The sequence below is a fragment of the Xenopus laevis genome, chromosome 1S (assembly GCF_017654675.1).
Source record: "Xenopus laevis strain J_2021 chromosome 1S, Xenopus_laevis_v10.1, whole genome shotgun sequence".
NCBI lineage: Eukaryota > Metazoa > Chordata > Amphibia > Anura > Pipidae > Xenopus > Xenopus laevis.
This window is the reverse complement of record NC_054372.1, coordinates 156,455,791-156,527,879: the sequence shown is the minus strand read 5'-3', so window position 1 is coordinate 156,527,879 and position 72,089 is coordinate 156,455,791. Positions and strand designations below refer to the sequence as shown.

The 72,089-nt window shown below is 38.7% G+C and overlaps 1 protein-coding gene across 1 annotated transcript; it reads left to right on the top strand.

Moving 5' to 3' along the window:
• The first annotated feature begins 52,080 nt into the window (after positions 1–52,080).
• Positions 52,081–68,315, top strand: gramd2b.S (GRAM domain containing 2B S homeolog). Its single transcript, NM_001112829.1, is given in 14 exon segments — positions 52,081–52,210; positions 54,586–54,690; positions 54,984–55,065; positions 55,436–55,505; positions 56,113–56,216; positions 56,572–56,667; positions 56,750–56,821; positions 58,364–58,447; positions 59,041–59,152; positions 60,425–60,535; positions 60,617–60,695; positions 61,871–61,975; positions 63,338–63,428; positions 66,727–68,315. Coding segments are annotated over 12 exon segments (1,014 nt in total). The 5' UTR covers positions 52,081–52,210; positions 54,586–54,690; positions 54,984–55,017; the 3' UTR covers positions 66,769–68,315.
• Positions 68,316–72,089: the final 3,774 nt, after the last annotated feature.

Here is a 72,089-nt window from a genome sequence, read left to right as displayed (position 1 = left end):
CAAGGATCATCCTTTCCATGCAGTTTGTGGCATATATCCTCTATCATTCCATCCTTGTTTGTATTCCACAGATTCAGTGGATCAGCTGGAGATGAAAATGCACAGATGTAAGCAAAAAGCTGACGAACTTGACATGGCATTGAAAAAGATACTGCATCTTCTATAGTTTTCTGCCAAATTGTATCATCCAACAAATATCCTTTCTCTTTTGCTGCTTCCTGAAATGTCTTGGACACTTTGACAGCATTTCCAATATGCACAGTTCTAATGTCATTAAATGACCTAACTCCAGCTTCATGTTGAAGAAGTAATCTTAGGTAATACCTTTCCTGCTCTTTAATACTCACAGTATACATTCGGCCTATGACCTTATCACCACCGTGCTGCCTCTTTTTCCAGAAAGTACCATTGTCAACCCAGACGTAGTTTATTGGAATTTCCCAATACTTCCACTGCCGAGTATCTGGATCCTCTTGATTGAGCTTAAACCATGCTGTTAGTTTTGTGTCTCTTATACTTGCTCTCTCTGCTGCTTGAACTTCATTGCCAACTTGGAAGCAGACATGCTGTTCTTGTTCCAAATGAACTGGCAATCGATAAATTGTATGGCTCTGTTCATACATTGGAAAGCAAAATAATCTCCAGATGGCTTCGGGAGCACTGACATACCGTGAATCCACATACATTTGAGTTTCATCGTAATTGTTACTTTCGGACACTGAAACATTAGCACAATCGTGTCCCTTATAAACATATTTGAATAAATATTTTACGCTTTTTACTGTTGCACAGATTTCAACATTGATATGGCAGTTGTATCGTAAGCACAAATAAGGATTATATGGTACCACCCAGCTATTGTCAATAGGACGACCCGGTACAACTTCCAGTTCATTTGTCTGTCTTCTCATATACTTAGGATATCCATTCACGTTTCCAAGTGTAACGTCTTGGAACTGTTTAGGGAAGCCCTTTGAACATTTACCATTCAACATACATGGAGATTTTGGATTGACATTGCCACATGGTGTATGGATCATATTTTTGGTAACAATTTCAAAGAGACGTGGAGAAATATTATGGTCTGGTATTTTAGCTTTCACAATGTTATTGATGTCATCTTCAGTGCGAATTTTTGAATTATCATGTAGGATTAGTAAAATATGGGCGTGTGGCAAACCCCTCTTCTGAAATTCTATAACATGGACAATTGCTTTAACAGTCCCAAATATAGAGTTTTTGGTGATGTCTTCTAGCAAATTATTCAGTTTCATTCTAAAAACTCTTGCAACTAAATCAGGACGATGTTGCACTTTTTGCCACGGCATAAGATTATTTGTAATTTCTTTCCATTTTGGATTGCAAGTCATAGTGATAAATAGATCCGGTTTTCCAAACTTTCTAACAATAGCCATTGCATCTTGGTAATGCTGCTGCATATTACGTGGGCTACCTTGAAAGCTTGATGGTAAAATAACAGCTTTTCCTGCAGGTTGATCTACCACATCTGCATCACGATTTATGTACTCCATCAGTGACTTGTAGTTATCGGCTCTCAATGCAGATTGGTTGTTTTTAATCCATTGGAGATCATTTGATTCAGCACAAACATATACGTCAACTATGTACTGTTGAGTTAGTTTTCCAGCATTGAGTAATGGATTAAAGTCATCTCTTACAGAAAGTCTGTAGGAGAAATACTCTTTCATTGACACACGTGATCTTTTTTGTGCTTGGTTTTTTTTATATCTGGAAATCCCAGTACTCCATCCCTCCTGGCCAGTTGGAAACAGAATTGGGTATGTTAAGGTATCAAGTTTTGGAAAACAAATGTCTACACGTTGGAATTTAGGCTGGTTGGTTTCATCTGTCCGCAAATGCATGACAATATCGCGGTGAAATGGAGGCTCACCATCTTTACTTTGAAACACAATAGCTACTTCATTAATAGTGGGAACATTGTATCGTCTTTGATCCTGATCTTTATCTTTTATTAACACCAAGGCTATTTTAGTTGGTGCTACACCTTCTGCCTCTGCTTTCGCATTGGCTTCTTTTTCAACCTCATGTAGCATTTGTATTGATTTTGCTAATGGGTGATTGTTTATGACTTCAGCTACATTTCTCATTATCATCTCTGTGCATTGTTTGTTTTCAGGAAGGTTCATTCGTTGATAAACTGCGTCATCTGGATCTAACACGTAAATTTGAGCAAATTTACGGACGTAATTTTTTTCCGGGTGCAATGTTCCAATCCGATGTAATATTTGTCCACACACACGAAAGCAGTATGGGCCATTGCCCGGAGGTGGCTTGATATTTGCCCCAGTAGATGCAAAAGCAAAGGAACTATTGTATGATCTTATGCACTCCATAAAGCTTTTGCTTTCAGGTACCTCATTAGTCAAAAGCTTCCGTAAATATTGAGGATATTTGTCCAAAGGAGGGAGGTTTACTTGACCTTTTTGACAACAACGTGTAAACTCGTCTGCTGTTTTGCCCCTTTTTTCTTCCATGAAATTAAGTGAATGACAATGAGTGCAGATGACATTCATTAATCCCAAGAAATTTTCCTGAACAGTGGACTCATTATTGAATGCATTCTTAGCTAACTCACGGAATTGTTCTGCGACTGTCCGTTGTTTCTCTCTTTGTCTTTTTCTTATTTTGGATGGTGACTCTCTTGTAAACGTTCTTGTAACATTTCTGCTTTTTCCTCCAAATATCTTTGAGATGCACGATTGCGCAAGCCTTCCAAACGTTTTTCCCGGTTTTTGGTGGTCTCATTTGCACGTCTATCCATTTTTTTTTTCTTTTTGGAGGCGTGCCTCTTTTGCGTCTGGTGTTTCTGTAGCGCATTTTAGACGCCTTTGCACATTGTATTCATCATATTCTTGAACTCTTTTTCGTAGCCTTTCCTCTTTTGCTTCTGGTGTTTCAGTAGCGCGTCGTAGACGTTTTTGCGCATTGTTGTATTTATATTCTTGAGCTCTTCGTTTTAGGAGCCTTTCCTGTTTTGCTTTTGGTGTCTCTGTAATGCGTTGAATGCGCTTTTGTTTATGTTCTTTATCTCTCCGGGATCGTTTCAGTTCTTCTGTAGCTGTGTCATTTTTTTGACAAAGTTTTCTTGCAGGATACATAATTTAAGTTAATTGCAACATTGAGTAAAAATGCACACAGTGAGCTAGCGAAGTGTATTAGAGTGGTGACAGAGGCAGTGGAGTAGCTGCCGGCACTGGTGACAGAGGCAGTGGAGTAGCTGCCGGTACTGGTGACAGAGGCAGACAGTTTATTAACTGGTGTGACAGAGGCAGTGGAGTAGCTGCTGGCAGTGGTTGTGCTAGTTTAGTAGCTGTATCTCCAAATGGTGCCCCTGATGGCTTCAGCAGAGAGATGTAGTGAGGAACAACACATCGTATGAACAGTCTTGAGGAGATTTAACTGAGGAGAAAGGGCGCAATGGCACATACAGACGTTTAGTAGCTGTATCCCCAAATGGTGCCCCTGATGGCTTCAGTAGAGAGATGTAGTGAGGAACAACACACTGTATGAACAGTCTTGAGGAGATTTAACTGAGGAGAAAGGGCGCAATGGAATATACAGACGTTCAGTGGGCGGATTAGTTTGCTTTGACCCTTGTGACCTGAATGGTGCGTGTTGATTGGGCAGCGCGGTGCCACCCACGCAGGTACGCAACCGGTTCCCCTCCTAGAGTGACGCTAGCGCCGCCATTAGACAAACTTGCAAAGGAGTAGCAAGATGGCCGACGCTTATACAGACTTTAGTGGGCGGATGACAAACTCGCAGAGGAGTAGCAAGATGGCCGACGCTTATACAGACTTTAGTGGGCGGATTTGGCAGTGGGGCGGTCGCCGCCTGAGTGAGCAGGAAAGAAGAGGCGGCGGGAGGCAGAAGGAGACGGTGAGCGCATCTGCCTCCCTAGATCCTAACCTTCCAGCGCATCTGCCTCCCCGATCCTAACCTGTTCTGATCCTAACCTTCCAGCACATCTGCTAATCGAAGGCCGCATCTATGTCTTTCGGCTGAAGTTGCGCGCGCATCTCATAGATCCTAACCGAAGTTGCGTGCGCATCTGCCTCCCCGCCACTCGGGACATAGACAGGCCTTCGATTAGTATATAGGATAATACAGCATCCCTAGACTATAATACTATGTGAATTGTAGCAGAATCCATTACACTTCAACCCAAAGGCAGCTTTGGGCAGTTTGCCTGTCAAAAATGCTGCACCTCTTGTTATTTCATTTAATCCAGTCTAGTTTTCTCCAGCACTCATTAGTATAATCAAATATGGTGCTGCCCTAGGCATGGACCTTGAAAGCGCCCCACAGGACGTCAGATGATGTGACTTCATGGTACAATAACCATGCAGAGAAATATAAAAATTGCCAGCGCATGGTTTGCCTTTAAAAATAATTATCACAAAAATTGAGGTGTTAGTACCACACTTTGGCCAAAATATGTAAACTCACATGCCACATTAAGGCCTCTCATTGTACATGAGTCCTACTAACTGTGAGCATTCAAAGTATGTAGGGCATTTAAAATCAAGTCCCCAGCAACCAATGTGACTGAGTAGTAAGTGAGAAAGTAGGGAGAAAGCAGGGAGCTTTTAAGCCCCAGCCAACAAAAATACACTTGTGAATAATTACCTTCCTGCACTATCTATTTTTTTGTTATCGTTTATAGCAGCTGGTCAACTCCAGAATGTGGGTTAGACCGAGTGCTTGGCACAAAGGTGTTTATAGCAGCTGGTCAATGCCACAGGGTGAGCTAGACCGAGCGCTGATCATTTTTTTCCTGTGTTTTGTGTAAAATGCACATGCGCATGACGTCAATTCTGACACGCTCCGATTGCTGGACCCCCACCTCTGCTTCCGGAATTACTAGGAAACCATCAGGCAGCAGGTGAAATGTGTTTTTTCCCCCCACAAATTTTTTTTACCCTAGAGGTATCCAAAGGCCTCCCCCTTAAAGTTGCTGCCCTAGGCACATGCCCTTGAGCAACTATACGGCAAATATGCCCCTGCCCACACTCCAAAAACATACAGACAGGGTTATTGGCTCCTGATAATATTGGCCGTTGTAAGTGTGATAGGGACCTTCGATTGTAAGCTTCACTGGGGCGGAGGCTAATGCATATGATATATAATCTCTGGGGAATATGTCATATCAGCTCACCAGACAATGAGCCTGGAGTCCAGGGGCCTGAATTTGTAGGTTCTAATAAATGACAGAAGGGCTGCTGTGAGGTGCCTTAAATAGTTTAAACAGTTGCCAGTGGGGAGTTGGGCCACTGTGTACTTGAAATGCCAGAGCCTATATTGAATCTATATTGGGGCTACTTAAAGAACCATAGTGTCACTTACATGTGCCTAATTATAGTGACATATATAAAATAAAGGTTTTCCTAACACCAAGGTACAGTTATGCAATCACAAAACATCATATAAACATGGACCTTTGAAATCAGACTTATAATCTATCATGCTGAATTCACATGAATGGGCTGGAGTTCATATCATACGATCAGACTGTAAAAGTATTTAAGGAATGTGTGAAAATATTTCTGACAAAGAAAATAAATCAGTGTTAGACTAGGTTCAGATGAGTTTTGGTTCAGTTCAGTTTGTCTTCTTTTTATGAAAATGCTATTTAAGGATGAAGTCAGCAGAGTCTTCATAATGGGTCCAGTAAGGTGATTTGATTTTCAGTAGGATATTTATTGCATGTGCCCTGGGTTCCCTTGAAAGTTCTACCAGTTCTTGGTAGGTCATCTGCTCAATCATCATCACTCTTTTTGGTATCTCTGCAGCGGACCCTATTTTCCTACAGTACACAATGACTTCTATGACAATAGATTAATATACAATATAAGTACTTTGTATCTGCTAAATAATTCTGTAAGGTACAGTACATTGTTTACTTATGTTAAAATCAACAAGCCCATGTATGTTACTAGTTATACTATTCTTTTATTACTCTCTAGATATTGTTTGTCAGTCTCACTGTTAAAAATACTGCTTTGTCCCACTAATGATAGGCAGGATTAAGTCCACATGCAACCTAGAAGTAATGCTAAGGGTTTTCTGCAGAGATTAAAGCCAATAAATGTAGGTCAATTCTAGGTATTAATGGTGTTTTAGAGAAATGTATGTAATGTTTCTATTTAACCCAAAATACATCATTTACAATGTAAATTAAAAAAGGTCCAAAATGGATCAGCGCAGATCACACACTTCTATGGGATCTCGACTACTTTTACTTGGTGAAGTTTGCTATTCGAGTTTCTCATGGTTTTTACTTACTAAAATCTCGAATTTTTAGGGGGCTAATTATTTTTGCCCAATTATTTTAATAACACAAATTCGACCAAACTCCCATTCACAATCTGGTTTAATTTACTAACAATTTGGATCGAAAATTGTCCATGCGGGAAAAGTCTCAACAAAATTGTGCGACAATTAGAATTGCATGACTGTTTAGAATTGTTGCTCAAAAATTCTAACTTATCGGCCGAAAACCAGCGTCACACAGCCTGAAACTACCAAGAATCATGAAGGCAAAAAACACGTTTCAATTGTTAAAGGGATCATCTACCATTGACTTTTATATGACTTTAACAGGTGTCAGCTGGAGTATTTTCGGATTCTAATTTTTAGCAGCTTTGGAGTTAATAAATTCAAGGGGGTTTTATTTTCTAAAATTTAAAACTTGGCCAGAAAAATTCGAGGCTTAATTAGTAGGGATGGGTGAATTTTTTCGCCTTGTGTCACCGAAAAAATGACGCCCATAGACTTGTATGGCATTGTGCGTCAAAATAAAAAGACGCGCGTCCAAAAATGTTGCCATGCTACAAAATTTTTTTCACGCCCATAGACTTTAATGGGCGTCGTCGACGGCAAATTTTTGGCGAAACGAAACGGGTAAAATTCCCCATCACTATTAATTAGTAGGCCTCTTACAGTTTTCGAGAAATTTCAAGAAATCCGAATTTTAGTAAATCAGCCCCTGAATATCTATTTTTTTATAATGCACTTTCTTGAGCCAAGAGCCTTCTATAACCAGTCTAATAAGCTGTATTTATTATAACATTTTCCCAAAAATTTGCTTTGCAGGAAAAAAAAAAATTCCCAATTTTTTCTGATTATTCATCAGATTTTTCCAGCGAATAAGTTTGCGAAAAAATTGGATGCGCAACCATCGCACGTCAACACTAATTGGTCGCCCATTGACTTTAAAGCCGCCGTCAAAATTGAAGTGAGCGTCAAAATTGACATGGGCGTCAAAATTCGAGTTTCACAAATTTTTTGCCTTTTTTTGGCGAAGTGAAACAGGATAAATTCTCCCATCACTAGTTGTGAGACTTTAAGACCTAATTTGCTTATCTTGACTTGCTCACCAGTTACAAATGCTGATCATGTCAAAGAGACAGGTTTTTCAAAAAAAACTCTTCAAGATTTTATACAAAGAGCAGATAAAACAGGGAGATCCAGAGGGAATGTGGCAGATGAGGAAGAATCAGCAATAAAATATAGTCTTGCTGACATTCATGGCTGCTAAATGCTGCTAAATTAAGCTAGTTGTACATTTGTAAAGTCTTTAAAAGAGTTTCCATTAATTGTGCACACTGCGGGGGGGGGGAACTTTTGTATAGTAGATCTTTAATACGGTCTCATCTGTCTTCACCTTTTCATTTAGAGTAACCCTAGCCTGTTACCAGAAACTCGGTGTAAAGCATGGAGCTGTAGGTTCAGCTGGGCTTTACCCAATCTAGATGATCTCTGACTCCAAGCTAAAATCAAACAAGTGCTTATGGTCGTACCAAAGTAAGTGAATAAACAACACATACTAGAAAGATTTAGTCAAACCCTTTTCTGGTGCAAAAAAATGCAGAACAATACATGCAACCTGCATCGCTCATAGCTTTCACTTCCCCATATTTTTTACTGTTGTTTTGGCTCTAGTCTGTACTGTAAAATGTATTTACCCCACAAAATACACATTTTTTCCACAATCTTTAACAGAGTTCTGCTTTTTTTACATTAGAGATTTTGATTTCGTAAATTTATCTAGATTATAAATTCAATTCATCTGTTTACTTTGCCTCAGATAAGCCTCCTTATCTATTTTACTCTCACTTTTAATCAGTCATAGGCATCACATGTAGCAGTGTCATAGTCATACGGTAGTTTATGAGCCTTTTGGAAAAGGTCCTGAGGATTTATGTAGAGTCCCTGACACACACCTAAATCGGGGTTCTGTTATTTGAAAAAGACTGATTTACGTATGACGTATGTCGGCCCCCCAACACCCACCAACTCCCCATAAATACTCAAAACAATAGATTTGGGTGAAAGGGCGGCAGCTTATTTTATTCCATAACTTTATTCAAATTTATGTAAAGTATCCACCAAAACCAAACCATCATTCTTCTTATAACACATAAGTAACATTTCTGACATGTGTAAAAAACACAATAGCCGCTGAGGGCTGCATATACCAAAATAACATGTTGACATATGTAAAATACAAGCCACTGAAGGCTGCATATAACATTTAACAATAGTTTGCAATAACTTACAGTATTCCTTTTAACCAACGTTCTCCAGCCTAAAGCTAAGCCTCCATCACTTCTTTCCATGCCTGCTGTGCCTCCTTTCAGCTAAGCCTAGCCCCAGGCCAATCTCACCTTAGCCCTTTTGGCTACCCAGTAGGGCAGCCCCACTACGCCAAAGCTGCGACTTTCAACTAACCCTCCTATTTGGGAGGGCGGGAAACGCTGTTAACCATGTATTCCTCCAAGATCAGACTGAATTACCACCTCTCTCACCTATATTTATATCCTAAACCCATCCCCTTCAATCCTGCCGGACTTCTACTACAATCCCCATAATGCCATACTTGCACCCCCACCAAAACAGTCCTATTCGTCCCTCAGTCATGCCCCTGTCCATGTCACCTGTCCCAGGGTCGCTCTATGGGTTTCCATATAATAGAAATAGTAACATGATTAGTGATGGGCGAATAAATTTGGCAGGCGCGAATTCACTGCACATTCCCACATTTCGCCGCCAGCAAAGTGAAAATTTGCCGGGTTAGAAAATGTTTGGACGCGCGTCAGAAAAGTTGCTCACGTCAACATTATTCGGACGCCCATTGACTTTAACACCAGCTTAATAATCCGCTGCTTCGCGAATTTCATGGGAAATTCACACATTTTTTTGGTGAAACGAATCTGTACAAATTTGCCCGTCACTAATTACTAGGAAATGTATTTCTTCTTGCAAGCAGAAAAGTGTCAATATGTTTGTAAAGTAAATTTTATCCCCAGTTTCCCCCCCCCAAAATTACAATACTTTACATAATTATTTTCAGGCAAAAGCTAACGCTTGTTATTCTGATGACAGTATCCCTATAAGATGTTTTATCATCTTGACTGTGAAAAGGCACAGACTGCACAGGGCAGCATGGTGGGTCGTAAGTTTAATGCTAACAGGACACTATCTGTATCAGTTTATATACATGGGTCTAGACTTCTTTTTATAACTTGCCAGTAAGACAATAGTAATACTAGTGTATTCAGTAGTATCTACAAATTATATTATGGATGTTAATTTTAATTCAGTATGGGACATTCAGCCATAATGCTTGGAACCTTATCTGGGCGTGTAGTATATCATTTGTAGTATGTATCTGCCAAGAAACCCAGTAATTTCACAAGCAAAAAAATATATATATTGTATATAAATGTCATGGACTGCGATTGTATGGAAATTACCGGAAAGGTACAAAGTACTCTTTCCATGTGATATCCTGTTTGATTATGGAAAGGGCCATTAAGACAAGTGCAAAGTCTGTCATTCCTGTCAGCAGATGTTGTAGTTTCCCATTGACTCATGTGACTCACTCACCAAAATTACATCACACCTTTTAATATGAGAAAATTACATAATACTGTGTTTAAAGAGTTCAGAGGACTAATTATTATAGTTCCAATAATGCCTACTGTATTTAACAGGACTGTATTTTTTATAAATATATTTGCTGAAAGTTGTATGGGCTGTGCAAACCGTATAACCAGGGCCGCCATCAGGGGGGGGACAGGGGGGACCCGGGCCCGGGCATCAAGGGGGGCCTGGCAGTGCTGCAGTTTTGAAAGAGCCAGGCCCCTTTGCGAGCGTTGAAGCCTGCGGCCAGCCTGAACAGCTGAAAATGCGGAAGTGCTGAAAAGCCGAACAGCCGAACTCCCGAAGCGGTGAAAAGACCCGAAGCCACGAAAATAGCCGAAGCCGAAGTCCCGAAGCGGCGAAAATACCCGAAGTCACGAAAATAGCCGAAGTCTTGAAGCGGCGAAAAGACCCGAAGTCACGAAAACAGCCGAAATTTAAGTCCTCAAGCGGCGAAAGACCAAGAGTCACGAAAACAGCCGAAATTGAAGTCCTGAAGCGACAAAAAGACCCAAAGTCACAAAAGGAGGTCGGGGCCCAGGCATCAAGGGGGGCCTGGCAGTGCTGCAGTTTTGAAAGAGCCGGGCCCCTTTGCGAGCGTTGACCTGAACCTGAACAACCGAAAATGCGGAAGTGCTGAAAAGCCGAACAGCCAAACTCCCGAAGCAGCGAAAAGACCCGAAGCCACGAAAATAGCCGAAGCCGAAGTCCCGAAGTGGCGAAAAGACCCGAAGTCACGAAAATAGCCGAAGCCGAAGTCCCGAAGCGGCGAAAATACCTGAAGTCACGAAAATAGCCGAAGTCTTGAAGCGGCGAAAAGACCCGAAGTCACGAAAACAGCCAAAATTTAAGTCCCCAAGTGGCGAAAAGACCTAAAGTCACGAAAACAGCCGAAATTGAAGTCCTGAAGCGGCAAAAAGACCCAAAGTCACGAAAGGAGGCGAAGCTGAAGTCCTGAAGCCACGAGTTCAATTCTACTGAACACCAATTTGTGTGTTTTTTTTAATCCCCTGGCCACCAATGTATTATTTTAATATTCTATAGGCCCCTGTCACCAATGTTTTCTTAAAAAATATTTTTTGGGGCCCCAAATTTTTTAACTTGTAAGGGGGGCCCTGGTGCCAATGTTTTTTTGAAAAAAAATTTATTGGGGGCCCTGGCGCCAATGTTTTTTTTTTTTTTAAACTTATAAGAGGGCCCTGACCATCAATAGCTTTTTATAACTTGTGTGTGGGGGGGTGTTACTTTTTTAGCGCTGATGTCTGTGTGGTCTTTTAACTGTGGAGTGGGTGGGGTCTGGAGCGGGGCTCGGTCACCAGGGTGGGCCCTGCGTATAACTGCCAGTGCAGTAAACAGCAGTCAAATATGATGCAGTTTATCCAAAACAAAGGTTAAGCACATCTCCTTATTATGTTGAATACCAAATCATGAAGCAACATTTACTAATTTTTAGAGGAAAAGCAGTTGTGTTATAAGGAATACAATAATAGGAGATTTTCAGATAGAGAGATCTGGGCCTAGGGATCTACCAAGATATAAGTATTCGAGACTGTGAGGCGTAATTGAAAACAAGATGTGTATCACTGAAAATGCTTATTTTCCCTTAAAGGAACAGTAACACCAAAAACTGAAAGTGTTTTAAAGTAATGAAAATATCATGTATTGTTGCCCTGCACTGGTAAAACTGATGTGTTTGCTTCAGAAACACTAATACAGTTCATATAAACAAGCTGCTAAGTATCAATTGTGGAAATTGTAAAAAGGCTATATGGCACAGGTAAAATAATGGATAACAGATAACATTATGTTCTACAGAGCTTATCTGCTATCTGCTGTGTAACTTGAGCCTTTTCTCCTTTGAATAGCTGCCCCCATAGCTACACAGCCGCTTCTTTATAAAAACAATAGTAGTGTTTCTGAAGCCAACACAGCAGTGTTACTAGTGCATGGTGACACTGCATTATATTTTTATTACTTTAAAACAATTACATTTTTTGATGTTACTGGTCCTTTAAGGCTAGGGACAGGTGGAGCCAAAATCAGCCTGCTGAAATTCACAGGCCAATTTCAGCTCCGACCACTAAAAGAATCCTCTTCTGTGTTTGCGTCTGCAAGCCTTGTGCCTAGTGATGGGCGAATTTGTCCCGTTTCACCAAAAAATTCGCAAATTTCCCACAAAATTGGCAAAACTGTGAAGAATTCTCTAAACGCAAATCAACGCCGGCGACAATTCCGACGCCGATTTTGTCCAATTGCATTAAAGTTAATGGGCGTGCATTTAGTTGCCACAGGCATCGGAATTGTCGCCGGTGTCGGAATTGTCACTGGCCTGAAAATAAAAAAGTAACTTTGATGCCGGCGAATTTTCACTTCATGAATTTACGCGCCTGGTGAATATATTTGCATATCACTACTTGTGTCAACTCCGGCGCAAACACACGTGACAGATTTCATTGAATAAATGCAAGACTTTGCATGTAGAGACATAAATCCACTGAATGTGTTTACACCACAGCTGACAGAAGGCTTCCAGACATGTACACAGAAGAGGATACAGATAGCGGTCGAGGGCTGAAATCAACTTGCAGATTTCAGCAGGCTGATTTTGGCCCCATCTGGCCCTAGCCTAACAATGATACAATATAAGTGATGTTCTTCTGGTAAGAAACTAGAGCTTATCAGGATCCACTGATAACTTTTATCATACCGAGCTAAGCCGCTGTAGATTCTCTTCATAGGTGCCCTCAGGATTACACCTGATATTTTGCATATCCTTTGCTGGCCACCCTTGAGAATGACATATACCTACTGCTCAGTTAATGCAGTAAATTGCACTGTGAATAGGTTATTTAAAGGGCATGTAAAGTCTAAAATAGAATAAGGCTAGAAATGCTGTGTTTTGTATACTAAATATAAACATGAACTTACTGCACCACAAGCCTAATCAAACAAATAATTTATGCTTTCAAAATTGGCTACAGGGGGTCACCATCTTATAACTTTGTTAAACATCTTTGTAAGACTAAGACTAAGTGCACATGCTCAGTGTGGTCTGGGCTGCTTAGGGATTGTCATAAACAAAGCTGCTTGAGTTCTGCATGGCTGGTAAGTAAGGTGGGGGCTCCCCCTGCTGTTCATAAGTATGATTGTTTCCCTGCTCAGCAGTTAGGGACCGTCTGACAATTCCTATCCACAGCAGTAAATGAAGGCAGAATTTCACTGCATACAGTCAGGTTTCTTATAAAAACGGTACACATTTTTTAATTGAAGTATATTGGAGAAAGGTTTCTTTTTCATTGAAGAAAGTAAAAATTGGATTTTATTTTTTTGGCTTTACATGCCCTTTAATCCAGACAAAATGCAGTTGACGTTGAGGTTCTCTCACTTCCTACTAATGCATATGGACCTTTACTCCTGATCCAGTAAGCTGTTCAATAAACTGATTCATAAGATTGTGTGGAAAATAACTGATAGGATACAAACTAGTCTTTCCATGTGAAAGTGACTGATTGAAGTCTGAATACTGAAAACCTGGGAATCCTTTAGCACCCCCCTATTTAATGCTGCTTGATCCCACCCTGTGCCTGTCCTAGATTATGGTATAAAAATATTTCATACTTTTTTAATAACTGCTGGTGGTTGGTGGCATCTATACTCCAATTAAACCAATAAAGAGAAAGTAGTAACTCCACAGTATCTGTTTACTTTATTTGTCACAATTACTATGAAACAAGGATTAACAATTAAAGTGAAAACACGCATCGGCAAACCTCCGCTCTTTTGGTTTTAAAACTATTTCAAAAGCCTCCGGTTCTCTTGCGATAATTGATAGCAGCATTTGGGTTAATACGAAAAGCAGCACTTCTTTCCCTGAATCTCTTTTACTCTAACGTACTGGGGGTTTGCGGTTTTTTAGACAGCTTTTATAACAGATTAGTTAATAATCGAGACCGCAGTCCTCAGTGTCCTGCCTTTCTCCTCGTGTGGTGTCCCAGGGCCTAGAAAATACATAGGTAGCAGATTTTGGGACATCACACCTCTACTCTATTTTCATTTTCAATCTTTTATTTCATGAAATGCTAGCTATTTAATATTTGATCTTTTTAAGTAATAACACTTGATTTGTATTTAGCAATTTAATCAACTTATGGATGAATTTATATTCTAATTGATATTGTTGTAAGCACTGGCACTTTAATTAAAGAACTGATAATTTAGTAATTGGAATATAATCATTAAGTGATTTAAATGAATTCACAAATTAATGGAAACTACTATTGAAATATTAATTAAAATTGTGTTTTAGCAATTAATTAAGTATATATCTTTTGCACTTATATTAAGCACTAAACCCTTTACACCTTTTCACTTTAATTGTTAATCCTTGTTTCATAGTAATTGTGACAAATAAAGTAAACAGATAGTGTGGGGTTACTACTTTCTCTTTGTTGGTTTAATTGCGGATCGGTAATTACACCTCGCGCATCTGGTTTAATAATAGTGATAATCAGATAAATTACAAGAACAACTTCTGATTCTTCTGGCATCTATTCTCCATCATAGACATGATATACAGATAACAGGAGATCTTTTTTTCCATAAAATGGATCAATGCACCAGAGGTCACTTGTTTAGACAAGAGAAAAATATTTTATTCAAAGCAACGTAGATGGGCCTTGACAGTGAGGACAGTGAGGTTGTGAAATGCACTGCTGGATGATGGCTGATTCTGTTAATGCCTTTAAGAGTGGCTTGGATGATTTCTTGGAGAAACATAATATCCAAGGCTATTGTGATACTAAAATCTACAATTAGTATAAAGTAGATGTTGAAAACTGTTGGGAAGCCACACAAGCATGAAAAAAACTCCTTGGGGATGCCAACTAGGGGTTGTGATTGGTTAACCTGTAACTCCATGTGGACTGCTATGCTGCAGAAAGCTCTATTTGAAATACGTGTGTCTTTATGCCTCCAAAGCTTACATTCAAATCAAAAATGTAAAAACCAGAACCTGCTTTGGAGGCATTGTGTGGGGTGTTGCTTGTGACTGATTGGGGATCACTAATCTATAGAGAAAAGGACAAACACTGTTGTATGAATTTTAAACACTCCAAGCTCCAAAAATTTGAATTACAAGTATAGGATCTATTATCTGGAATGTTTTAGGATCTAGTATCTGGAATGCTTGGGACCTGGGGTTTCCTGATAACAGATATTTCTGTTATTTGGATCACTATAATTTAAGTCTGGGGTTGTGAAGAATTTATGGGGTATCAGGGCTCGGGCATCTGAATGGTCTCTGAAAATGATTAAGTGTGTGCTTCAGGCATCTGTATTTTTCTACATACATACGTTATAAAAAATGTATAAAATTACTCTGATAGATGGAAAATGGCTAGTAGTTTGACAATAAATCTGTTTATCACTTTAATGGCAAATCATTTAGTATCAGTAAAACTATACTTCATACAATGAGTTTTTTTGTGTGCTTTTTGTTCTTAAGGATGCATACTTCTTATATAAGATATCGATTTGCAATATCAATAATGTTGATGGCTGCAGCATGTGTAACCAAAGCAATCTTTGAGAGAGAAATTCTAACACATCTCTTAACCAATATTTGATTTTTAAGTAAAAATAGTTTCCTAGCCTACTCACTCTTTCTGTTATTCCATTTAAACATTTAAAACATCTCAAAATTCCATGTAGATGTCTGCCTAACAGATGATTTCAAAGATGAACCCTATATACTTCCTTTATTTAGAGACACGTGGGCCACTTCCTAGACTGACCAGTGGAATAGTTACAGCAATGAACTTCCATGATTCATTTTGAAATAATTACATTTACACAGAAATAGCTATCTCTTCTAGGAAAAAATAACAGCAGCCCAGCATTCTTCAGCATTGGTATTCTGGAAAACATTGTAGCAGGGCTCTCAGATAAATGTGATTTTCAGAGCAAAATCTTACACCCAATACCCCTACACAAAAGAGCCAAAGTGTAACCTGCCAAGTGTTTTGCCCAGAATGTGCCCTAGTGCTGTCTGGGATAACTCTTTTTACTTCCAGTATTGTGTTGTGCCTGACTGTCAAAAACCACAATGGTAAAGTTAACATGACATAGAAGGAGAGGTACGTGGGAGTCCCCTTAACTCTCCTTACCCAAGAGGCATTTTGAAAGAGAATCTAGAAACTTGCACCTAATGTCTGACATAAATAAGCATTAAGTACAGGGCACCTTAGTGTAGATAGCTATGCACCATGGCTTGGCTCTACCAAGGACACAACAGGCACAAGCTGCTTAGTGCAGGAGTTGTATAGCACACAACTGCAACATTCATGACCCCCTGATGAGTGCAAAAGCAGTAAATTAGCGCTGAAATTAAAAACATTCAATTTCAAAGTAAAATAATAATAATCATTGCTATACCCTGTAATAAAGATATGTTAAAAGGCAGTAAACAAACACAATTTATATATTGCTTTGCCTGTAAACCCACAATGCTCAAAACTGTCAGGTAGAGATATGCAAAATTCATAAACACTAGGTGGAAGTTTACTTTGCGATGAATATAAAATATATTGCAGGCACCGAATGAAACTGTCTTTTGAAAGCTGTTCCATTATCTTTATAAACACACTATGAGACATGCCTGCTGTGCTTTCTTATATTTCTGTGTCCCCAACTTTTTTTATACTTAAGGGCTAGTCCACACGAGGAGATTCGGGGAGATTTTGTTGCCTGGCGACTAATCGGCTCGTCTTTTGAGTGAGGCAACTTCGGACGACTATAGAAAACGCATCGCCGTGTGTGCATTAGCGCAGGTGACTTTGCATTGTAGCCTATGGGGGAAAACGCAGAGGCAGTTCGGGGAGATAGTCGCTCAAAAGATGAGGCGATTAGTCGCCAGGTGACAAAATCTCCCCGAATCTCCTCATGTGGCCTTACCCTAAAGGGATAAAATTATTTTTATATAGCACTCAAAACGCTTTTACAGGAAGCCATTATAGGCACACTAAGTAGCCAGGACAGGGTCACAAGGAGTTACAACAAGGAACCAAACCAGAGCATGAGGTCCCACAGCAAAGACTGAGCACTGAAAGGACAAAGAAAGTTAAACTAAAGAAGTAGGCTATAAATGTTGTACATTATTTTGGGCTTCAGTACCAGTCCAAGGCACCCACAGCCCTTTATCAGAGATGATATGTGCCTCCAAAGATGCCTCAGTAGCTCCCCATCTTCTTTTCTGCTGATTCACTGCACATGCTCTGTGCTAATGTCACTTACTGAGCTTAGGGACCCACTCACAATATACAGTACACATAGAATATAAATGTCCCAATATAAGGCTGATTAGTAATTAATACAGATAATTACTAAATGGCACAGAAACCAGTACTAGCATCAGAATTTAATAATCAGCCCTGTAGCATCAGCTTATATAACTGGCCAAACTCATTTTCTGCTGGATAATTTGCGACGACCCCTAAACTTAGCTTCTCAACAGCTGCTCAGAGCCCACTGATGGTGACCCCCTGTGACAAGTTTGAAGTCCTGGCTCGTTGCTGCTGTTGACAAGCTGACACTTTAGGCTGGTGCAATAAATTCAGTATATAAAACATTACAGTTTTAGCCATATTCATTTTTATGGTTTAGTTCTCCTTTAACCTCTAGGACAGCTCCTCCTCCCACCTACCACTGAACTACCACCATTAGTGATCAGTGAAATTGTTCCCCAAAGTTTTGCAGTGAAAATGACCCCCATAGACTGTAATGGATAAATCTGTTGCACAATTTGTCGCTCGTCAAAATAATTGTTGCCCAAAGACTTCAATGCATTTTTGCAAATTTTCCCAGTTTCACGTATTTTTAGCAAGGCCATCACTAACCACCATATTAAACAATGCAGTTTTAACATACCATGGGCTCTATTGAGCCCCTTTACTTTTAGAAGGCAAGATCTCCAAGACCTTCCACTGCCCTCCATTGCCAGCCAGTATCATTTTGGCATGCCACTTTTGGTATTTATTTACATAAGTCAGTTTTTGCTCTTTTAACCCCAAGCATTAGTGTAAACCAACACCTTTAATGAAAAAGTTAACACTGACTGGATTTAGACTTTAACCTAACTGAAGTTATATTTAGTAGAATTAAAAGTGGCCTGACTCAGCTAGGCTAATGCAGAGCTGCTGTACTGAAAGTGTAAAAGAAATACTTCACTGCAAATCAATATGAGTAGACACTGGATTGGTCTATCTGGTGACATTATTGAGGCAGCAGCAAACTCCAAGTTGTTTAAACATCAGAGTATGAGTTTGTGTTCTTATCAGATTAAAAAGCAAGCTGTGCTCTGGTAATCAACTTTCCATGCATGGCGGAATATCAGTTCAGTGAAATCTGTATAATTTCTAAATCTTACAGGTTACTTATTAACAAGTACAAAATTGGGGGGTTGTGGAAGCACTGGGCCCCTGTCTCATAAGCAATTCAGTATAAATGCAAGTGCATGTGTTTACAAAAACAGGGGTTTTTTAGTTACAAAGTTATGATCATAAAGTTGAAAAGCCACCATACCACGTCAAGGTAAACCCCATATGGCGGTCCCTAACTTGTTTATTCTCAGGTCATAATATAAAAAGACAATTCTCTGCATAATAGCATTACCTGTATTCAGTGTTTGTGGAACATTGGTTTCACTCTGGAGCCTAGATCCTCCCCCGCCAGTTAAGGCTTTTAAGAGAGAGAGATTGCCCAAACCAACGCCCATATTTAAAAGTATAGGACCACCATTAGTATATAGGGGTGGGTATGGGGTGCTATTAAAAACCACATGAAGCTAAGCCACAACTTCAGGCTAATACAATGTACAAAATTGTACAAAAAGTGGCCTGACTCAGCTAGGCTAATGCAGAGCTGCTGTACTGAAAGTGTAAAAGAAATACTTCACTGCAAATCAATATGAGTAGACACTGGATTGGTCTATCTGGTGACATTATTGAGGCAGCAGCAAACTCCAAGTTGTTTAAACATCAGAGTATGAGTTTGTGTTCTTATCAGATTACAAAGCAAGCTGTGCTCTGGTAATCAACTTTCCATGCATGGCGGAATATCAGTTCAGTGAAATCTGTATAATTTCTAAATCTTACAGGTTACTTATTAACAAGCACAGAGACCAGAGTGACATAACTAGTAGACAGCTGCATAGTTCCGGAGTCGTAAAAGCTACTGTTTCACGTTTATCTCCAGGCACGTTCGCTCTACCCTTGTTTGTCAACTTTTCCATTGTTGCACCTTCATAAAACACATTGACAATGAAGAAATCATTTTTGGATGATTCCGTTTTCGTGGAGGAAAGTGAATTGCTTTTCGAGTACCCGAGCGATCACTCTCCCCTCAGCCTCACGGAAAGTCTTGACTCAATGTTCCCAAGGTAAGTAATGATTAATTGTTTGCAGTGAGGTGTTAGCAGCTAAGGGCATATCACCACTGGGTCAGAAGCAAACACCTGTACAAGCTTTAATGTAGAGTAAATGCACCCACTTTCAGTATAAAACTTTTGCGCATACACATGTAAAATACAATACTGTACATTCCTATCGAGAATTTTCAGCGAATTGTAACAGGTCAGATTCGTCCATCACTACCCCTAAATAATACTAAGTTAATGCATCCGATGTGTTTCCAACCATTAATTATAGCTTTTAAGTAAAACTCTACTTTAGATCATTAAAAGATCAAGGTACCAATGCAGAATCCAACATGTCACCATTAGTTTTCAAATCTGAAAAACAATTTACAGTTCTTTGTGTTCTGCCTTTTATCAGTGATGTTTTCATGTATAGAACTCACCTGGGTATCAGATAAAAGGTACAAAACATTTGCTCCAGGTTAATAGCCCATAGTAACAATGAGATGCTTGCTTTCAGACAGCATACCATCAAAAAGTCATTTGTTGCTATGAGTTACTAAAACTGGGCCAATATTCGAAAAGAGGATCTGAACCCACGGGCAGCATAACAGAACATTCTCAGGGATACTATATACCCTGGCTATGGCCAAAGGACATTACTCTATTCTCATTCTCCTGGACTTTTCTTTGGCTTTTTGATACTGTTGATAATTTTGTTGTAATGCAAATTCTCCAATCAACTGGTATCCAGGATCGAGCTGCAACCTGGTTCTCTTCCTATCATTCAGACCGCTTCTTCTCTATTACTTTTGATAATAAATCCTCTCTTCCCATAAGTGTGAGGGGGCCTCAATCCTAAACTCCCAAATTCCTCGGAAAGGAGTGCTCTCTCAATCACTTCAAGAAAAAACTAAACATATACCTTTTGGAGCACTAGAAAATTATTCTAATCCTGCTACCTACTGGACAATGCTCACCTTGTGCACTGTTCCCCTCCAATTTGTTAGCCACTCACCCACTTAGACTGTAAGCTCTATGAGTCGGGGACCTCCTTCCCACTGTTTCTCTTACCACATAGCACTTAAGCTCTGTGTCCTTATATGAGCTTTGTGTAGTGTGTATATTTATTGTATTTATTGTGTACTTTTATTGTAATTTTATTTATATTGTGCTTTTATGCATTGTACAGCGCTGCGTCTCCTTAACGGTGGTTTACAAATAAAGTTATACATACATACATAGCTACTGAGGAAGGAGATTGTGAAGATAAGTAGATGAAGCTATTTCCTGACACTGCAGCACATTGGCACTGAGGAAACCTTCTCCTCAGTTGTATACAAAACATAGGGAATCTGCTTTCTGACTTTTCCTTTTTCATGGAAGTTCAAGGCTGAAGCCACAGGGATTAAAAGCACAGTTAGGGCCGCAGATGATCAGCAAAAAGAAATAATTATTTGCAGCAACAATATTTATTTCCATTAACAACTTTTCTTACATTCCCACTATGTCTTTGAACAATTCTTCAAAATGATTCACAGGTGCCCCCCATAGTTCAGAGTAAATGCAATGTTTTCAGCTAATACAACATACCCTTATCCCTGCAATACAAAGTGAAAGTAAAGACATTTGTAAATGGTTATCGTGCATGATAAAGGGGCATATTTGTAGAAGGAAAAACAAACAGAAATTTGTTTGTAACACCGTGTTGGTTAGTTTTACAATGTTTTTTTTTCTTTTCCCTTTGATCAGTATGCTTCAGTCTATGTATTATGTATTACTGACTCTTAAAAAGCAGAATGTATGTAATGAAGGAGAATGTGAAGATTTAATCCCTTGTGCTCTTCATATGATTGATTGGAAATAATTGCACAAGTATGCCTGCATGTGATTTCTTCCCAATCTAAGGCTGCTTTGTCAAAGTAAAGTAGGTCAGCAGTTGCATATGTGTCACCAAGGAAACTTTTAATGAACTTAATGAAATTCTTATGATAATCATTAACTTTGACATACAAAACCAAGACGTAATTTTATAACTATACCTACCTTTTTCCAAGTGGAAACAAAGTTGCTGCTTGAGTTACTGAATTACAATGTGTAAATTCTTTATTCTCATTATACATTCTCATTATATTTTTTATTCTCGTTATACAAGCAAGAGGTAAAGTAAAGGTGTTGTTCTGCCTGCAGCTATACCTGGAGCAACAACTTCTTCCAGCAAACTAAAAACCATGTAACATTAGGCCATATCTTGGATTGCTAGGCCACATGCAGCCAATGCTGGATTATTACATAACACATGGGGGCAAATTCACTAAGCGTCTGAAAATGCGCTAGCGACGGCTTTGTCGCAATACGCCACACTTCGCCAGGCGTAGTTTCGCCAGGGCATGCGCAAATTCACGAAGATCCAAAGTTGCGCACAGGTTACCGAATGCTTGCGAAGTTGCGCTTGCGATAATACAATAAGCAGTCTGAAGTTACGCTAATTAGCATATGGAGTGCAGTTAAAATACATGTATGCTGCAGCAACTACATTACACTACACAAGGCCAGGGAAACTTAATAAAATGTAACAGAGGTCTTATATTGCCCCACACATGTGCCCATTGTAAAGTTTAGGTGCCAAATGTAAGGGGGAAGGAGGGTACCCCAAAAAAATTTTTAGATCTTTTTCAGTCTATCACCCAGTAAAAAGTAAAAAACGCCAACTATTTTTGAAGAAACTCCTATCTACACTATTGCACTTCGACTGGTCTGAGCTGGCGAAGTCAAGTCTGGCGCAAGAGGTAAAGTTCAGTAAAATCCGCAAGTTAGTGAATTAGTGTAGTTACGTCCCTTCGCCAGAGCGCAACTTCGACTGGCGTTAAGGTGTGAAGTAGCGCTAGAGTATGTCTACTTAGCTAGCGAATTTACGCCAGCACCCGTTAGTAAATTGGTGAAGTGGCAAAATGACGTCACGCTGGCGAATTTTCACTAGCGTTAGCCACTTCGCCCTTTAGTAAATTTTCCCCATGGTGTATGGGTGGCCTAAATGGCAATCTGTGTATTCTTGCAAATGCTTTGAGATGCCATAGACATTCACTATTTATTGAGCCTGTGGGAGTTGTTTGCACCTCTTTGTAGTTAAAATGCCAGGGCTTATATTGAATACCAATTTGGCCTGCCAGACAATCAGAAAACAGAGGGATCTTAATCAACATTGATGCTGATATAGAAGCAAGGAAAAACAAAGCCCAAGTGTTGAGTTCTGGCATGTTTTTATAAACAAAATATGATAACCAAATCCAATTGCTTGGTATTATGTATTAATAACTGTTGCATTAGGTTTTGTCTTCTTAGATTTGGCTAAGGCTTTTGATACAGTGCCACATAAATTATTGCTTTCTAAATCAAGGACAGTTAGTCTTGGCAGGGTTCTTTGTACATAGATAGAGGATTGGCTGAACAATGTGTACAGAGTGTTGCTGTCAGTAATATAGTGTATAGAACAATGTGTACAGAGAGTTGCTGTCAGTAATACAGTGTATAGAAGTACACGAGTAAGGGGGAATATAATTGTAGGGATGTGTAGCATAGCCATCCCAAGAATTATTTAGCAGGCAGTTTCCCTAGTGTTATAGACACCTAACTGGGTCCTAGAATATAGTTAGGAGGGGTAACTGTTTCCTATTCCTGCTTTAAGCAATGCCCCTTGTTGTTTCTCACAGTGACCAGCAGATGGCACTGTGCTACAGTAGAAAAGTCTCTGAAGCCATGCTTTCAGTGTCCATCTTGTGCTGGCTCTAGCCTGAGCAGGCAGGCAGAGCTCGAGTGGAACCTAGACAGGTCAGGTCTAGTAAGAATAGGCTACTCAACTTTATAGGTCACTCTAGTAGTGACAGACAGTCAGATTATTTAGCTGAGCAGTTTGAGGCTCCTCCAAGGATTGTGAGTGGGATTAAGATCCTGGGTACTAATTGCCCAGAAGTAGGGACTAAGTTTACAGACCTAGGGTAGAGAGTTTTCCCCTCAGGTGTACCTCCTCAAAGCTGCATGTATTGTTCTTGTTCACGAGGAGAATCATATTGATCAAAAGGTGCTGTATTGCCTATCCAATGTTGATCCTGTATGTGCTGATTGTACAACCCACTGAGGATTGTATATTCTATCTAATAAATCTGTTCTATGGTTAAGTTATAAGAACCACTGGCGCCCAATTATTTGCACCCTGAATACAGTTGCACTAAACCCTGCTTCCACATCGCTGCAAAGTTTCACTCCCTAAGATTTTAAGGTCTCATCCGGAGCATACTGTATGTACTGGGAGTGGAGCTTATAGTAGAGTAAGGTGCACAATACTATAAAGTATATCTAGGGATTGGTCTAATGGCCCTTTTGGAGTCAAGGATTTCCTCTCTCTATAGCTATAGCTGGAGATGGCTTCAGATATGTCTTTTTTAATCTTATCTGCTATGTCACTATCTAGTAGGTGATGCAATTTTTTCAGGAGGTGACTATTTTTCTGTAAGGTATTGATATCCTGCATTCCTACCATAAGTGAACCTTTCTTATCTCTAGCATGCTGCTACCTTGTTTTGATAAGGTACCGACTTGTTATAATATTACAATATCTACAAAATGATTTGGACTTTGCCATCCTGAATGTGTACAAATATATATTTGGCACGTCTGTGTATAAATATTTCTGACCTATTGTTAGACAGGAAAGAATGAAAATCAGACTAAAAAAAAGTGGTCTATTATCTACTATCTAAAAAAAGTTATACAGCAATCTGCGAAATGTGCCCATCGGGGCTGATTTTTTTTATTATTTAACAACATGTGCAGTCAGTAATATACCTTCAGAATCATATTGACTCATATATATACTCATATATATATATATATATATATATATATATATATATATATATATAGACCAAAAATGACCAGCAACACCAGGATTTCAGTGAAAAAAATATATTCATATGTGCATATTCAGGCTGAATATGCACATATGAATATATTTTTTTCACTGAAATCCTGGTGTTGCTGGTCATTTTTTGGTCTACATAAAATCCCTTACCGGGCACCCAGGTATAGAATCAAGAAGCGGTGTGCCACCCTACCGACTATATATATATATATATATATATATATATATATATATATATATATATATACTCTATACTCAAATAGATATATACCTTCACGAAAATGAAAATTTAATATAAGCTTCAGCATATTTAAAGTGATACTGACACTACATTAAAAGTTTAAGTTGATCGTTTTTTGCTGATAGTTCTGCTAAGTAATTATTACTTGAAGTTCCTAAACCTGACTGTTTTGCCAACCTGACTGTCCCATCTCAGTCTGTCAGTTACAGTTTCTAATGCTAACGGACTACTGCTGCACAAATATGGCAGCCCCCTCATACAGGAACATGGGGGTAAGAAAGGTAATGTAAAAGCATCAGGCAAATACTTTTATGACAAAATTATAAATAGCATTCAAATATAATGTTATGATGGATTTATTATACTGGTGTTAGTATCTCTTTAAATAATAAACTTTGCAAATACAATCAATTAAATATTCTGTATCATTTCTGAAATAATCACGTTTATGTTCACTATCTCTCTCTCTCAGCATCTTTTTCTCTTTATTCTGTCTTCATGCAGTAGTTGGGTGTCAGATAGTCATTGACAGTTAGATCCAAAATATCTTATAGGGGGGCTTCCTTTCCTAACATATGTACTGTATTAGAGCTCATTCAACTAACTGATTCCAGTACAAACAAAATCTAACAAAATAACTGACTTTTGCACAAATCCTGCATGTAGAGAGACAGAATTTCTGGTGATTTTAATAGAGTGAGCTCTAATACATCTTCTAGGCAAAAGGAGCCCCCCTATAAGACATATTGGATCTAACTGTCAATGAATATCTGACACCCAACTCCTGAATGAAGACAGAATGAAGAGAAACAGATGCTGAGAGAGGAATAGTAAAGATGAACTTGATTATTTCAGAAACAGTACAGAATATTTAATTGATTGCATGTACAAAGTTTCTTATTTCAGTGTGCTGACGCTTATATTACATTTTCATTTTCGCGTTAGTTCCCCTTTAACCAACTGAAAATTTATATCATAATAAGTGATGTTTCACGTACTGCAAAATGTGTAGAGTCCATATAACTTGTTCCAGAAGAAAACCTGGGTTCACAATTATTGAAAAATAAAAAGTAGTTTGAACTAAGATATACTTTATTGTGCCGTTGTACATGACTTGTTTTGGGGGTTATCCCCTTTATCAAATATGAACCGGGTTAAGAAGTGTTCAGAATAAATAGCCATATGGCTGCACCTCCAAAGGTCTGAACAAAGAGCAACTCATGTCAAAACTCAGTTTCTCAGAATTATTTGCTATGTTGGGACTGGGTTACTCACAATTCTCAATCATACCACAGTGTTGTATGAGTGATTAAAATGAGTCCTTTTCATGTAGTACACTTTCATGTCCCGCCCTTTTTTTGTTAACATTTACACTAGTCCATTTCTACCATTTCTTCTAAAAATATCATTCAGGGTAATGGCCTATCCAGTGGCCCCAAATGCCAGTTTAAGCCTCTTATTAGGGAAGCCTTTTATAACTGAATTGCTTACGATGCAGATCATACTTGTTAAAGAATCTTACTGTACTGGCATGTAAATATTGCCCTTTTACATCTTTTACATTGAGCCACCATTTTGTGATGTTCTGCATGACACTCAATGATCACCTGACAGGAAATATTGCAGGTTCTTAATGAAACATGTGGGTGTAAAAGACACAGCTCTGTCCATTTATTGGCTTATGTAACCCAGCAGTGTCAGACTGGAGGGATCTGGCCCACTGAAGCTGCCTCATGAAGGGCTCATACACACCCCTGGGTCCCCCTCCCTCACCTCCAAGAACCACCCCAGCCGGAAGCCCCGTCCATCCACCACCCCTGCTTGCACGAACACGCGCCCACTCATACCATCGTAGCTCTTATTGCGGATGCGATCAGAGTGGTGAGAGGTCAGGGAGCAGCACACAGTTTGGGCAGCCGTGTGGAACTGAGCTGGTCTGGGCCAGATATTTCCCGGTGTCCCGCCGGCCCAGTCAGACTCGCCTTTGCGTTAACTTTTAGTATGATGTAGAGAGTAATATTCTGACACAATTTGCAATTGCTTTTCATTTTTTTTATTATTAAGGGATACTGTCATGGGAAAAAAACATTTTTTCAAAATGAATCAGTTAATAGTGCTGCTCCAGCAGTATTCTGCACTGAAATCCATTTCTCAAAAGAGCAAACAGATTTTTTTATATTCAGTTTTGAAATTTGACATGGGGCTAGACATATTGTCAATTTCCCAGCTGCCCCAAGTCATGTGACTTGTGCTCTGATAAACTTCAATCACTCTTTACTGCTGTACTGCAAGTTGGAGTGATATCACCCCCTCCCTTCCCCCCCCCAGCAGCCAAACAAAAGAACAATGGGAAGGTAACCAGATAACAGCTCCCTAACACAAGATAACAGCTGCCTGGTAGATCTAAGAACAGCACTTAATAGGAAAAACCCATGTCCCACTGAGACACATTCAGTTACATTGTGAAGGAAAAACAGCCGCCTGCCAGAAAGCATTTCTCTCCTAAAGTGCAGGCACAGTGTGTGTCTCAGTTGGACATGGGTTTTTACTATTGAGTGTTGTTCTTAGATCTACTAGACAGCTGTTATCTTGTGTTAGGGAGCTGTTATCTGGTTACCTTCCCATTGTTCTTTTGTTTGGCTGCTGGGGGGGAAAAGGAAGGGGGGTGATATCATTCTAACTTGCAGGAAAGAGTGATTGAAGTTTATCAGAGCACAAGTCACATGACATGGGGCAGCTGGGAAATTGACAAAATGTTTAGCCCCATGTCAGATTTCAAAATTGAATATAAATAAATCTGTTTGCTCTTTTGAGAAATGGATTTCAGTGCAGAATTCTGCTGGAGCAGCACTATTAACTGATTCATTTTGAAAAAAAAAAATTTTTCCCATGACAGTATCCCTTTAGTGGTTTCCAAGTTATTTATCTTTTTATGCTACCGCTCTCCAGTTGCAATTTTAGCAATCTGATTGCTTGGGTCCTAATTACCCTAGCAACCATGGAACCAAGAGACTAGAATATGAATAGGAGAGGCCTGAATAGAAAGACGAGTAATAAAAAGTAGCAATAACGATAAATGTATAGCCTTACAGAGCTTTATATCTTTACATCAACAACTGAACTGAACTCATTTTTTGAATGCAGCTAAAATATTGATTCCACAGAAGTGGAAACAGTCTGCAACCCCAAAATTACAAGATTGGTATTAAAAACTGGAAGAAATACTTAAATTCGAAGAACTTTCCCTCTTTCCACCAGAACATTATGATACTTACAGCACAAAGTGGTTTCCATGGCTTTCCTTCAAAGAGTCAGACTATTACAAACAAATGTTTCTGTTTACCCTCCTCCTTCCCTCCTTCTTCCCCTATATCCATGACATTGCATTTCTAATTGTAATCTATTTGTTTCCATTTTGTTCTCATTTTCAAATGGGTATTTACGTGGTTTTCGTTTCTGCTTATTTCCTACTTTTTTGTAAATCTTAAACTGAAATAAAAATTATATTACAAAAAAAAATAATGAAGGACACTTGAAAAGTTGCTTAGAATTGACCATTCTATAACATACTAAAAGTTAACTTAAAGATGAACCACCCCTTTAAAACGGGATTATCCAAGCATACAGAGGGATGGCAATGGTAGTGTCTGAAAATGAGATTGGCACATACTACTAGATATTGTTAATGAAAAGGCTTTATTTGTTTATACTATAGTTTTCCTTAAGTTTCCTTAAAAAAACATGAGCATGTCCACAGTCAGTCTATTTATTACTATGAACATTTATTTAAAATAAATTTTAAATATTTTCAAATCTGGCAGAATCTTATAAATGATATTTGCCATGCTGCATAAATCTATACTAGTGACAATTTCATCCTACTGGGTTTTTCAACATTGAAATACCGGTATATCCTTAAAGTATGGGATTTTACCTGTGTAATTTGGGGGGTTTAACATTTTTATTATACTACACTATTGCTCATGTTTCTATGTACATTTACATATAGAACCCTGACAGTGATTGTTCATATTATAATGTATTGTGTGTTATTGGCATGTGCTTTTATTTTTTGGGCTTCATGTATAATTAAGTCTGTTCACAGCTCTCTGTAGGGAAAACAGACTTTGCTCATTGTTAACAATGGATGCCTTTGTGGGCCATAGCGTTTCTCCATTGTATTGTTATAGGTTGGTATTTACTGAGTTACAATTTAGAATCATTGTCTCTTAATGACTTTTAGAATGGTGTTCGCCTCAATATGTAAAATAGGGAAAATGGAACTGAGTTTCCTTGGTTTTGCTAAACAGGAACAGTGTATTATGCTACAGCATTTATTGGATGAAGTAGCCTACCTAACAATTGAATAGAACTGGATCCGATAAATGCATTTGTGTGTTCATACAGATTTTTTTATTCCCAGGTACTGGCTCATTAAAATTGTGATGGTGATTTCTTTGTAGAATAAGTAATTTATATGGAAATATAATAATGAAAAGAAAAGTTGCAAAAATAAAAAAATTGCATTTTGTAAATTGTACATTGGCATTCAGTTCTCTTAACACTAATGGAAATGAGGAATCCGTTTTACAGTAATTGTGGTCTTTCTATAAAACCTTTCACCAATACTCAGGGGATGATTTAAATGTTATTTGGAATAGCTTTCTTGCCTCCCGCGAGCCATTATGCTCAACAGCTATTGTAAAGATGTATGTTTGTGCTTTTGTGCAAACTTTCTTGTTGCCAAGTATTATAAAGAGACAAACACACACCATGTCACATTTAAAAGCACATGATGACAAATGTTATTAATATGTACTGTAACTTGTCTGCAACTTGAGAACCTGTTCATGGGATATTTTGCTAACAAAAGCTCTTATTAGCGGCCGATGACAATAGCCTTATTTTTATAGGTGATATGTACAGAAAAAGGTTAAACAGATTATATATTGTGTCTTTCATTCCTATATACATTTGTTTGCACTTTGTACACTGTAATAGTGCTATACATCCGGTATATAGTACATAGCATTGTGAAGTGGATGCACTAATAACTTGTGCTGGGTGAATAAAGTCGTCAGACACAAATTCGCAACAAATTTCCGCATTTCGCCACCATCGAATAAATTAACGAAACTGCGTCAGAATAGTGGAGCACATAAAACTTGTCACGTGTCAAAATTATTTGGACGACCATTGACTTTAATGCATTTGGACAAAAGAGGCGTGCTATAAAAAATTTTGCGGCGTCAAAATGTTCTATTTTGACACCCATTAACTTCAGTGCGTTTCGCAAATTTTTCGGGACAAATTCGCCCATCACTACTAATAATGCCTGCCTTATGAATCCATATTAAACTGCATCCACTTGCAGTGGTGTAACTAGATGTTGCTGGGCCCCACAGCAAATTAATTTTAGGGCCCCCAACATATCCAGTGTTTGTCCTGTTTTACCAATATATGTTCAAATTGCTCATCAATGAGAGCCTCATGGGGCCCCCTGTACCTCCTGGGCCCCCCTGCAGCCGCAGGGTCTGCTTCCCCTGTTACGCCCCTGTCCACTTGTTTTAGCTCATGGCCCTGCTTCATGAACCTTTAACTATTAATATGACATATATTGTGTTTCATTGGCATGTGCTTTTATTCTTTGGGCTTCATATTTGATTTCTATTGTAGAAGGTAACAAATGTAAAAAGTGTGAAGGTTAGATTCGGTCAGAATAGTGTGTACGCATAAAGCAGGGAAAATTCCCCTCCAAGGAAAGTGCTGGATTCGAAAAATTGTAAATAACTAAATCAGATAAAAATGAAAAGGCAGCTTTACTCTTGAAACTGTCAGTATAGCCTCCAGGTAACTGTTGTACCATGGGCAACCCACTTGGTAAACCAATGAATAGCAAATATCATAATTGCAGGTTTGTAGAGTAAACCTGTATTGTGCTGGTCCATCACAGAGATATATTGCACAATGCAGAGCCTGTAAACATGGCAAGACTGAACATTTATGTTGGTTACATACACTTTCCATTGTGTTTCTAGGATACAATTCTGAATAAAACATTAACTGTAAATAGGGACCTTTTGTGAAAGCTTAGACAGATTATTTGACCAGGGTTTGTATCTTGCTCTCCTGCAGCAGTAAATGAACTTCTGCCACCAATCTTATTTATTTATAGAGCACGTTACAGGAACAGCATACAGTTCCTACCAATCTTTTATATGACTCAGCTGCCCCTGAACACATTGGGGGTTATTTTGTGCAGTTGTGATTGTGCAAAATGGGCACAGACAGGGTGCAGAAAAATGCAATTTATTGCTGCCACTTGCATGTAAATTAACTTGAATTTTCACATAGCTTTGCTAGAAACCCATTTGCTTGCTCCAAATATTGTGAGCAAATGTACTTATTCATGCATGGGAACGCTGGCCCTACCACCACTCTCAGGGATCCCACAGTATCCTGCATCAGTTACCACTGAGACCTTGCAGGTGCGGATGTCAGTTATGGGGGGAAAATACTCTACATTGTGGGGATAAAACATGGTGATTTTGCCTGAAATTGCATTTTGCACACTTCTCTATTATATCTCTATTTACTGTACACAAATATTTCAAAGGCCAAAATAATTTTGAGGGCATTATTAATTGTTTAAAATCGGTGAACCCTTCCAGTGTTTGAATACTGGGTATGGTTAACTCATCTGTCTATTCAGATATATATTATAGTCATTTTGGCACTAATGAATCCTATCACTGGCCAATTAAGGTGTGAGAGGGTGTAACAAAATTAAGTGCTACAAAGTCTGTGCCAAAATTCAGCAGTGTCAAAAAAGGAAAATCCTTCCTGATTTACTTCTGCCCCATCCTCTGAACACCTTGCTTAATTTATATTTAGAGATGCAAAGATTCCTAACATTATTCTAATGCATCTGTATAGATTACAATAAGCTTCCACATGACAACATCTAAATAAGTTAATGCTATTAGTCAAGAATCCAAATGTAAGCAGAGTATGCTCACAACTACACCAACTGAATGCAATGATTTCACCAGATAAAGTGCATTTCTATTTTGGCAAACGTATTAATATGCAATATAAAATATTTATGTAGCGCTATAGTAAATTGAGTGCACCTTACTCTACTATAAGCTCCACTCCCAATGTATGTGCTCCGGATGAGACCTTAAAATCTTAGGCAGTAAGCCCTCGCAGCAGTGTGGAGGCAGGGTGTAATGCAACTGTAACTGTATTCAGGGTGCAAATAATTGGGTGCCAGTGGTTCTTATAACTCAACCAACAGATTTATTGAACATCCTCAGTGGAGTGTACATAAAAGAGAATATGCAGGATCATACATCAACATTGGATAGGCAATACTCACAGCACCTTTGGTCAATATAAGTTCCCTCGTGAACGAGAACAATGTATGCAGCTTTGAGGAGGTACACCCAGCTTTCAGCCTTTTCCTTAAGTGGAACCTGAGGGGAAACTCTACCTTAGGTCTGTACACTTAGTCCCACTTCTGGCCAATTAGTACCCATGATCTTAATCCCACTCACAATCCTCGGAGGAGCGTCATGCTGCTCAGCTAAATATGCTGACTGTCTGTCACTCCTAGAGTGACCTAGGAAGGTGAGTAGCCTATCCTTACTAGACCTGACCTGTCTAGGTTCCACTCGAGCTCTGCCTGCCTGCTCAGGCTAGAGCCAGCACACTGTGTTATACTTTAACACAGTGCCATCTACTGGTCACTGTGGGAAACAAGGGGCTAAGCCTAAAGCAGGAATAGGAAACAGTTACCCCCTCCTAACTGTATTTTAGGACCCAGTTAGGTGTCTATAACTCTAGGGAAACTGCCTACTAAATAATACTGGGGATGGCTATTTTACACATCCCTACATTTATATGGGCTGATTATGACCTATAGTTATGTTGCATACAGATTGCTGTTGTCAGAGGGAATAACTAATGATCACTGCTTGCTTGATCATTTTTGATGTCTGCTTCTTACTGTTCCATGTATACATTAGCCAGGATGCTTTCCATTAATCAACCAGGGATGATTGGTAAACAGAGGCCCTTTGAAAACCCCTGACTGTGCCATTAGCCATAGAAATTTATGGGGGGGCATATTTACTATAGGGTAAAAGGAAATTTTGAGTATTCACCAATAATAAAGCATTTCCCATTCCCCCATCAGTTTACTAAAAAGAAACGGTACGAATGCATTTCAAATTGGTAAAAGTATTTTTTTCATTGGTGTCATTCACATTTTTTTTCCAGGTGAAATTTTTCAAGTGAAAATTTGGCAGTTTAGTAAAACCATGATAATGAAATTTCTCCAGGTTGAGGCCGGCAAACTGCCTTCATAAAAAAAGAGCAGACGCTTGCATAACACCTCCTCCATACTAATATCCAACATACAGTATGTCATTTATGGTTTTATGTGGAAAAAGCACATGATTCCATCGTATAATCCTGAAACCATTAGATGAAAACCTTCATTCATACATTTCCTATTATAACTGCTGCTGTAGCATGATAATATCAGTCTACTGATAATACTTGCCATTCAATCTAAAACTGAAAACTGCAATTTCATATACTGTAAGAGAAGGTTAGTTAATTCTGTGTTCCATTGATCAAGGCCAGCAAACATATTCTCAATGTCTAAAGCTGTAGGTGTTTTATCTGTTTATGGCATAATTTGAGTGTTTACACATGCTGATAGCTGTCACATGCCTTTCCTTATCTGCAATTATTGGCCTTTATAGCACCTTGCCTTTTGTGGGTAACTGTCCTTCCTTATTGCTTATATAAGGTTACCATTTTATCTAATATCCCAAATACATTTTTGGTACATACTTTAAAAAAGAACTGACAGCTCATAAAACCTTGTGTCAAAACAATTATTGGGAGATTGTTGGTTACATGCACTGATGTACCAGATAATGGATCATTCCATAATTTGGGTCTCCATATTTTAAGTCTACTAAAAAAGCATTTAAGCATTATTTACCAAGCTCGAGTGATTGGTTCGAATTGCAAAAAGTTCAAAGTAAATTTTTGGGTACTTCGACCATCGAATAGGCCATATTCGACCATTCGACTTCAATTAGAACGATTCGAAGTAAAAATCGCTCGACTATTCGATAATCTAAGTACTGTCTCTTTAAAAAAAACTTCGACTTCATACTTCGCCAAATTAAAGCTATCGAAGTGTAATGTTAGCCTATGGGGATCTTCCAGAGCACTTTACTAAGTTTTTTTTTGGTCGAATAAAAACCCTTCGATCGATCGCTAAAAAACGTTCGATTTGATCGATACGACCGATTTCTATTGGTTCAATCGTTCGAATACGGTAAAAATTGATATTCGATATTAGAAGTCGAGGGATTTCAATTCGAAGGTCGAATTTCGACGTTTTTTTTTAACTTCGAAACTCGACCCTTAGTAAATCTGCCCCTATATAAACCCAATAGGATTATTTTGCCTCTTATAAGGATTATTTCTTGGCAGGGATAAAGTACAATTTATTGATTTATTGATTTATTATACAGAGAAAATGGAAATCATTTCAAAAATGTGAATTATATGTGTAAGATTTATTACAGGTAGGGGATCTGTTATCTGGAAACCCGTTAGCCATCTCCCATAGACACGATTAAAATCAAATAATTCAGATTTTTAAAAATCATTTCCTTTTTCTCTGTAGTAATAAAACAGTACATTGTACTTGATCCAAACTAAGATACAATTAATCCTTATTGGAGGCAAAACCAGCCTATTGGGTTTAATTCATGTTTACATGATTTTTTAGTAGACATAGGGGAAGATTGAGCAGGGGTCGAATTGAAAATTCAAATTTTTAAATTCAAATTTCGAGTGTATTTTAGTGTAATTCGAATAGGGAATAGTCCAAATTCTATTTAAAAAAAAATACAAAATTTACTGTCGCTTTAAGAATTTGAATTAGACTATTCACTATCTAAAACCTGCCGTTTTAGCCTATGGGGGACCTCCTACAATCAATTTGGAGTCATTTGGTGGGCTTTTGAATTGATTTGAGTTTGAGGGTCGATCCTATTCACCCTAATTTAAAAAAAATGTTAAAATAAATTTCGATTGGTCTTTTTTTTCAAATTTCGAGTTTATGGGAGTTTTTATAAACTCTAAATACCAATTACAGAAAGATCCATTAACCCGGATAACCCCAGGTCCCGAGCATTCTGGATAACAGGTCCCATACCTGTATTATATTAAATATGTGTACAGACATTTATTCTTGGAACATGATTTTCTTTCTATATAAGCTATTTAAAAATCTTGGATTTCCAAGCTGGAACATGGTTTTTATTTTCAATCTCAGTGATACTTAAACTAATATATACAAGGCCAGTGTGAATGTGACAATAATTCAGTTGCAAGCATTAGTATTACAAGAAGGCTGAACATGAGTACACAGGGATGGGATTGTGCAATCTTACTCAAGCAATCATAGAGGAAACCTCTTGCAGTTTACTAATTGCATAGGGTTTCATGCCAAAAAAAAGCTTGCCCAAATAACATCAGCAGCTTTTAGGCGCACAAAAGCTTGGGCAATTGTAAATGTCACCCCTCGTGTGTGAGATTTTTTACTATGAGCTCTAATCTCACATTTTGATAAAACTGTACCATAGTAAGCCTGTATATTTTCATTTATATAATGGTTCATTTGTAATGTAAAAACATACCGTGGCCATATGCAGAAGTTGCAGGATTGGCCTTGAGTCCAAAAGTTTTGGGGCCACAGGCTTACTGTCTAGATGGTTGTGGAAATAGCAGGCACATTTGGGAGGCAAGTTCATGCAGTTAGTTACAAGGCTGGTTAATGTTAAACTGCATTTAGTAAGTTATAGCAGGCTTTTTATAGACCATCAGGGAACCTCCCTTTTATGACAGCTCAATTTGGTTTTTTTGCATCTCACAGCAAGATTTCTTTTTTTCCATCATGATTTTAAGAAAAGATAAATATTGAGATTATGGCACATATGAGCTTTTGCATTTGTTTTTTTTTCCCCTTCTGTATATATAAGGGGTCATTTACTGAAACTGGTTAGAAGTGCATGAGCTACAATTCTGCTGAATTTTGCAGATGACTAATGTTTCCCAAACGTGCCTACAGCAATTTCAACATTAGCACAATATTTGATAAAACTATAATAAGCATCAGACTGGGTGTCAACAGGGCAGCTTCCCCAGGGACCCCCCACACAGCCCAATGCCCCCCCCCCCACCCGCTAGCTCCCCCACCCATTTGCTCCTTCACCCAGCTCCTTATCTCTCGCTCCCCTCTGTTTGCACCTAGACTTCGTCAATATGGTGAGGGAAAGCAGTGGGGGAAGTGCCAGTATCTACAGGTAGGGATCAGGTCTGAGCCCACCAGATTTTTTTCCCAGTGCCCCACTGGCCCAGTCCAACCCTGTCTATAATATAGTGGATACACTGAAGCAGATGTTCAGGAATATACAGTATAATGTAAGTGTACACAGAGTAGTTAGATTGTCAGCAATAATGCAGTGCCCCACCCAGATGCAAATTACATGAACCCCAATAGCTTGGGTTCAGTTCAAGGAAGTCCGCAAAATAATGTGCAAAATTTATGGTCTTAGAAGTATATGGTTTTTAAGGAAACAAAGCATGAAAGAGAAAATAAGTGTCACACGCTTGATGTTTGCCAAGGTGGACCTAACAATACTAACAGCTTGTGTGTAATGGGAAAGTTAAACAGTCATTTCTTTGTATTTTATGTTGATACAGTATAGGAATCTTACTATAGCAACACTTGAACTTCACAAAACAGACATTAAACTAGTCTATATAAATACTGTATGTAGAGCATAAGGTATTCTTAGGCAGTTTTAGAGGAGGAAAAGAGAGGAGGCATATGATACAAACATTCAGAGCCATGACGTGCCTCAAGAAACTTCCAAAAGAAAAGGCGACATCAGAGTAAGAAATTGGATGGAAGAGAAGGCCCATTCTAAATGGTAACATGCTTATGGGAAGGATGTTGGATTTATTGCATAACCTCTAATGAATGAGAGTATATCATCAAGTAAAACACTGCTTTCCCGACTACAAGCTCAGCCTTTCCTTGCTATAGACGAGTGTTGAATACAGAAATTGAGATCAGTCTACACTGTACTATGGAGCTGTAACTTTAAGCTGGTTAAAGGCATGACATTTAATAAGAGCATGGCACACCATTTGGATATGGGAAGATGTATTTTTCATGTTTGTCTTGTTATAAATTAAGTCTTGTAAGATGACTTTCCTGGATGCTACATGATTATATGAATGATTGTCTTTTCAGAGAACCTAATTATTATATTAGGTTGTTAACACAGGCAAATATGAAAATATAAGATGCTTGACTACGTTGAAAATCATAAAGAATGAGCTTGTTCCAGCATGTTATTATGCATAATAGATCTTACCAGACTAATTTGATTGCCTTTTATGAGGAGGTAAGCAGGAACCTCGACTCTGGGATGGCAGTACATGTGATATATTGTTTTTTGTTGTAACTAAAAATTTGTATACAAACATCTGCATAGACACTGATGTGCAGAAAGGAAGGGTTATATAACATATTCAATCAATATCAAGCATTGGCTAGTGTGTAGCTTGATTATGTGCTAGAGTAAACCTTGTCAGTGGTTGTATAGTTACAGAATGGTAGGGCTATGAAGCCTGTCAAGAATGAGGGCGGTCAAGTACTAACAAATGCAGAAAGTAAAGTTCAAGGCAATGGGAGGAAGGATGGTAGCTTAGGGTAGGGGGTAAGGCTAAAAAGGAGTGGGTAATGAATTTTTAACTCCATCGCAGTAAGGTATGGTGAAATGCCTATGTTGTAGATATTCAAAGAATCGGAAGGTTCCTTGAGGGGCTTTTTCTGTGAGTTCTTTGAAAGTGAACATTTCTTTAGAAAGTGGATTAATCAGATCTCCCACCGTTTGGAAATATGTAAGTTGCTATCTAGCAATAAAGTGTAACTTCTTGTGGAGGAGAGTCACATGGATAAATCCTTTGAGCGTGTAAATTGTGACTAAATAAGATGATTAATATGACCCTTTACACAAAAAACATTCTCTATGAAGCCCCATCGGGCATTGAAGGACCATCTTGACAATGCTAGAAGTTTCCTGAGTTGTGCAGCCTCTTAGTACATGCAAAATGAAGGGACTCCTAGAACTCCATATCCAGGTGAGGTTGTTAATACTGTACTGGGGATTCTGTGTCTGTGGTTGCCCCAAATGAATGACAGCGTGACTGAATTTCCTTAAGAACATTCAGAGGAACCGGGTTAGGAAGTATTTGAAATAGGTACAGAAACATATGTAGGATGCTCATTTTTACTTCTGATATTTTGCCACACCAAAATATGGAATATGTGAACTATTTCTTCAATAGGTGTTTCACTTGGTGCATCAAAGGGGTTAAATAGTGTTTATAAAGATCAGTGTATTTCGGGTGATTTGGGTCCCTAGATATGATAGTGAGATAGTTTTCCATTTGTAGAGGAAAGTAGATTGAAGAGCTGATAAAACATTCTGTGGGATACTGAGTGGAAGTGCCCCTGTCTTATTATCATTAATCTTGTAATTGGAGTGTTTGCTGTAGGTGTCTAATACCTTATGTAAATTTAGTACGGAGATTTGTGGGTTTTTCAGAGTGAGCAGCACATTGTCAGCAAAAAGCACTATTTTAAATTGTATCCCACTCACATTGACCCCTGAGTTATTTTTTGTTATGGTGAGCAGGGCAGCCATCAGGGGGCACAGGGGGTACAGTCGTACCAGGCCTAAGGGGGGGGCAGCTGTGCTGCACTTTCTGAATTAGTTTGGCCCCCCTTAACAGCATGTGAGCTGAACCCGAAGTGCAGAAATTTTGAAGACCCGAGGTGCTGAAGACCTGAAGCCGCTAAAAGGAGCCAAAGAAAACCAGAAGCTGTTATCACCAATGTATCATTTTATTATTAAAGTTTTTTTTTTTACTTTTATGGGGGTCCCTGACCACTATTTTTTAACGTGTGGGGGGGGCTAGCCACCATTGAAGTTTTTTTAAACTTTTATGGGGGGGCCAGTTTTTTTTTATTAACTTGTAGGGGGGACCCTGGCCACCAAAGTTTTTTTAGCACCCATGTTTGTGTGGCTTTTTTTTTATGGTGGGGTCTAGGGCAGACTTGTGGTGATTGGCGTTGTACAAGGGTCCAGAAATTGTTGTCGTATGGGGCCCTGTGATTTCTGATGGTGGCCCTGAGGGTGAAAGTTTGGGATTTCCAGAACATTTGGGTTCATTAAATATCAAATTGTTACAATCATTGTTACTTGAGAATGTCAGTGAGGTTTTGAACAAAATAACAGAGATACAGCTTCCTGCAGTGATGCAATTCTGACCGGCATAAAACCAGAGCAGGCTGGTATAGTTTGGTAATAGCATTTAATTGGAGGCATGATTGCTATGTGATTGGATAGTGACCCAATCTCAACATATTGCTCATGTCATCCGCGGGAATGGATTTTCCAGGAGTTTCCAGGAGTTTGTTTTAGATCAAAACATTGAAGTTTCAACAATACAGACATCTAACCTTCAGGAAGTTTACCACTTGCACAAGAGAATACACTTAGCAACTTAAGTTCTGGTGCCTCTACGTTAGCTGAGCCTTCAACTTACAGCTTTAAATCCACTATTACAGAGAAAAAAGCAGGGCCAGTATTAGGTGTAGGCAGAAGAGGTACCTGCATAGGGCGCAAAAATTGGGGGGGTACTGGGCAGGTACCTGTTAAAGTATCTTCTGCCTACTTCTGGAAACCACCTCTTTGCTTGGATGAACACATTGGTGACTTCTGGGACTTTATGCTTTGCATAGGCCCAGGTAAACACCACTTTTCCCCCCAAACAATATTGTCCATAAAGTGCCTCTCTCTCTCTCTTTTCTCCCGTAATCCATTCTAAATGCACGTGTAGCAAATAACCTGTGCATTATATAAAACAGTGACATACAGTAAAGGTTTTTATTTCTTCTATACAGACTCCACTCCTGTCCTGGAACATTATCTTCTGGCAAGTCACATAATCTCCCTGTGGCTGAGGCAACAAACACACACACACAGTGAGCTCTGAGCTGGTTCCTTGTGTAACTTCTGCTGCCTATCATTATTCGTGTTATGTAAGAAGAAACACAATAACCAGTCAGCTTTAAACTGACCCTTCAGCCAAAAACTGTAAAGTGTGCCTCATAAAAGAAAATATAATTCTAAAGCACTTTCCAATATACATATGATTTTTAAATGGGTACAGTACATGGTATCTGACTGTTAGCGCCCTCTTTGCTAAAATTAAAATTTAAATAATTTGTGTTCTTTAAAATCCCGTAAAACTCATAATATTCAAGGTTTAAGTGATGGCAGCCCCAGCTCACTTTTATGTACAGTTTCTCTGCTCTGTGTCTATACCTCTGAACAATTGTACAAGCACATAATGACCCCACTGCCCACATATGAGATTCCTTCTTAAAAAAATTTGTTGTTGCTGCTCCATGGCTGTAACCCCAGCAAGATTCATGTGATGCTGCCTGACTTCCATGAGTTGACTTACTATCCCTGCCCCCCCCCCCTTTGTTAAAGAACAGATGGGCCCAGTGCAAAGATGGTGGGATCCCACAGCCCTGCACCCTATAAAGCTGTGGTAGAACTGCCTACATTTCATTTTAGTATTATGCACACATGGTAGCAATGTTGTTTCCAGAAAGGATTTACATACGAGATAAAGTCTACCTGGCCTGCAGGTGCTGTGTGCTTAAAGGGGAACTATCGAAAATGAAAATTTAATATTAGCTTCCTCATACTGAAGTAACAACTGTAGATACAATCAATTAAAAATTCTGCATTGTTTCTGAAATAATCAAGTTTATATTCACTATTTCTCTCTCAGCATCTGTTTCTCTTCATTCTGTCTTCATGCAGCAGTTGGGAGTCAGATGAACGATCCAATATATCTTATAGGGGGTCCTTTCCAAGCAGATGTATTAGAGCTCACTCATATAACTCATTCCAGTACATACAAAATCAACTGCCTTTTGCACAAATCCTGCATGTAGAGAGACATGGGGGCAAATTCACTAAGATTCGTAGTTGCGCCAGCATCCGCTTCGCCACACTTCGCCAGGCGTATTTTCGCCAGCGCTACGCAAATTCACTAAAATCCAAAGTTGCGCTCAGGGGAAGTGTAAGGTTGCGAAATTGCACTAGCGTTAATTCGCCAAGCAAAGAGAAGTTACGCTAGTGATGCTTAATTTGCATACGGCGCCAAATTGAAGTTACAATGGAGGTATACGTAGTATCACTACACAAGCCTGGGAAACCTTCAAAACAGCAAATAAAATTTTTATTTTGCCCTACACATGTGCCCACTGTATAATAAGTTGCCATGAGTTAGGAAATGTAGGGGAGAAGAAGGGTAGCCCCAAAAATTTTTTCAATCTTTTTCAGCCTATCACCCATAAAAAAAGAAAAAACGCCAGCGTTTTTTGGGACTTAGAAAATGTTTTAACTTTTTTGAAGCAATCCCTATCTACTTTATTGCACTTCACCTGGTCTGAGGTGGCGAAGGAAGTCTGGCGTAAAAGGTAGCGTTCAGAAAAATGCGCGAGTTGGTGAATTTGCGTAGTTACGTCTGTTGTGCAAATTCGCCAGGCGTAAGGGTGCGAAGTAACACTAGTGAATTTACACCAGTGTCCTTTAGTGAATCGGCGAATTAACAAAAATGCGCTGCGCTAGCGAATTAACGCTAGCGTTAGGCGCTTCGTCCTTTAGTGAATTTGCCCCATGATGTCTGGTGATTGTAATAGAGCGAGCTGTAATACTTCTTCTAGGAAAAAGGAGCCCCCCTATAAGATATATTGGATCATTCATCTGACACCCAACTCCTAAATGAAGACAGAATGAGGAGAAACAGATGCTGAGAGAGGGATAGTGAAGATAAACTTGATTATTTCAGAAACAGTACAGAATGTTTAATTGATTGTATTTAGAAAGTTTCTTATTTCAGTATGATGAAGCTAACATTACATTTTCATTTTTGCTATAGTTCCCCTTTAAGAGAATAAGCCAGGGGCCCAGCTCAGTCATGGCTTCCAGCTCATAGGTCGTATTAAAGGGGACATGCAGCATATATTTTCACAATGCAGAAAACCACAAAAAAAAAATAGAGGGAATAGTTTTTATTTTAATACCTTTTGGGTCAAAAACATCTGTATTAGCTTGAAAACTGTGCTCAGCCCACCCCTTTTGCAAGCCTCTTGTCCAGGAGTCTCTGTATCTGGCTCTGGAGCTCCCAGCACCTTCTGCCTAAGTTACAGAGCAGCAGCCACTGAGGGAGAACTGAGCATGCAGGGTGGCAGTGCAGTTTGTGATGTCACACTCAGTCCTTCCCTGCAGACATCAGATCACCCTTACTGCTCATTTTCCCTTCCCTGGACTGCTCCTTTCGCTCCCTCTCTGCCTGTTCATTTAACCCCCTCCCTGCACTGCTGGCTTCTGGGAATGCAGCCTCCCAACTAAATTATTTAAACTTTGAGCTGCAGCAAGAAGCAACTAAAGATCACGAGTTTCCCTTTGCTGCGTGTCTGCTACCATCATCACTAAGTTCAGCTTCTTGGCCGGGGAAAGCGCTGCACTCACATGTGCCGAGCCAAATAGTTTTGCTGTGACTTGCAGAACTGGTTCTACCATTGAGCAGGATCTGGGCTGCTCCAGCTGAGAGCTGGCTGTCTTCTGCTGTCTTTGTTCTAACAGCTCAGTTAATAAAGGACTGGCAAGTCAGCGGAGAGACACTATAAATAGTGCTAGAGCCTGTCCAGAGGGTCTTTTGGAGCACGCAGCACAGGTTCCAGAGGTGCCCACTAACTGCCCATGGAAATGGTGGTCATGACTGAGCCGGCCTGTGAGCCTCAGGAGCCAATGCTTCTCTCCGGCAAGGAAAACAAAACAGTCTGCTTAGTGTAAGTACTACTCAGTGTGCGGGCGGGGGAGATCAGGCATGGCACTTTAACTTTTTCATCAACTAAAAGAACCTGTTAGGCGCCTCTAACTCAGCTTTCATAGTCTCTCATGCTTCTATTGCTTTGTCACAATCACATACTTTCTAATAAGGCTTATCAGTGGTATGGCAGCCCCATTTTACTTTAATGTACACAGCCATGCAGTTTCTCTGCTCTGTGTCTATACACTGCCCACATATGACATTCCTTCTTAAAAAATGTTGTTGTTGCTGCTTCATGGCTGTAACCTTAGCAAGATACATGTGATGCTGCCTGATTTCCATTAATTGACTTACTATCCCTGCCCCCCCCCCCTTTGTTAAAGAACAGGTGGGCCCAGTGCAAAATTTTGGGGCCTCTTAGCTCTGCACCCAATAAAAAAGGATTTATGTGCAATTATCTGGGACAAAGATAAAGTCTACCTGGCCTGCAGGTGCTGTGGGCTTAAGGGAATAAGGCAGGGGCCCAGCTCAGAGGTTTTATTAATAGCCTGTACCCTCCTAAGGATGGATTGAAATGCAGTACTGATTGCTTTAACAAAAAAAACACTTTACGTAAACCTTTCCAGCTCCTTAACTTGGCTCAGAGCTGGAACGAAAACAAAAGCTCACAACCCACCTATGCACATGATTCCATTAACTGCTTAAAGTGGCAGCACCCCTGTGTAGTGCACTAAAGTTCTGCAGCTTTAAACCCTTTTGGCAGATGTTAAACTTTACTGAATCACTGGCAGTTGCTAAAAAATAACATTCTACTTGAAATGAATAACATTTATACACTGTAATGCATAAGTCATGAAGATGTATTTATTTTTTCTATAGATCAGGCTTCATCAATGGCTCTGCAGCTGTTACGGTATGAACAGCAACTCCCAGCATCCTTAGCAACCCAGTTATGTTAAGCCATTGGCTATCCAGCTACTGCTGGGAGCCACTAATAGCAAGTGGTCATTGTTTATATCACCCGCAGTGTTATTTCAACCAGCCAGACAATAGCAGATATGACAAGTCTCCTGGATTGAAGCATACAAATAATGTTTGGTTTCAAGTGATGAAAGGCAATGAACATTCTGTTATATGCATCTGCCTGTTTAAATTTAATTTGTTGCAGACCTTCTGACTGTTTGCTGTCTGCCTACAGAAGAATCCTATGTTTCCTACCCCCATCTTCTCTTCAGCCTTATATAATCATTGTATGTATTAGAGGAGGTCAGAGATGGTTTCTCACAATCCTTATAAAGGCTTATTAGATGAGTGTGGGCCCTGGATAGATCCCATATAAGCCTTCCTGTGCTGTAGGAAGTAGTTAGAGCTAATTGTGAAGATTCACTAACCATTTCGCCTCCAGCTAACGATTCGAGTTAAGGGTTGTGGGTTTCCATGCCTGTCATTACATTATTAGACTCAATATCCCGGTTATTGCTTTACTTGAGTACATACAATGTGTAACCCTTGTGACTTTGTGAAGTGGCACTGCCAATGCTTTCAAGGAACAGCCTCTCTGGGCAGGGATGCTATCAGTTCAAGCACTGAGATGTATCACAGTTTAATACCTGCTTAGATTGACCTAATAGCCAGGACCTTACACAACATTGCAGGTTCTCCATAACTGAACTACATTCCTAGTCCCTCATGTACATGTGCAGTTCCTTGTACAGTAAAGAAGGTTTAGCCAAACAACACAGGTCAGTGTAGCGGGGATCTCCCCTGCAAGGGGCACGCCCCCGAAACGTTACATCATTTGACGAAATAAACGTGCAGGGGAGATCCCCGCTACACTGACCTGTGTTGTTTGGCTAAACCTTCTTTACTGAATTCGTTGGGAGAGGCGCCGACCCCTCCAGCCAGCACCAGGCAATTATCTTCAGGAGAGACTCAGGGGAAATTAGGTAATTGTGTTGCTGCAGTTCCTTGTACAGCCATTAAAGGAACAGTTCAGTGTGAAAATAAAAACGGTGTAAATAGATAGGCTGTGCAAAATAAAAAATGTTTCTAATATAGTTAGTTAGCCAAAAATGTAATCTAGAAAGGCTGGAGTGAACAGATATCTAATAAACCAGCCAGAATCCAAATTCCTGCTTTTCAGCTCTATAACTCTGAGTTAGTCAGCGACTTGAAGGGGGGCCACATGGTACATTTCTGTTCAGTGAGTTTGCAATTGATCCTCAGCATTCAGCTCAGATTCAAAAGCAACAGTTATGACCCATGTGGCCCCCCTCAAGTCTCTGATTGGTTACTGCCTGGTAGCCAGGGTAACCAGTCAGTGTAAACCAAGAGAGCTGCAAAGCAGGAAGTAGTGTTCAGACTGACATGTTATACATAAAATCACTCCAGCCTTTATACATTACATTTTTGGCTAACTAACTATATTAGAAACATTTTTTTATTTTGCACAGCCTATCTATTTACCCAGTTTTTATTTTTACACTGAACAATTCCTTTAAGAACACTGCATATACAGTATGGTAGAGATCAGTGTATATTATGAATAATTGCAACATGCAACACTTCTGCAGATATACTGAGAGATTTAATTTAACAGGGCTGTGACATGTAACACCAACATACTAATTAGCACTCACTCTGCCCAGATGGGCAAGTGCATGGATAAATAACACTGCTTCATTTACTTATACAGTGTATTGGGACAATTGTTGCACTTTTCTGTAACCCTTAGCAAGCAATTTGTTTTAATTTAGTATAAAAATCAATTATGTAATGGGTTTTTGTAAGGGGTTAATGCACAAAAGTATTAGCCTTTCATGTGAACATCAAATACTGGTGGTGTACTCCTAACAATAAAGAATATAAAAGGTGCTCACTGCTGGGATCACCTGTAAAAACCCCATGAATCTTACAAATCTTACAAATAAAAGCAGTGCACTCAAGGTAATAATTGAAAGTAATTTTTTAGCATAATAGCAAAACGTGTATCAACCAAAAAAAAAATCTTCAGGAACATATTGCTTTCTTTTCTGAATGCAAAAATTATTGGGATAGTCAAAATGCCTTTGGTTATTATGCAATAGAAAAAATTTCATTTATTTCCTTGCGTGCCCTTTTTTATTTAATTTAATAGAACCCAGCACCCAGCAGTGTGTGTTTGTGTGTGTGTGTATATATATATATTCACATGCACACTCGTTAATACACATGGACCCAGGTGCCAATGCAACCAGTTATTTTATTTTTTAGTAGACTTAAAGTATGGTGATCCAAATTACAGAAAGTTCCTTTATCTGGAAAACTCCAGGTCGGTATGGAAGTAGAGATGTCGCGAACTGTTCGCCGGCGAACTTGTTCGCGCGAACATCGGGTGTTCGCGCTCGCCGGAAGTTCGCGAACGTCGCGCGACGTTCGCCATTTTGGGTTCGCCATTGTTGGCGCTTTTTTTTGCCCTCTCACCCCAGACCAGCAGGTACATGGCAGCCAATCAGGAAGCTCTCCCCTGGACCACTCCCCTTCCCTATAAAAACCGAAGCCCTGCAGCGTTTTTTCACTCTGCCTGTGTGTGCTGAAGAGATAGTGTAGGGAGAGAGCTGCTGCCTGTTAGTGATTTCAGGGACAGTTGAAAGTTTGCTGGCTAGTAATCGTTTTGATACTGCTCTGTTATTGGAGGGACAGAAGTCTGCAGGGGTTTGAGGGACATTTTAGCTTAGGTAGCTTTGCTGGCTAGTAATCTACCTTCTACTGCAGTGCTCTGTATGTAGCTGCAGTGGGCAGCTGTCCTGCTTCTGATCTCATCTGCTGACTGCTGCAATAACAGTAGTCCTTGTAAGGACTGCTTTTATTTATTTTTTTGTTGTTTTACTACTACTACTACTACTACTATAAGAGCCCAGTGCTATTAGTCTAGCAGTGTTGGGGAGTGGGACTGGTGTGCTAATCTGCTGCTCCTAGTAGTTCAGCAGCACCAACTTTAATTTTTTTTTTTAATATTCATTTTTTTTTTATTTTACTTTTTTTATTTTACTACCGCTGTAGTAGTGTATAAGTTGACCTTTTAGGCATTATTTGCCCTGTAGGCATTATTTGCACACTGTTTTCTTCAACCCGCCATCTAGCTGTGTGACCTTGTTCACATTCTGTCTAAATATCCATAATATTACCGTCTCCAGAAAAAACACCGGAGTGACTTTTTTCAAGCAGCATTCATATATTTTACGTAATCCGTATCCACCGCTGTAGTAGTGTATACGTTGACCTTGTAGGCATTGTTTGCCCAGTTTTTTTGGCCGCAGCCACTGAAGCACAGAGGCCAGAAAAAATATGCCATATAAATGCTGAAAATAGTCATTTTTTGCCATACGTTGACTCAACGTATATGGCAAAAAATGACTATTTTCAGCATTTATATGGCATATTTTTTCTGGCAACTGTGCTTCAGTGGCTGCGACCAAAAAAACTGGGCAAACAATGCCTACAAGGTCAACGTATGGCAAAAAATGACTATTTTCAGCATTTATATGGCATATTTTTTCTGGCAACTGTGCTTCAGTGGCTGCAACCAAAAAAACTGGGCAAACAATGTCTACAAGGTCAACGTATGGCGAAAAATGACTATTTTCAGCATTTATATGGCATATTTTTTCTGGCAACTGTGCTTCAGTGGCTGCAACCAAAAAAACTGGGCAAACAATGTCTACAAGGTCAACGTATGGCGAAAAATGACTATTTTCAGCATTTATATGGCATATTTTTTCTGGCAACTGTGCTTCAGTGGCTGCGTCCAAAAAAACTGGGCAAACAATGCCTACAAGGTCAACGTATGGCAGTTGTTTAAAGAGAACAGTAGATTACTAGCCAGCAAAGCTACCTAAGCTAAAATGTCCCTCAAATCCCTGCAGACTTCTGTCCCTCCAATACAGAGCAGTATCAAGCAGATTACTAGCCAGCAAACTTACTATCATCTGTCCCTGAAATCACTAACAGCTCTCCCCCTACACTATCTCTTCCAAGCACACACAGGCAGATTTTTCAGATACATTTTTGCCCTTGATCCCCCTCTGGCATGCCACTGTCCAGGTCGTTGCACCCTTTAAACAACTTTAAAATCATTTTTCTGGCCAGAAATTTTTTTTTTAGATGTTAAAGTTCGCCTTCCCATTGAAGTCTATGGGGTTCGCGAACCGTTCGCGAACCGCTCGCGTTTTTGCGCAAGTTCGCGAATATGTTCGCGAACTTTTTTTCCGACGTTCGCTACATCCCTATATGGAAGCAGAATAACTCCAATTAATTCATGTTCAGTGAATGGATGGCATGATCATATGGTTATAGTGTGAATTTGCAGAGTATCGTTGGCAAGAATTATTTTTTAATATTATTATTATTATTATTATTATTATTAGAAGTATTTCTGTTTTTATATTTGAGAATTCTCTTCATGGATTCTTTCTTCTTAAAATGCATTTTCAGTGAGAATTCCAAGTTCAACATCAAAGCTATAAAAATGCTCAGTTGTAAGTTAATTTATCTGAAACTCTTGATTGTGATTTTTTTTTAAAAAAAAATTAATGCCAGATTTGTACAAGGCCCCTTTAAAAAAAGTCTTATTTTTTTTACATTTTATGTACTATTTCAGTTACTCCCAAATCACCAATTTCTGCAATTAACAGATGTGTTTAGTGGTTTTCTCATTTACTCTTAAATAGTTATATGATGAACCACTGAATTTGATGGCAATCTGTAAACTCTTGCTCAGTTCAGTTAGTGGGCTCTTTCACTAGTCTACTAAATATCTACCATGTCATTGATGTAACTGGCCATTTATGCAGATAGTTTAATCCAAATATTTAGTTAATTTGTCTCTAATGCCATTGTCTGACAAAATGATCTAATGTAATTGTAAAATGACCAAACATAAAAGACTTCATGCACGGCCTGTTGAAAGGAAATCCGCTGTCAGGTAGGGTAAGTCTGTTGTTAGTTTGTTCTTTTTATAAAAGGTGTATTGAAATTTGAGCACATGCATGGCAATGACTAACTTCATTTCTTTTTATGAGAAGGTAAACAGGGACATCGATTCTGGGATAGCAATGGATGTGATTTACTTTTGATACATTTGATACAGTGCCACACAAAAGGTTACTGGTTAAATTTAGGAATGTTGGCCTTGAACATAGTATTTGTACCTGGATAGAGAACTGGCTAAAAGATAGACTACAAAGAGTGGTGGTAAATGTAACATTTTCTAATTGGACCAGTGTTGTTAGTGGAGTACCGCAGGGCTCTGTACTAGGTCCCTTGCTTTTCAACTTGTTTATTAATGACCTGGAGGTGGGCATTGAAAGTACTGTTTCTATTTTTGCAGATGATACTAAATAGTGCAGAACTATAGGTTCCATGCAGGATGCTGACACTTTGCAGAGTGATTTGTCTAAGTTGGAAAACTGGGCAGCAAACTGGAAAATGAGATTCAATGTTGATAAATGCAAGGTTATGCACTTTTGCAAAAATGATATCAATGCAAGTTATACACTAAATGGCAGTGTGTTGGGAGTTTCCTTAAATGAGAAGGATCTAGGGGTCTTTGTAGATAACACGTTGTCTAATTCTGGGCAGTGTCATTCTGTGGCTACTAAAGCAAATAAAGTTCTGTCTTGCATAAAAAAGGGCATTAACTCAAGGGATGAAAACATAATTATGCCTCTTTATAGGTCCCTGGTGAGGCCTCATCTGGAGGAATATTGCGCAAACTACTATATCTTTTAAATAAACAAAATTAAATTGTTAAATAAACAAAATAAGCTGTACTTAGTGATGTAGTTTGTTTTGCGTTACTGAAATGTGTGTATTTTAGAAAATAACTAGCACCTGCTATAAAGGAATATATATAAGGATATTACAAGACACCCACAGGTCCATAACCTTTAGATAGAACTCCTTGATGACTATCAATATCAAATTATATGAAAAGGATTTTCATATAGACCTATTCATGCAAAATGACAATCTTTGTATGTGTTTTGTATATATACCCATGAAAAGTAATAGAACCTGTTTTAGAGCTCACATTGGTGACATTGTGACAGGCGGATATGTAAAGAGGGAACTGCTTGGTAGGGTGGTTGGACATCCTGTTTGATGGAAATTAATCAAATGTGCATTTGTATGTTGTATGGCAATGGTGTTTGTTAAACCCTCTATATCTATCTATCTATCTATCTATCTATCTATCTATCTATCTATCTATCTATCTATCTATATATATATATATATATATATATATATATATATACACACACATTTAAAAACAGGTCAACGTACATGTATGGTCTTGAGAAAGGTCTTAGGCAAAGACCGAAACGTTGACCTGTTTTTAAAGATGTATTAAATAAAGAAAGAGATTTTTGTAACCTTCTAAAGGCTCCTGGTGTGCACCTCGCTTTTTTTGCTATTTTGTATACTGCTAATGAGAGTAGCACCTGGGTCATTTTCTACTATATGGTGTGCTGAACCAACATGGACTAAGTTTTTATTTATATACACACACACACACACACACACCCACCAACCCCCCCCCCTTTCCCTTGTTTGTTATAGTTATACAGGAGCAGTGACCAGCTCCATGTTGTAGCTCACACCCTTCCCAGCTATAGTCAGGTGATCCCACTGGTGTCTAATAAAAGGGCAGCCAAGTTTGGGAGTTTTACTTTGAAAGCAGCTAGTAAGTTGCAGGTAAAACTTAGTCCCTTTGTAAAATGTATAATGAAGCAATAGAATTCTTAATGAATCAGATAAAAATTGAGCGTAGGACTGGCCAGATATGGGATGACTTTGACGTAGTTGGCCAGCTTAAAAATATTGCAATATATGGACAAACAATCCCTGTTTTGTTTAAAGGGTAAGGCATTTTTCAGAAGAAGTATGCACAAAATGTCGCTGTCTTAAATATATTGATAATGGGTTGAGTGCAGAGGACTCTTGTATTTGAATAGATCGAGCGCAAAAACGCTGCGACTATTCGCCATTCGATAGTCGAAGTACTGGATCGAGCGCAAAAACGCTGCGAATATTCGCCCATTCGATAATCGAAGTACTGTCTCTTTTAAAAATACTTCGACTGCCTACTTCAGCACCTAAAACCTACCGAATTGCTATAAAAGCCTATGGGAAAGTCCCATAGACTTGTTTTCCAAGTTTTTGATCGAATAAAAAGGCATTCGATCGAACGAAAATCCTTCGAGCGAATATTCGATCGGGCACCTTTTCGCCTGGCGAATATTCGCCAATTCCACTATTCGCCAGCGCGTAAATTCGCCCGAATTGCCTATTCGATTCTATTCCCCAGTCGAATTTCGAGGGATTTAACCCCTCGAAATTCGACCATTGATGAATTTGCCCCTTAATGTGTATTGGAAAGTTGGTTAGAAAGTTTTTTTGTAAAAACGGTTGCTGTTTACAGCAGCATTGACTAAACTCCTGGTTGTTACTTTATAAACAATGTTGCAAAAGTCTTTCCTTGTCTTGTATTGTTTCAACAGTCTGAGAATAGAGAATAGAGAGGGATATACACTGCTGTCAATAGCAATACATTTACAAATAACTTAAAAAGCAATGAAAATTTGTAATTCATGCATATTACATTCATATTTTAAGTTGCTTAAAATTTGTTTTCTTTTAGGGAATAATTTTTTTGGAGAGACATTCCCTTTAATCAATAGGCTTGCAACATTGATGAATTACATTTTTTAAGGCCACACTGTCAGGTTAAATTCCTGCCCCCCCCCCTGCCGCCACACCCTTTAACAAAATGAACTTTGGTATAAAAAAAAATATATACACCTGGTAATACTGTGCTATGTATCTTTTTACACCGCTTTTTTATAGGCCTTATATGTAAAGAGCAAGCAATGGCAAACTAGCTGGAGAAGATGCTAGGCACAGTACTTTTCATCCACTTATCATCCACAGTACTTATCCTGTTTCCAGAGTGCTGAATAAATTGTATTTTCTAACTGAACTTCTATTGTACAGCAATTCAGTATATATTGCCCCCCCTTTTTTTAATGTGTTATTAAAAATAATAAAGTAACCGATCCGTATTCGCCATTTTAAGCACAACTTTGGATAAGATGTCTATTTTCTATACATGTCCATTCCTTTCTGCAAATAGCAGTCAATGTGACAAGTGCTGTACTAGTAGCACTGCAGGCTCTGATGTCCTTATTTTATGGGACATTGTATTCCCCAGCGAACCCAATGGGTGATGCCGATCACATGATCTCCAGTGTAATGGCCCATGCAGTGGGCTGCTGTGCTACTAACTGCATTTTTGTAGTGTGAGTAGAAAACACGTGAGGCAGTAGACAAGGTGTTGGGAAAATAGTGAGTCATACCCCTGTATAGAGAGACTTCCTCTTGTGTCCCTTGTGAGGATAAAGCAGACAGACTTTGTTCATTTGACAGCAGCTAGTATATAGACAGCAGTGAAGGTAAGACTGACTGCCTCTGCCTCTTCTCAACATTTCAATGTGTTCTGCTGGTGTGCATTCTGCCTGCACAACTTGGACAAGAATTGGTTTTATGTGCTTTTAAGTACATTGAACATGACTATTTCCTGATCTTTGAGGTTTAAGGTATCTTTAAGGTTGTAAACTATTGGATTTGTATGAGAGGTTCGGCTATGCTTTTTGCTGATCTGATGCTTTTACCGATGCATAAATTGTGCTTGCTGATGGATTATCCTGCAATTGCCTTTTTTTTGGTATGTTTATTTTGGTAGGCTTTTCTAGCAGTACCTGGGAGAAACGGATTAAGGACTTAAATTATGAACTGGAACTTATGAATCTGGAACCTATGAATTTTTACTGTGATTACTATTTTACTTTCACAAAATTTTGGTATATGTGTTTTACCAGCGGTAAGAAAAGTATACTCCCTATAGCAGTGGCTTATTCCAATTCATTCAGTGAATGATTACACATGGTGGGTGTGATTATGTCTATTTAATTGAAAGGTGGGATACTCTGTGGATAACGCTTGAAAAAGGGCTTTGCCTAAAACATGTTGTGTTAATAAATGTTTTGCAGTTAATCTGCTAGTGCTTTCTTCTTTGATCTGTATGTTGTTGTCTAGAGAAAATGTATAGATAGAATAGGTCTCGCTGCCTGGGCATTTTACTACTGAGTAGTTGCAGCATTGACTGTGGAATAAAAGCATATTGCACTTACGGGGGTTATTTATTAAAGTCCGAATGTTAAAAACTCGAAAAAATAAAATTTCTACTATAAAATCCGAATTTTTAGTGTGGGGAAAAAAAGCTAATTTTTCAAGCTTTATTATACCCCGAGGATGCAAAAAGTCAAATTCCAAAAATATTCCATCTTCAACCTGTCAAGGTCCTGTAGAAGTCAATAGAGGTCCTATTTGCAATTTGAAGATATTATTGTCTGCGCTGGGTTTCGTACGATAATCCGAACATTTTGGGCTTTTCTGCCGATTCACTAAAAATTCTCACTTTTTTGGGTGTCAAATCTGAAAAAAATTGGGATTTTTCATGCGAAATCTAATATTGCGGGTTTTTTTATTATTATTATTATTAATAAATAAGGGTAAATCAATTCAGATTTTTATTCGGAAATAATCCCCATTTATATGTTTGTTGCTAGGATTACTTTGTTTAATTCTTCTTAAAAAGTCAGACTTGAAATGCCTGTTTAAATAGAAGCCATTTAAATAATACTGCAATCATGGCTTTAAAATGGTTTTAACAAATCATTGTTTTTAGTGCAGAAGTAAAATATATTTCCAAGAGCCAGAAATGTTTGATATATTAGAGGGGGGGTTGTACTGATGGATGCTCGAAGTGTAATTTGATGAAGGGCAGTTATTTACAGAATTGGGGTTAGCTGTAATCTAAACTACCATTAAGGTTTGTATCAAACTTACACTTCCATTAGCTGACTTTATAGAAAACCAACAGTAGGTAGAAGTGCTGTGAATAAAATAAAAAAAAGCATTGTTTAATTTTGCTGTTTACATGAATGCAATCGGCACCTTATGATGCCTTGTATGTACAACATGGTGTCTGACTTGTTATACTTGTGGTGTCGGTTATATCACCGTTTTCATCTTCCATCGCATGTTTTTTGTTTGTTTTTTTTTTATTCCCACCTGTTGGCTCTAATTATAAGGAAGTTTGCATTTGAAGTTTCCCTGTCTAAGAATTGTATCTGTTGCTTCTACAACCATGCACAATGACAAACTGGTTTATGTTTTAAAAAATCCATCAAAATCAAATCCTTTCTATAAATATCTGTACCCTAAAATGCTGATACATATTTGCCTTCATAGCAAATATGTGACTGTCCGGATCACTTCTGGGATACAGTTATCCATAAGGACATGTTATTTCATCACTATACCTCACACTTGCACATTTCTTATTTAAACTATGTTAGTAGTCATTGTGTAAGCACTTGACATCTCCTCCTGACCTCATTGTTTCTTTCTACTCCTCCTCTTTCTCTTCTGTTCTTCTTGTTCTGTTCCTCATGCTTGATATTGCTATTGGCTGGCTGGTATGAGACCATGAAGCCTATAATGTGACCATTGATGTCAAGGTTTTTTTACTATAATGATATATTTTATACACGCCATTTATGGACTTGTTTATTAGTGACCTGTCTAATGCTTTCTTTCTGTAGTTACTCCTGTAATTTATAAAACGTTTATAAGAAAATATACCTGTACAAGCAACACGAGTATCACAGACCGTTGGAATCCTCTGCATAAAGCTACTTGTTTTTTTTTGTTGTTGTTTTGCTTAGTAGGTGGCATTTAACTTCAGTGAAGTTCAGGATCACATTCCAGTTTTGAATTGCAATTAGGATTAGCTGGCAGTTAAGGAGAAAGAGACCATATTAATGTAAACTGATGGCTCTAAACAATTCAAAAGGAAATGATTGTAAATTAAATTCATATGTCCTATTATATTCACTTTTTTATTTCTTCTCTTGACAGCTCTGAGACAGAGAATGGGACAGATGAAAGGAAAATTGGTAAATCACCATGCACTCCACAGATTCGGATAAATGATGACAGCAAAGGAAAGCTACCTATTTCAGGGTAACTAAATTAGTTTATTTTTTATTATAACTGTGCACCTGTGCCACATGGCAAGATAAAAGCAGATAAGGAGAGCTCTGAACCAACTGACTCTGCAATAAATGGCTGATCTAATTGCATCCTTTGATAAGGGACACTCGAGAAGGGGATCTTTACATTTTCCATGGCATTTGCTGTGGTATGACCAGCAACACCTGTAGGGGATTCCCTGCAACAGAAACACCCAGTGTTGTGTATTATCTGCTGACTGTTTGTCATAGTTAACGCTATTTTAAAAACATTGCCCTTTAAAGGTCCAGAATCTGCGAATCTGAGCTAGTTTTCGACATGAAGCAGGAACTGAAGCGTGAAAGAAAGAAAACCACGTCTGGGCAGGTAAGACAAATTGTTGCCATTCTTTTCTCAAAAAAATGAGTATACTAGGACATAATCTTGATTTAAAAATATTTTACAGAAAGGGGGTGTTACATGGCATTTCAGAAATTCCACACTCCCTGTTTTTCAACAAATAGTTAAACCATGTCATTTCTATTCATCTTTAATTGTAACAACACTATAAATGCAAAATTGACAATATCCAAACAAGCAAGAAGCTTACCTTTGCCTCAAAGCTTTCGTGAGAAGCCAGAGATTACATACCATGCATGGTAGCAATGATTGAATAGATGCTGTTCTTTCCCCGCCTATGCCTTTGTTTAATGCCTTGCATTCCTGATTTGTCCACTCATTACACCTTTGTCTTTAGTTTTCAAAGTCAAACGCACAGTTCCACAAGCTGTTTAAGGATGTCCTCAAGGAGGAGCTGCTTATTGAAAGTAAGTTGGATCACCAGATATGGGTAAAAGTTGTTTTACACCTCTTGATGTTCATTGTTAATTAATATAATATGGTAGAGGTGAAAATATTGAAGGAAAATGAGTCCCTTTAAGGTTGCCATGTTTTGGCGGTCAGTAATACTGCATAGACCATGACATCCAGGGGACACTGTAGGACAAGTAAAATGCATTACAACAGACTTTCCTTCTAGAGATGGGGACAAATACCTTTATATTTTGAGGCAGGGTTTTGACCTGGGAAATCTTTGTTTGAAAAAAAAAAAAAGCACAATTGCTGGGTTGTTACTGATATCTTGTGTAGGCTTGGGCAAATTTGACCCATTTTGTTTTGCCAAAAATTCACCGCCGGTGAAATGTCGCAGATGCCCATTAACGTCTGTGGGCGTCAACATTTTTTTTTTTTTTGGAGCACAACGCCATATAAGTCTATGGATGTCATTTCCGTGGCGAAACAAGGGGAAAAAATTCACCCTGTGGCCTTGTGTCACCTGTGGTAGGTGACACCAGTAGTTATTAGTATTATATTGGTATTTCTTTTCCAAATCTGAATATTTCTTTTCGCTGATTTTATGTTCCCACCTCTCAGGTTTTACCTGTGCTTTACAAAAGGACCTTTTATACCAAGGCAAATTATACATTTCGGCAAACTGGGTTTGTTTCCATTCAAAGGTTTTCGGAAAGGATACAAAGGTTGGTAAAATGTTTGCAATCTATATGATGTATTCATATATATGCGTGTGTGTATGTTTTTTAAGTCCTGTCTGGCGCACTCGCAACCAATGCCACAACTGCCTGGTTCCTGGTAAATATTACCATACATACATATCAAAAACCGCACTCCAATGGCTTTATAGTGCAAAAAAAGTTTGTGTTTATTTCAACGTTTCAGCGCCACCACTCATATAATTATGAGATTTTTTTTTTTTCTAGAAACAATAGCATTATTTATTACCCACATTTAGTGCCTTTTCAACAGTGAAAGTGATGATTGAGGCTTAGGTTTTTACGCCTGATTACCTGTGCCATATGTGCTTCTACTTTACAGATTGTCATTCCTGTGCTCACCATAGTTCATATCAAGAAAACAAAAACTGCCCTTCTTGTGCCCAATGCATTAGTTGTCTCTACAATCACAGAAAGGGTAAGTTGGCTTTATTTCAGCATTGTCTTTAGTGACTTTGTAGTTGCCATTTAACTAACTGAGATTATTTCTCTTTCTGCAGTTTATATTTGTCTCTTTGTTATCACGAGATACAACATACAAGTTATTAAAATCTATCTGTGGCCATTTAGAGGTTGGTATGAAGAGATTTTTTTACTATTTATGTATAATATTACACAATCATGCTGGTTTTGCTTTGGTTTTTTTGTTTGTTTTTTTTGCTCACTACAGTTTTAAAAAGCAATTAGGATGTTGGTGTGTGTTATTGGCCAAGAATGTCTTTTATTGATCATCCTTCTGTTTACGACATGTGCTGCTCTGACACCCAAACCAGTGGTTGGTTGATAGGACCCCATTCAGTGGCGTAACTACCATGGACCAGGCCCCCCTGCTAGAAAAAAACTTTGGATGGCCCAGGCCTGGAATGCAGAGTTCTCATTTGGCACCTCCCTTCCCCTCACTGCCAGCTGCCTGCACTCCCAACCGCTTGTTTGTGATGGCAGGCAGTAAAAATTAGGAGACAGGGTCAAGTGAAGAAAATGCCATAACTGCAAACCACATTGCTTGGCCCACCCTTCGTGGGGTCTTTTGTATAGTAGTTACACCAGTGACTCTAGTATCTGGTTTAAATTTCTAAGCAACTGAAATTACATAGATACGCTATATAGTTTGGAAAATAAGGTTTGATGTATATTTTAACAAAACCATTTAGAATATGCTTATAAAGTTTTGTGGGTACACTTAACCAAAGTATTAAATATTAATGATATATCTGTTGGTGCATATAGTCTAAACATTTTATTATTTAATTGTGCCATTTAGGCCATATATAATTAGATACTGTATGCAGGGCAGCAGGGGGGGACAAGGAGGAGAGTTGTAGGGGGCCCCAAGGGTAAGAGGGGCCCGGCCACGCCGCACTTACTTGATTAGTCGGGCCCCCTATCTTTCTGAGAGCTGCTAACTTTGGGAAAGCATGGACGTTTAAGGGGCCCTGGCCACCAATTTTCTCACAATGTGGGTGGGGGGGCCCTGGCCACCAATTTTGGCCACCAATTTTTTTTCTCATGTGGGGTCCTAACTACCAATATTTTTTAATGGGGGGGGGCCCTGGCCACAAATGTTTTTTTATGGGGGGCCCTGAACACCAATATCTTTTTATTTTTTATTAATGTGGGAACCCTACCCACCAATATTTTTTTTGTTTTTTTACTGTGTGGTGGGGGGCGGACCTGTAGGTGGGGCTTGCGGTGGGTGCAGCCCAGGGGGCCCAGGAAATTTTGTTGTATGGGGCCCTGCAATTTCTGATGGTGGTTCTGTGACAAAGGCACATCCTATAGAGAACTAAACGTGTACGTTCTAGTGTAAAGGTGGCCATAGATGTAGAGATCTGCTCGTTTGGCAATGTTGCCAAATGAGTGGATCTCTCCCTGATATGCCCAAATTGAAGTGGGTGATATCTGGCTGATCCAATCCTGGGCCCTAGGGCCCAACTATCATATCATAATGAATCTGATATGGCTTTCGGCCAGACCTCGGTCGGGGAAGGCCGTCAGATGGCAATAAGCTGCCAACTTGATCTGTCTGCAGCTTTTATCGGCCCTTAAGGATATCTGTAACAGTACATTTTGCTCTTTTTGCATAGTTTGATTTACTTTTACTTATTTCTTCTAAGCTGGGTGTAAGCATTGGAAACAGTCCAAGTCCTTCTCCCATTGAGCAAAGTTACAGAACTGACAGGCCCAACTCATTTCCCATTGTAAGTAAAAGTTTTGTTTTTGTTTGTTTTTTTTGGTTACGGTGATCTGTTAACTGTGGGAAAAAAATCCATATTTTAAAATCAGTGTGGGAAGACTGTAAATTGAGAGGTCATTTACTTGTATTATAATCAGTAGCTGAATGTACAGGTATGGGGTCTATTATACAAAAATCTTGGCGTTGTATATTACATGAGACCATGTACTGTTATAATTCATATAAACCAGCTGTGCAGTAATGACAGAAATTGAAAAAAAGGCTATTTGGCACAGGTTAAATAGTGGATAACATTATGTTCTACAGAGCTTATCTGCTGTGTAACCTGAGCATTTTCTCCTTTAAATGGCTGCCCCATTGCTACACAGCAGCTTATTTATTTAAACAATAGTAGTGTTACTGAAGCAAACAGCTTTACCAGTGCAAGGCAACACTGCATTATATTTTTTTTACTTTAAAATACTTTTATTTTGATATTACTGTTCCTTTAACTCCTACATATTTAATGGCTAGTGCTAAAAAATATTTTTTTGTATCAGACTGGCTGGGGATGAGGAGGACATTTAATTAATATTACATTTACATGTACATTTTTAGGATTTTAATGTAGACTTGTCAGAACTAGATGGCTTGGTGCGACAAAGGAGAAATGATATTGAAGAGTGCAGCAGTACTGGTTCCCAGAGTGCAGAGTCAGAAAACTCACAAGGTTGGTATTTTACTATTTATGGGTGTATATAACTTTACTATGTAGAAGCTGTTAGATAACACATTTATATATTTGAGTGCTGTAAACTTACAAATATAGATAGATAAGTTCAAGCGCATTCTAATTCCACAATAAAAGGGTTGCTTGATCATGTATGCAGTCATCTGAAAAAGTTTGGGAATCTCTCTTAATTCTTTGGAGTTTTGTTTATCATTGGCTGAGCTTTCAAAGTAGCAACTTCCTTTTAATATATAACATGACTTATGGAAACAGTAGTATTTCAGCAGTGACATAAAGTTTATTGGATTAACAGAAAATATACAATATGCATCATAACAAAACTAGACGTGTATAAATTTGGGCACCCAAACAGAGATATTACATAAATACTTAGTTGAGCCTCATTTTGCAAATGTAACAGCCTCTAGAAGCCTCCTATAGCCTTTTATGAGTGTCTGGATTCTGGATGTCGGTATTTTTGACCATTCGTCCATACAAAATCTCTCCAGTTCAGTTAAATTTGATGGCTGCCGAGCATGGACAGCCTGCTTCAAATCATCCCATCGATTTTCAATGATATTCAAGTCGGGGGAACTGTGAAGGCCATTCCAGAATATTGTACTTCTCCCTCTGCATAAATGCCTTTGTAGATTTGGAAGTGTGTTTAGGGTAATTGTCTTGTTGGAATATCCAACCCCCGTGTAACTTCAACTTTGTGACTGATGCTTGAACATTAGCCTGAAGAATTTGTTGATATTGGGTTGAATTCATCCGACCCTCGACTTTAACAAGAGCCCCAGTCCCTGAAATGTGAACTGTGACTGTGTTTGTGGCGTGAGTGCAGAATAGGCTTCTTTCTCATCACCCTGCCATACAGATGTTCTTTGGTGCAACTTGCTCTGAATTGTAGAACGATGTACAGATACACCATCTGCAGTAAGATGTTCATGCAGGTCTTTGGAGGTGATCTTTGGGTTGTCTGTTACGATTCTCACAATCCTCTGCATATGCTGCTCCTGTATTTTTCTTGGCCTGCCAGACCTGGCTTTTACAGCAGCTCTGCCTGTGGCCTTCCATTTACTGATTACATTCCTTACAGTTGAAACTGACAGTTTAAACCTCTGAGCTTTTTGTAGCCTTCCCCTAAACCATGATACTGAGCAATCTTTGTTTTTAGATATTTTGAGAGTTGCTTTGAGGATCCGATGCTGTCACTCTTCAGAGGAGAGTCAAACAGAAGCACAAATTTTTTTTTTTTTGCTCTTTTCCTAGAATTCAGTCGATCTCAGAATATACCAAAATCCCAGCAAGCACTAAACCAGGGTGATGTGTTCGCAATGCGAACGCAAGAGAGAATCGACATAACTGAACAACATAGGAAAGGTATGTATAATTATGGGTTTCCAGAGGTAGACAAAGCACATTTCCAAGTTTACGGAAATTAACCATACTTTGTTTAAACAGGTCCTTGGCAGTTGTTGGCATGTCTGAATATCTGGAAGATGTTGTCAATGAATGCACTGCTATTTATCTATGCAGTTATGTAAGTGTTTGAACATAAAATTCACTTTACTGCCAACTCCTGATTTTTCCGTTCAAGAACATCGCATTTTATTGGTGTGGTTTATTAGTCCAAATTGTAAATGACATCATCATTTATGCACTGCTTTTTTAACCATAAACTTTAGTAGATATTTTTAATACTTTTATCAAGCCCTTAGACTGACTTTTTTTATAAAATTGGTTTTACATAGCTGGATGTTGGTGCATAAACGATCACTGTCACACAATGTATTGTTTTCAAATTCCTTTTTTTCAGTTGTGCATTTTTTTTTTTTTTTTTTCAAATATTCTCAAGTTTATTTCACAGCTGGAGCTTTTTAAGTCTGGTAACCAGCTGTCTAATTCATTACATTATGGGCATTATTTGCTCCGTCTTCCTCATAAACAGGAAGCATACCCAAGTTAAAATCTTTGCAGAATGGAAGCAAATGTAATCCTTACCAACTGTCCAATATACATTAAACATTTTTTAAATTTGTTTGGGTCTGGAATGAAAGCTATTTGTACATCTAGCTGCTATTTAAATCCATACCTGTGCTTTTCTATTCCCTGCACTGCTGGTCATGACTACAATATCCCAGTAGTCAATTGTCCTCAATCAAAGATTATATTTCCACTATGCCTAGCTTATACCTGAGATGTAATAATCAGATAACATGCAAAGCATAGTGGAAACAGGAGGCTTGACTGTAGGGAGCAAACTACTGCAATATTGTTTAGTGTGTGTGTGTGTGTTTGTATATAATATTCAGGGCCACCAGTGGAAAGAATATCAAGGACAAGACTTTGTAAAAGGGTGCCTATTATCCAAAAATTGATTTCCCCATGGGGTTCTGGGTTAATAGACAAAGCACTGTAGTTGGGGGGGGGGAGAATAGTTGTGTTTCGCCTTCAAAAAAATGCCACGCTGAGTGTTAAGTCACCTGCACCAGGAGTGAGTTCCAACTAAGGATCGGAAGGATACAAACGTTGTTTACAAGCTGTGATCTGTGTAAAAGGGGGGTGTCATTAAACTTTATTTGTTTTATATAAGAATTTAGTGTCAAGTGAATATGTATATACAGTAAATGTGTGTATGTATACAAACTATAATCAGATCAATGCTTCAAGTTAATTTCCTTTTTTTTTTTTTTTTTTTTTTTTTGTATCCTTTAGTGTGTGCCTTCTCCTTTTCTCAACTTTATATATGCATTCAAGAATTGAACATTTGGAAGAGAGGCTGTCTTTAAGGGGCTCCATTAAAGATTCTCAATTAAATCGGTAAGCATTTGTGGTTTTGCATGTGTCAGAGGGGCTAAATTGCAACAAAACAATTACCTGTCTTTGATCTGCCCATTACACAGGGGCGATTCTGGGGCTGCTGCTGCCTGAGGCTCCGCGCTTTTTAAATCCATGTTGGAGCGGGTCAAAAGGGGAAGCATCTCTAGTACAATAAGCACAACAGCACTCTCTGTACTAGCGAAGCCGAATTTCTGGGTTAAAACCCGGAAATTTGTCGAAGCGGCTTTTTTTAACTGTCCGCTCACTGCTGCCTGAAGTAAGGTTCTGACCTTGCCTCATGGCAGGAGCGGCCCTGCTACTACAAATTAGAAAATTACAGCAAAGATCTGATTGGTTGCTTTTAATGACTTCACTGATGCAGTGCTTTTCTAGCAAATTAATCTTTGTCTTTTGTGCACGCAGTGTTGCCCTTGTTTTGCATAAGGATTATTGTACAGAGCAAGTTTAGTATCTGACTCTTGTATCTGCCTAGAAACCAGTTGAAGTATAATATAATATATACGTATTATGGGACAAGTAGCCTGCTATGCTCACATAGAGAACTTTGCAATATGTTATTAATAATATCCAGTGTAGTTATTATATTCCATGCCTGTATTTTGATCATATTATTTGTATTATGGATGCGGTGTCAACATCTCTACTGAGTAAGAGAACTAAAACATTGTATTTTTTGTGCCTACAAACAATTCAGGTGCATATACTCCCTGTATGGTTTGCATAGTCTTCAAGTCAAATAAGAACAGAGTTTGCTATGCTTCTTATCACTTATTGCAGCCATTCAACATGGTAGTGTTTACTGGTGACCTGCTGAACTTAAAAGCAAGCATCTTATTGGTTGCTCTGCGTTACTGTTCCTAGGCAAACTTTGTGCCTTATATTAAAACATGGGGATTAGCGGCATGGCCTTACTTAAAATTTTTTAAAAGGGAATGTTTGTGATACCTAGGCTGGGGTGACTTGTGTGATATTAGAGGTTCTGTAAGTCTAGATATGTATAATCAAATCTGAACACACACACAGAATCGTATATATCGAATATGAACACACACACATATTCGTAGTTAGTGTGTGGTGAAAAATATTCTTATTATTGGTGTCCACTTTCCTGCAGTGTTTGGCACCAACTATTTCCAGAGCTGTAAAACTAAACCATTTCCAGAAAATAGATTTTAATTTTCCTACAATATTGTTTAAACTTCTATAAATGCCTGCTTAGTTATGTGTGTGTGTGTTCAGATTTGATTATACATACATGAATTTTCAGTGTAACCACACAGCCCATGCATCATACAGAGCAGTGGATGATGGGAAGTAATTGTTGTTTTTGTTTCTTTATAGATGGTCTGTAGAAAAAGCTGTGGAAGGCTGGCCTATCAATGTTAATGCCATATGTGGTGCATTAACAGACAATCTGGAAAAACTAGACAAGGTAGTGTATCTTATGTCCAGAACAACTATTCTGTACACGTTATACCAGCTCTATATGGTTGCTCATAATTATATCATTGTACACTATGGCAATGGTTTCACCAAAACATTTCATTGTGGGTTCTTCCTTTTCATTTTTCATGTTCTGTGTCCATGCCGTATTGTTAGAGCAATGCTAATTTTGTGTCGCTTTTTTATATAATGTTACCTTATTTTGCTGTATAAAGATTTCAGCACTTTTTTTTTTTTATAACAATGTATGCAAGGTTGGCTGTCCTGGGTTACTAGACCTGGTTATTTCTGTACCCCCTAGTGTTTTTTTCTACAGTTGAGCGTTCCATTTGTGTTTGACATGCAGTTCTCTGCTTCACTCTCTTACTTGTGTGGCTTCTAAATTTAAATATAGTGTTTTAGCTCCAATTATTTTAATTTGCATTAGCATTATCATTGCCTTTCAAAGAAAAACTAGACAAGGTAGTGTATCTATGTCCAGAACCACTATTCTGTACACGCTATCCAGCTTTGTATAGTTGCTCAGAATCATGCAGTGAAAATATTCAACTATTTGGGTTGCCACCATTTGTAGGCCAGATATCTATCCGACAGGTTTGAAAATCCCATTGGGCTGAGGACCACATCGATGTGGTCTTCTCTCAATGGAAAGAGGGCTTTGCCAAATGTGCTGACCCTTGTATGTATTGCCAGTTTAGAGTAATGGCACGCTGGGCACTTTTTTTTTTTTTTTTTAAAGTTGCCAGAAAAAGCAGTACCAAAGCTCCAAAAACCAGCCCCTATACTTCAAATCCTTGAAAATGTCTTAAAAAACACTTCATCCATAATGAGACACAATATACGATGTGGTGTTTTAAGTCAAATGGCCTGCTGGTTTTTAGCAATGTTTTTCTGTTTTTATTTTAAATGGTTAAGGGGGTGCCTCACACATGCCAATACTGTATGGTATGAATATTATTTTCATACCATCTTCCGTTTTTCCATTGTAGAAATACTGAATTACTGCTGGAATACATAATTAGAGAGAATAAAATTCCCCTCCCCTGTGAGCCCTCCTGACTTGAATGGATTCTATTCTCAAGCTAGTCTTGGTCATTAGTGTTCTGGCCTTGAGGGCAGAGCCACCCGGTTGGCTGTTAGAGCAATCGCTCCACAGAAGGATTACTCTATACTCTCCCACCTGTAACATCCTTTTTTTAGGGTTATTATTCTTTGTGAATTCAGAATCCATGAAGCTTGTCCAATAAACTGTCTTTTACCTTGTGATCTCCAGTTCCTGAAATTCCACAACAATAATTTGCTTCAGAGATTCCCAGAGTTTAAATATTGGGCAAATTGTGTTTTAAGCCACAGGTTATATGTATTTTGTGGCTAGTCCAGACATACTGGTGGATAAATGTCATCTATGGACATAGTGTGGCTCAGTTATCAAAACTGGGCACATTTGCCAACAGGCAGTTACCCATAGTGATTAGCTTTTTTAAAGTCAACTGCAAGTAGAAAAATGAATGCAACAATCTGGTTGCCATGGGTAAATTTTCCTATTGTTGATAAATGACACCCATTGTGTGTGTGAGCTCCAATCTATCCCCCCGTATGTAATTTAAGGCACTATGTTTGCCCCGGAGCTGTAACCTATAGCAAGCAATAAGATGTTTTCATTTAAACAGGTGACAGTAAATACTACCCACTAATTGATTGCTATGGGTTACTGCCCCTGGGCAAATTTAGTGCCTTTTATTACATAACCCCATTGTTGTCTTACCCCTGTACATTAGTGCCATTTAGTGTAATGTAAAAACTACAAGGTTAATCCAGATTAAAGGAACAGTTGAGTGTAAAATAAAAACTGGGTAAATAGGCTGTGCAACATAAACAAAATTTTAATATAGTTAGGCAAAAATGTAATGTATAAAGGCTGGAGTGACTGGATGTGTAACAGAACAGAGCACAATTTCCTGCTTTTCAGCTCTCTAAAGGTGGCCATACACAGGCCGATAAAAGCTGCAGACAGACCGAGTCCCGACGGGCTTCCCTGATCGAGATCTGGCCGAATGTCGGCCAGATCTCGATCGGATGGAATTAAAAATCCCGTCGGATCGCGGCCGCATCTGTTCGCTAGGATCCGATCGTTGGGCCCTAGGGCCCACGATCAGATCAGCCCGATATTGCCCACCTCAAGGTGGGCATATCGGAGGGAGATTCGCTCGTTTGGCGACATCGCCAAACGAGCGGATCTATCCATGTATGGCCACCTTAACTCTGAGTTAGTCAACAACTTGAAGGGGGGCCACATGGGACATAACTGTTCAGTGAGTATGCAATTGATCCTCAGCATTCAGCTCAGATTCAAAAGCAACAGTTAACCTCAAGTCACTACTACTACTACTACTACTGAAGTACTGGTTTAGCTATTATGTTAGACATCCAGTCACTCCAGGCTTTATACATTACATTTTTGGCTAACTAACTGCATTAGGCTTTGCAAAATAAAAAATGTTTTTTTTTTCACTGAACAATTCCTTTATGAAGCCCAAAGCAGCCGATAAGCAGGTTACACTTACTGGCCTGCTATTTAAAGGCAAACATCTAAGTGTTTGCTGTGAGTTACAAGACATGGAGCAATCTTTGTGTTTACCCGATTTGCACATCCATGTGTTTTCCTTATTTGTAATATTTTTATCTGCTCTGATCCACCCAGCAGCCATCTTTTTATGTGTAGCTGCTCGCTCATGTTTCTCAGGCACAAGCATATCAATTAATATTCTATGGCAATATTGTTAGGACCAACCCCCCAGGGCAAAATTAATTGTTTTTTAACTATCAAAGTTCAATAGGATTTATTTATTTATTCTGTCCTGTGAATTACCCAACCCTGTTTTTAAATCTGCTCTTTGACTGCTACAGAATAAATACGTCTCCTTTTTCCCTTGCCAAATCAAGCCGGAAAGTTAAACAAGATGTGATCTGGCAGATAAAAGAAACATTTCTATTTCTAGACAAAGCTAATGGTGGTGTCAGTAGAATGTTATTTTAGTATTCTGCAGCTATTTGTACAGTATTGTGCAATGCTGTTTCTAAATGGTATTGACTAGCTAGAGCAACATAGTTGTTATATTCTGTTATCCTACATGGACAAATGTAGGACACTTGGCACCGTATTTAATGTTTTTACAAATTGAATGTCTATTTGTCTAACTTGTGCTGAAGAATTAATAAGTCACTAGTATCTAGTCAGGTTTAACCTGAGCTGCCAATTTCTTCAAATGTTTTATGTTCCATTTTAGATCCAAAGGAATCTACAAAGACTCCTGGAAGATTCTGAATAACTTTAAAGATGGATGGACCTTAAGATAAAGTCAACATTGCACCCAGATGCCTTCAGATGAACCTCTGCTGGACAGGGGCCTTGCTACTGAATCTGTTCAGGAAGACGTAATCTCTATCTCAGGAAGATTTGTTCAGTAGATAAGACATGGGAAGAATTATATTTCAATTCACTGTGAAGTTAATGGACAAAATATTTTGCACATGGCTAATTAATAAGAAACACTGAATTTGTATGTGTTATTTATCTCCAACAGTTGACGTAAGCCAAAAATATTTAACTGCTATTTCAGTGGCCTTGTTTGTAATGTGAGAAATTACACAGCAAAGCTATAGTAGAACACGATATAAATATATTGGGCCCCATTCCACTGCTTATGTATGGTTTCTGTGACCACGTATTTTGCACACTAAATGGGGTGGTCACGTACACTATAACAATGGTTTCACCAAAACATTTCATTGTGGGTTCTTCCTTTTCATTTTTCATGTTCTGTGTCCATGCCGTACTGTTACAGCAATGCTAATTTTGTGTGGCTTTTTTATATAATGTGACTATATTTTGCAGGATAAAGATTTCAGCACTTTTCTTTTTATAACAATGTATGCAAGATTTTGCTCCAGTTATGGTAATCCATAGCAACCAATCCATTGGCTGTTCTGGGTTACTAGACCTGGTGTTATTTCTGTACCCCCTAGTGTTTTTTTCTACAGTTGAGCGTTTCTTTTGTGTTTGACATGCAGTTCCCTGCTTCACTCTACTTGTGTGGCTTCTAAATTTAAATATACTGTTTTAGCTCCAATTATTTTAATCCGCATTAGCATTATTGTTGCCTTTCTAAGATGAAATTGTATTGGAGTTTATTTTTTCATAAAACTGTCATTTATTGCTTAAAAAATGGGAGCAGGGCATTCTGTGTACATGGTGCTTAATTTCAAATGAGGTTTCAAGCACAGCAAAAAAAAAAAACAGGTTAAAGGAAAATGAAAGTGTTTTTATTCTTGGGGTGCTTGTATTTACTTACCTGACACTCTAGGTCGGTAGCAGAAAACTGCACTGGCCCAGGATTCACCACAGAGCAATCTTCTACCTGCTTTTTCTCTCTTCTCGCGGCTGCACATGCTCAGAAGAGCGGAAAGCAAAATGTAAAAGCCGGCTGTTTCATTCTACTGGGCATGTGTATTCCCCGGGAAATTTGAAAAGTGAAGAAGAGAATCACTAAGTGGTGCTAGCTGGCAGAACCCCGGGCCGGTGAGTAAATATAACCAATTGGGGGTGTCTTAAATTTTGGCCCCCCCAAGTAAAGGACATTTCTTCTCCTTTAAATAGTACCAAAGATAATTGTTAAAAGACCAAAAAAATGCATTATTTATTATGCCTTTTAAAGCAACATGTCCCATAGACCGATTTATATTGAGTGCCATAAGGCATTAATTGTGCTGTGCAGGAGCAATGTGGGTTCAGTATAAATGTTTTTCCAACTTTTTAACCATTTCTGTGAAATGTATGTCAGATTGCTACTTTGGTAAATAAACGTAAGTTATCCGAGATTTGTGACTTGTATTTAATCTGTGTTATAAATACCAAGATAGGGCTGCAATATTGTACAGGTATGTATATTAATGGGGACACATCGCATAACCCCTCCCCATCTTCTAGATAATAATAATACATATGCCTGATTTCAGTCTGGTTAATGTTAAAAACAGCCCCCTTATTGGTGCTTCCCATACTAGTTCTTGTCTAATAGAAACAGAAACAGGTGGATAGCCAATCAAAACACTCTGCATTCACACAAGCAAATATACTCAGTAGTTCCCTGTCAGGTCTGCCTTTGTGTTGATTGGAAATTCAAAATCTCAAAAAAAAAAAAAAATGTTTAAAATGGAACATTCCTTCTGTATTTAGAGTAGTATAATGTAATGGCAAACTCTTGTTTATAATACACTCCCTTTTTTAAAACATCTTATTTTTTTAAAAAAAGGAAGAAGATTTGGCAACAATAGATGCTGATTCAGAACCGCCAGTTGTTACAACTGATTTAAGGCACACAAAGTGCTGAAATGTTTTTTAATAACATTGTGATGGGATCCCACTCGATCCTGTACTTGGTGTCTAATGTCTTTAAGATGTGTTAGTTTGCATTGCACAAGCCATTGGGCTGCATCCAGTGTATAGGAAAATAGTAAATAGATGGATGTATTGTTAAATATGGGCACTTATTAAAATGAGTAATTTTCTAGTCTAATCTATGGAAACTAATCCTAAAGTAGTATTTACTGGTCACCTATTTAAAAGCCAATATCTTATTGGTTGTTGTGGGTTACTGGTAGTGATGGGCTTATCTGACCCATTTTTTTACAAAAAATTAGCAAAATGGCAAAAAAGTGTGTGTAATATTTTTTTAAAAAAATAACCATTATAGTCTATGAGCATTTTTTCTTGGCAAAATATTCCTCTCATCCATAGTTCATGCATTTTATTACAAATGGCAACTGGGTTATGTAATAAAAGACACTAAGGGGCAAAATCCCTAACCGGCGGGAATTCGTCAGTGACGGCTTTGCAGCCATCGCAACACTTCGCCAGGCGTAAATTCGCAGGACAACGCCAATTCACTAAACTGCGAGGTTGCGTCCAGGGCGACGAACACTGCCGAATTTTCACTAGCTTTACTTCGGCAATCAAAACGAAGTTGCGCTAGCGTTGCCTAATGTGCATACGGTCGGAAATTTAAAGTTGTATGGACGTATATGTTGCAGCCAATACATTACATTACACAAGTCCAGGGAACCTTAATAAATCAAATAAAGTTGTTATATTGCCCTACACATGAGCCCACTGTATAGTTTATGACTCATACAGTGTCGGACTGACCCACAGGGATACCAGGAAAACTCACGGTGGGCCCAGGTATCAGTGGGCCTCTTGCTTCTAACCATTTGGTCTATTTTATTATCATTCCCTATTTCTTTCTGGGAAAAATGCTTAATAATGAAAGAATATAGTAAGTAGATATAAAAGACTAGGAGAATAAAGAGGTTGATTGAGGAGTGGAGCAATAATAGTTTGGAAAGTGGGCCTACGGTCTAAGGTTTTCTGGTGGGCCTCTGGCTTCCCAGTCCGACACTGGCTCCACATGTTAGAAAATGGAGAGGAGAACCCGGTCTCCGAAAAAAAAATCTACGGACCTTTGCAGGCTATCACTCAGAAAGATTTGCACTAAAAATTGAGCAAGTGCTGTGCACTCCACTGCACATCGCCTGGTCTGAGCTGGCGAAGGCAAGTCTGTCGAATGAGGTAACGTTCAGTAAAATCTGCATCTTGGTGAATTTGCAGAGTTACGTCCATTCGACAGAGCAAAAATTCGCCTGGTGGTAGAGTGTAAAGCAACGCTAGCGTCTATCTCCTTCACTAGCAAAGTGACGCTTGCGCATGACATCACGCTGGATTTACGTTGAAAATTCGTATCGCATCATCTGCAATTTTTTCCCCCAAAAATGTATAAAAAATTTGCAGTGACAAAAACGTTGTCAAGACACAAATGTCGCAGAGACAATAAAGTCGTCATAAGAATTACCCCAATTGACTTTAATGCTTTTGGAGTGCAATATTATGTGTGTCAAAAATTGTTGAGCATCAAAAAAAGTTTCGCAAATTTGTTAGCAGTTTCACAATTTTTTTAGAGAAACGGGACAGATTCGCTCATCACTACATATGAAGGTTTGACTGCAAAGTGCAAAGTCTTGGCAGAAGCAGCCACATGCATAAATGTATGAGGGTAATTTTGGGACTACCTGTAGCAAACTAATACAGAAAATAGTGATTAGTAATTACATCATCACTCTCAATAGCAAACAGTATGCAGTATAATTGAATGAATGGGATTCCATGGAGAACAATAACATTTAATGCAGATGACTCATGTAAATATTGCATAATAAATGTTGCCTTGCTTCATCCATATTTACTACAAGGCTGGTGACTTCATTTGTTTATTCACTATGGTCATATTACTGGGGCTGGATCCAGAGTTTCCTCTGAACTATATGTCTGGGTTTTAACATAACATGACTCCCTAACTGTATGATGCTACGGGGCACATTTACTAAGGGTCGAATATTGAGGGTTAATAAACCCTCGAATTCGATCCTCAAAGTAAAATCCTATGAATTCGAATATCGAATTAGAAGGATTTACCGCAAATCCTCAGATCGATCGATCGAAGGAAAAATCGTTCGATTGAACGATAAAATCCTTCGAATCTAACGATTCGAACGATTTTAAACGATCGATCGAAGGATTTTTCTTCGATCAAAAAAAGCTTAGAAAAGTAATGGGGAAGGTCCCCATAGGCTAACATTGTACCTCGGTAGGTTTAAACTACCGAAGTATGTAGTCAAAGTTTTTTTCAAAGAGACAGTACTTCGACTGGTCGAATAGTCGAACGATTTTTAGTTTGAATTGTTCGAATCGAAGTCGAAGGTCGTAATAGACTATTCGATGGTCGAAGTACTCAAAATATACTTCTAAAGTTTTTTTCATTTGAATCCTTCACTCGAGCTTAGTAAATGTGCCCCGTTACAAGTAACAGAAGAAAAAAATTATTATGTAGTAGTTATTTTTTAGCACATAAAATAAAAGCATTGGCCACTTCACCAGCTGCAGTGACAGTCTTGCATTATTCCTGCAATGTTACATGTTACATAGCAAGGGTGGAGCAAGCGATAGGCCGGTGCCTTAAGTGCAACTTCAGGGGGGAAAACTCACATCCAGCCCTGCCATGCTGTGCCTCTGAGCACTGGGAATGGGGGGGTGACAACAAACAAGGGGGAAGCCAGGGGGATGTAGGCTGACAGTAGTAGTGGGCAGTGGCTGGCGTCGGGCAGCTTTGGGCACTAAGGTTGCCACCTTTTCTGGAAAAAAATACCAGCCTTCCTATATATTTATCTTTTTCCCTATTAATAACATAAGCATAAACCAACATTGGGCACCCATATCTATGTCCCAGCTCTATCATAAAGCCCCCAATTCAATGGGACACACACAGGGCCTTAGTTTAAAAATAGTCATAATAACAGACAAACCCTTCATCTGTTCCCGTTCCAGCTGCACCATTAACAAGACAATACTTAATGCCTGTTTTTTTTCTATGCCCTTGTTTGTGGTCAGTCCTACAGTTTCACAGCCTATGAGAAAAGAAAGCAAAAAAACAAGGCTGTATTGTCCATTCAACTGTTTGTCAGTCATTTAGATGAACAATGCCACAAAACTTGTAGAGACCTGTTTGTGAGTGGAGACAATACCATGGAGACTCCAGGA